Source organism: Medicago sativa, chromosome 8 (assembly GCF_051527215.1).
Source record: "Medicago sativa cultivar Bolivia chromosome 8, Bolivia_mono, whole genome shotgun sequence".
NCBI classification, from domain to species: Eukaryota; Viridiplantae; Streptophyta; class Magnoliopsida; order Fabales; family Fabaceae; genus Medicago; species Medicago sativa.
In genome coordinates, this window is record NC_140756.1 from 81,202,298 (window position 1) to 81,255,832 (window position 53,535).

General features: G+C 33.3%; 2 protein-coding genes, 1 long non-coding RNA gene and 2 pseudogenes across 11 annotated transcripts; 3 read left to right on the top strand and 2 right to left on the bottom strand.

The window, feature by feature from the left end:
• Window positions 1–13,905: 13,905 nt before the first annotated feature.
• LOC146902157 (potassium channel AKT1-like) lies at window positions 13,906–15,261 on the top strand. The gene is made up of 4 exons (XM_085737117.1): window positions 13,906–13,991; window positions 14,352–14,723; window positions 14,819–14,876; window positions 14,977–15,261. The coding sequence occupies exons 1-4, from the start codon at window positions 13,906–13,908 to the stop codon at window positions 15,259–15,261; spliced, it is 801 nt and encodes a 266-aa protein (XP_085593243.1).
• Window positions 15,262–16,467: 1,206 nt separating this feature from the next.
• Window positions 16,468–20,711, bottom strand: LOC146902158 (uncharacterized). 8 transcript variants are annotated; one of them, XR_015022160.1, is made up of 10 exons: window positions 20,486–20,686; window positions 19,560–19,658; window positions 19,275–19,455; window positions 18,740–18,796; window positions 18,382–18,447; window positions 17,974–18,078; window positions 17,783–17,875; window positions 17,284–17,352; window positions 17,117–17,202; window positions 16,468–16,701 (listed from the first exon to the last, which is right to left on the bottom strand). It is a non-coding gene; the product is annotated as an uncharacterized LOC146902158 (long non-coding RNA). The 8 variants fall into 8 exon arrangements; XR_015022154.1 differs by lacking the exon at window positions 17,117–17,202 and having other exon boundaries at window positions 19,286–19,455; XR_015022153.1 differs by lacking the exon at window positions 17,117–17,202.
• Window positions 20,712–30,147: 9,436 nt separating this feature from the next.
• Window positions 30,148–32,718, bottom strand: LOC146902159 (3-ketoacyl-CoA synthase 11-like). Its single transcript, XM_085734282.1, has 2 exons — window positions 32,503–32,718; window positions 30,148–32,006 (listed from the first exon to the last, which is right to left on the bottom strand). The coding sequence occupies exon 2, from the start codon at window positions 31,997–31,999 to the stop codon at window positions 30,467–30,469; it is 1,533 nt and encodes a 510-aa protein (XP_085590408.1). The 5' UTR covers window positions 32,000–32,006; window positions 32,503–32,718; the 3' UTR covers window positions 30,148–30,466.
• A 6,052-nt stretch (window positions 32,719–38,770) lies between these two features.
• On the top strand, window positions 38,771–41,806 carry LOC146902160 (uncharacterized; annotated as a pseudogene). Its single transcript, XR_015023242.1, has 4 exons — window positions 38,771–38,939; window positions 39,415–39,598; window positions 40,357–40,495; window positions 40,568–41,806. The product of XR_015023242.1 is annotated as an uncharacterized LOC146902160 (transcript).
• LOC146902161 (disease resistance protein RGA2-like) lies at window positions 41,711–46,753 on the top strand (annotated as a pseudogene).
• Window positions 46,754–53,535: the final 6,782 nt, after the last annotated feature.

Genomic DNA, 53,535 nt, shown 5'->3' on the forward strand with positions numbered 1-53,535 from the left:
TAAGAATTTGTTTGACATTCTTTCATTAAGAAAAAAAGTCCTCAAATGTCAATAGGGCACCAGTTGAAAAACAACTATATAATACAATCTATCAAAATCACCAATCATTAGGTCGTCCATGTTGCAAATTTAAAGGCGTAATTATTCCGCTCAATTGTATTATTGTCACATTATTTGTATACATTTTTTCATTTTATGTTATTAACTCAGACATTGCGAGTTATATGTTCCTGTATTTATCATTTTCAATTTTAAAAATGTTAAATTTGTGTTTGTATAATGATGTATTCTACTAAATTGGATGAACGAATATATTTTTTAGTAAAAAGAAATACATGCAAATTACTTCTAAAATATTATACTTCAGTTTATATTTATTATAGTGAAAAACACATAGATAGTTAATAATTATAATTTAATAAAATTTCTATTCTCTTTACTTTATTTAACGTTATAGTTATTATTTTAACTAGTAAAAATGTTAAAGTCATAATATTTTTAAATACGCGTGAAATGAGCAAACATACATGGTAGTGGTGGTATTTGACATTGTTGTATTGTATCACCACCTTTTGCCTTCATCACTAAGTGGTTTATGATTTTGATCCTTGTTGCTTTACACATCTGATTAGAAACTAAAACTTTTAATAAATGTTTGTTTATTAATAACTAGATAAATAAAAGCGATCATGTATTGGTAAATATGGAGGTATATTTATTTACATCAAACGACAAGTTATAACTTCCATGTATAATATTAACTTAACTTTTATGTATGGACACATCATAAATTATCCTATTATAATTGACAATTAAAATTATCTTCCTTCAAAAAAATTAAAATTATCTAACACTTTTAGTATTGATTTATGAATGTATATGTACGACGGTATAAGCGAGCTATCGAATCAATGCGTAATGACAGTGACAGATCAAAACAAATAAAGGAAACAACAGTTAAGAAAAAATCAGGAGACGTTAATGGGATATGATGCATTCCTTTCATTTAGTTGTAATCTAAATTGTTATTATAGAACTAATTAATATCAATAAGTAATCTTAATGTTGTAATATCACTTACCATATTAATCAATATTAACATGTTGAGATTAGAGACACAAATTCATATAACAAATTTAGTATAACCATATAACAAATTCATATAAGGAATTAATCTAACCACATTACATTGACCTCAAACAACAATGATACAACATCAATTTATTGAAATAAAAATATTGATATTGCTTCATTAAAAAATTGCATGTCTTATTGAAATAAAACATATGATATTGCTTCAATGGTACAATATTTAAAAAGCATATAGGCCTCTATACTAGAATTATTCTTTATCAATAGGTACAACAACATAATAGTGGAATTTAAAAACCATTTAGGCCTCTATACTCAAATCAATCTTTATCATTTAATTATTAGTATTTCTTCTTTTGACAAAGTTTCAACTCATTTCTTTCATCAATAGGTACAACAACATAATAGTAACAACAAAATAGTGTAAAATCATTCACAATAGGAATTAATAAGTTTGTCTAATGCTCCATAAATAAATTTGTCTTTAGGCACTCTCTTCCAACACTATTGCATTGCTGCTTGATTCAACCTTTACAAAAAAATGCCAACAAGACCTTCTTTGGTTAATATTCGGAATGTTTCTCCTAAATCCTTCATCATATATCCTTACAACAACAAAATTACATGTTTGTAGATATAGGTTACATTTTTACTTTTAACGTGGATATTAAATTTTTGTTGTGGTAGTATTGGGTTGTGATTTTGTTGTTGTTTGTGTGTTATAAGACTTAAACACACTCCTCTAACATATACAGAGTGTTTAAATATTTGTTTTACTATCTTTTTTTTTCTTCATTGTTATCATCTTCCAATCAAACTTATTAAGTTACTATTCAAATTTTGTTTATTTGCAGGAAGTTGAAGTACTTTCTAGGTGTTCTCTCCATTTATACCTGTTTTATTTCACTATATCTAAAGACATTTAAAACGCCACTACCACTATATGTTGCTATAATTGAGACTGTTGTCAATGGATTTTTTCTGTTTGATACTATATTGTCCTTTTTTGTCACCTATGTTGACAAAAAAACTCTTGCGGTTATGGATAATATAAGGAATTTTTTTCGAATGCTGCTAGATCAGCTATGTTCGGCATCTTTTTTATCGTTCCTTTTAAGTTTGTTGAGAGAAGGTTCTATCCTTATAGCCCAACCTACCGGAGATTCACGGCTGTTTACTTTATTCGCCTTTGCTGCGCATCAAGAATTCATTATTTGATTTCTAAGTAAGTTAAACTGTTTTACATTAAAAAGTTATGTATTTTTTTTTTGTTTCTCTGCTATGACTTTTGAAGATGAACATATTTTTTAATGTAGGCTTAAGGAGATCGAATATTTAAATTTTACCTATGTCAAAAATGATTTGGGTAAGTTTTTGAATATAATATGATATGTCTTAAACTTTGTATTTGGAATAATCATTGTTGAGACTGCAAAATTAAAATATATTAATGTTCATTTTGGTATAATTTATTAGCATTATAAATTTAAAATTTTATTTTTATATAAATTTTGGTTTTACTTTATCATAAACTGTTTGAAAGAGATTATGTATCCTAATGTAATAGAACCAGACAATGATTAGGTTTGGTTAGATATCATGGTATCTATTTTTATATTTGTAGTTTTAATTATTTTTGAATTGTGAGAAATAAAACAAAATATATAAAAGTTAATATAAATATTAATCATTAATTAACTAAAACTGATGTTGATGCATTGGACTTATAATGTGAGTTTTTTTTAGGTTTGCTTATTTATTTGCCATTGTAGTGGATGTTTCCTTTACTTTATAGTCACACTTCAACATTATCCACAAAGCACTTGGTTCCAACTTGCCGGTCCAAATTTTCTAAAATTGAGTTCAATTAAACAATACATGAATTATGTGTATTGGGCTATAACATCTTTTAACATTGTTGGGTTTGGAATATCCACCCTGTGACAATATGGGAGAAGATATTTTCCATAGGCTTTTAGTTCATTAATATTGGAGCAGTAGCATATGTGGTGGGAAATATCACTAATGTATTTGCCCCTGATGTTGGTCCAAGGGGAAGATACGTAAGTATATATAAGAATACATTATTCTTAAATTAATTTATTATTTTAAGGTGTGGAAGTTGTATAACATTTAACTTATTTTCAGAGAGCACGTAGACTTCGTGTGTTAAACTTTTGTCGACAACATAATTTACCTATGCATCTTCGAAATGAGTTGTCCACTCACTTGGAATTAGAATATGTATCCCAATTAAAACCAACAGAGGAGCATGATATTTTTATGTCCCTCCCAAGACCAATCCGTGGAATGATTCTTAACCATTTGTACAACAATTATGTGACGAATTGTTATCTTTTTGTGGGGGTTTCAAATGTTATTCGATTACAATTGGTAATTATTGTCTTACAGAAAATATTTACTTTTATATTTTATTTGCATTGAAAGCTTATATATTTATTTTATTCATACTCTAAATATTGTACTTTAAACATTATTAATCATCAAAATCATAACTCGTTAGTCATATATGAGAAACATAATTTTCATTAATCATAACCAATTGTCTTACAATCCAAAATAATTGATCTATAATGTTTAAATACGATAACAATCCAAAATAATAAATAGTTCCGTCATAAGTCATATTAAAAGACATATTAAATTATATATAGATGATCACAAAAATCAATACATCAGTAACCCTAAATGAAGTTACATTATAAAGCTACAATTTAACCCTCCATCCCACATTGAGATTACTCCATTACAAATCATGAGTCATTATGAAGATACATGTCATATGAAGTTTGAATAGACTTGTGTTAACAAAGATTATTGTGTTTTTGACTCTTTTCAGACAATTAAATTATGAAATCATCATTTAATATTTGGAACATTAAATATAGAACTTAAAAATTGATATAAAATGTAAGTGTATAAGCAACAAACTTATATGAATATGTTAGATGGTTATATCCGAGCATAAATGAAAAGTTCTATACATAAGTTACATGTAATTGTCCAACAACCTCGCTTGCACTTTAGATCAGTTATTGACTTATATATTTAATGTTCCAGGTATTAATGTGATGATCTATTGATTTAGTTGTTCGACAAAATATGTAGCATAATAACGTTTTCGATCTCTATGGTAGCATTGTCACATCCCCATACCAGGAGACTTTAATCTCTTTTAACTTTATAGAAATACGATATATGTTTTTTATTTGCAATAAAACTAAACTGTATACAATTATTAATAGTTGAAGAAGAGTTTTACATAATAGTTATAAGTATCCTATAACGCCATTGCATAGTTGAATTTAAATGAATCATTATTGTTCTTTGATACATTGCTTTTAATATAAAAACTGTGAAACGGTTATTGTGACATTGATTAGAAGTGAACAAATGAAAATATATAAATTGCATATTTTAACAAATAAGTTATGCAACATTGATATGATCGACAAAAATAAAACTCAACATATGATAGATTAGTTAAAATTCCCTAATCAGTGTCTATACCTATTTAAAGATTAAAACAATACCAAATTTCAATTTAGATTTTAACTCCCAATGATCTACGATTTATGCTCTTTTAGAAATAGTCACTGCAAAACCAAGAATCGCACATGAATCTCCAAAGTTTGCGATAAAAAGAGTTATCCCCGTATTATTCCAAATAGGTTGGACGACCAACACTTCTTACCGTTGAATCTCTGTCAATTTTAGTTTTAACAAAATCTTCTATAAAGTCCATTTCAATAGACTGAACAACTTGTCTCATAATATCTTTAGATACGCTTTTGCTATCATTAACAAGCCCCCTAACTAATTTTAACGTAAAACTACACTATTTCTTAACATACGCGTGACCATATAACATGAGGAAAAATGAAAACAAAACTCAAGTATGGAAATAATTTTATTCCATGTGAATATGTTGTTATATATGTTCACTCGTACAAAAATACCAATTAAATGAAATTAATCAAAAAAGAACAAGATACTACTTTATTTGCGAATACTATGTACAATTAGGGGGTCTGCAGAGAAGCAAAGATTAACGCCATAATGGACTTCTTGTAACATGCACAAAAACTTATAGTAGGAAAGTAAAAATGGTTACTAACTATTATAGTTAAGATATATTGATTCCCTATCAAACAAAACTATCAAATTTCATAAACACCCCCTAAAAAATAAAAGGTTATGAGAATATTTCACAAAAACATCCTATTACCAAACCTAAAAAAACACAAAATAAGAAGGCTTTACAAGTTCATATTCACGATCTTGTAGTGAATCTTTGGTATTAGGTATGTTCATTACAACCTTTGAATGAAAGTATGATACTAAATAAGAAGGCACCTAGAAGATGAATGAATACCGAGAGCTTTAGGGCAACCAATTTCACAGTTCATATAGAGCTTTAATTTATATATATATATATATATATATATATATATAGGGCATATCAAGTGAGAGGAGCAACTAAAATTAGAGGTGAGAGGAGCTAATATCATTCGTTAGATCAAAATATACGGTCATGATTAAACTCCACTAAAAAAGGATCGGCACACTAGAATAAACAAATATATGTTTCCTTTTCTCTTGAGATGTACAACTTCCTCTATGTTATTTTTCATGGTTTTCTTCCTCTCACAAGTCCCAAACATACAGTTTTTTTAATCTGCATTTAGACTTGAGTGTTATGCCTACCGTTTTATCATGATTACTCAAATTAATTCATATGGCTTACAATTGATAACAAAAGAAACCCATTTGGCTTTTCAATTCATTTCATGCCCCTTTGTTGATAACCACTTGCTAGCGCATGACCCCATTGTTGAATTTTAATTTGATTGTTTGTGGTTTTGGAGGAGATTGACGGAAAAGTATGTATGAAATTTAAGATGCATTTGTGCCTTCTCTAATCTCTTTTCCTTTGCCCTTTTTGTATATGCTTTTTCTCTCATCTCTCATATGGATAATTTGTTTATTCTATTTTGAAACTCTCTCACCCATAACCTTCATGTTTCTTCAAATTGACTGTGTGGATTCTGATATGAGATTGAGAAAAAGTTGTGAATCAAAAGTAGGGATTTTGAATTTTTCTTATGACCTTTAACTATAAATCAATTGCTGCACAAATGATATATAAATTTGAAACGCAATCACGTTTTTACCTAAATATAAGGATGGGTGATTCATATGAAAAGAGGATGAAATTTCAAAGAATCGGAAGAAGCAGAAAGAGGAAAGAACGGATGGGATACGAGAGAGAAGGTGAGAAATCGACAGAGATAAGCATAGAAAATCCAATATAACCTTAGCCATTTGATTAGATCCAAGGGTTGAGATTTAACCCTCTCACCCTCTCATAATAAAGAGTCCTCTCATTTGATATGTCTTACCTCTATATATATATATATATATATATATATATATATATATATATATATATATATATATATATAAAGCGAGATCCATTTCAATGGTAAGTATAGATTAATAGTTCATAAATTATGTTAATCCAAAAAAACAACATTTGCATGATTGTTACATAATGGATATTGCACAACTTAAAATCAAACATTTTACAAACACATTCATCAACTATCAGGTCGCAACATTTTAAATTCAATAGTTGTTATTTTGATTAATTATTAGATACTTAAGGAGCTCAGACAGAGCAAAAGTCCACAAACCTGTTACCCAAAGTCAAACACGCCAAATGATTGGACCAACGCAGCAGGTCAGAAGACAACTGGGTAAGGGTTCCCAGTGTTGTCATAGTACTGTAAAGTATAGCACAAAAATGACATAAGATATAAAGCTATTAATAGAGTTTTTGTATAACCAAAAGCAAGGTAGTTCTAAAAAATGACATGTCAACATGTGAATAAACAATTCTCACTTTTCATTGAATTACGTAAAAAACAAATTTTATAGGAAGGTAGTTTCATTGCATCAAATAAACTTAATGTGAGATAAAAGTACATGAATATTATAAACTTAATTTTAATAAATGTAAATTAATATATTGCTCATTTTTTTAAAGATTAAAAAAATGATTTTGACATACAATAATTTAGAGATTATTTTTTAGAGACTTTATAAAAAAACATAATCAATTTTGTGTTTATTGTAATAACGATCACTTCTTTGAAAAAAATAATTTAATTTGTTTCGATATAACTATATAAAATGGTTTGTTATGACTTGAGATATTTATGCTGCATAGATATTAAAAATAAATTAAAAACTTAAATAAAATGTGTAGATCATGACATCAAAGTAATATACGAAGTTTGTTGAAATAATTATGTCAAATAAGAAAATAGAAAAATGATAAAAATATTTAGAATAAACGTGGAATCGAGCATAAACAAAACTTATTATGGCATAAGATAGAAGAATAAACCTTTGGTTTTTTTATTTTCAAAATGTTCATTAGCCACAAAATTAAATGATTATAAGTTTCAACAGAGGTTAACATGAAAGTGAAGTAACCATTCGAGACTCATCTTTCCTATGAGTTATGGGATTCCATAGCGAGAATCGCGATCACTTCGATTTCAACAATATATGGTCGAGGGAACTAATCCAATATCACATAAGTCAATTTTCAATGGCTTCAATTCAATCCAACTCTGTTATGGAGGAGATTGAGGTCGGCTTAGAGACATTGTTCGTGGGCATGTATGATGGACATGGAGGGAGTGACTTTGTCTCCAAGTACAACGCAGACCATTTTTTCAAAAAATTATTATGTAAGTCGTCTTGTTTTTATAAGGCATTTTATAATTTTAGAAAAGGGGTGGAGTTGAAACAATAACCCTTGAAACGAATTGGATATTGATCGTATAACCAAGAACAATCAGAGACAGAAGATGTTTTCCTATGAATATTTTTTTTTTTGGTACAATGTTTTCCTATGAAATTAATAACCTAATTTGAAACAAATTGGATATTTGATTGTATACCCAATTTTAAATTAATCTTACCATCTTGTGGGTGTGGTGACAACAAAATCATTGTTTGTTTTTTTTGAAGGAAAAATCATTGTTTGTTGTGAACTAATTCAATTAATCAATTAATTTAATTTTCTATTTTAACAGTTATTATTCTCCATTTATTAGGATGGTTCGTATAGTTTTTTTTTTTGTTTTTTTTTTTGACAGATCGTATAGTTTTCTTTATTTTTATATTTTTCCTTTATTGAGAGATTCTCTATATAAACTTGCACAACTTGTGATAAGTCATTGATACCAGAGCAAGATTCTAATATCTTGGCTCCATGTTTTTTGGGTTGGCTGTCACCAAGGCTAACCCTAGTATTTTAAATCTGTTTGTCACTGTAGCCACTGTCGCCACAATTATAAGACAAACGCCGAGAAGAAGTCGATGGATCACTGGTCAGAGCTTTGTCGGATTATCTTCCTCCACCATTAGTTATAACAATCTTTTCTAAAATTTGGTGAGGACATTGTTCAACTATTGCAATTCAAGCATAAAAGAATATTAAGGGTCTGTCTGAATTGACTTATTTGAGTTTATCTACTAGTATTAGTTTTGTGAGATATTTGGGAGAACTTATAAAAACAACTTATGATATTTTTCATAAGCACTTTTAATGATTAGCGCTTGTACTATAAGCTGCAAATAAGTTTGTTTATCCAAACAGGCCTGAAGAATTGTTGTTCTAAAATCAAAATGAGTTCTTGATATATACATTACAAGCACCTATACAGCATCAACAGTCAAATGGTTTAATGTCAAAAGGCTTACTGTTTTAGTATCTCAGCCTTTGTTCGATCCTTGCTTGCCACAATTTTTCAAATTATTTTTATAAATAAAAGAATTATCATAAATAAAAGAATTATCGTCTTAATCTTTTTTGTCAAAAAATATAGTATTATTAACGAGTCTTCCTGCATTAAAAACCCTCCAATAAAATGGGATTGTTAAAACTTAAAAGAAAAAATGGGCACTTGTTAGATTAAAATCGATCTATGTTATTTCAAAATAAAGTTTCCAAGAAATTTTGGAGGGAGACGGTTTTAACTACATTTTATCTCATAAATCATCCACCTCCTTGCCTACAAAACTCCTATGGAAGCCCTATCCTCGTTCTATCCTGACTAATAGTAGCATATATAAACATATTAATGGTTGTATATAATTTATAACTTGAAATATAGTATTCGGTTTTCACATTTAGTTTTCTAGTTAACATATACAAATTGCATTTACATTTTTACCTGCGACATGTACAAACATGGCGCTCTCATATTTGTTTACTTTGTAATGTTTTATTGTCTTGTGTATAATTAGTTTAGCATATAATTCAAGTTTTATGTTGAAATTATTTTTCCAGGATGTGTTAAGGAAAATAACCAAGAGATCGTCTTTGGACATTCTGAAACGAGTTACATCTGACATGGAAGAAGATATTCTAAGTTTTGTACGTAAAAATTGAAATTCAAAATTATGGGCTAGACAAAATAGGTTCATCATGCTTAGTGGCTTTGATATGTAGAGAGAAACTTTATAACTTAAATATTGGATATTCTGGACTATTGTTGGGATCAGAATTAGGAAACACAAAGATTATGAAAGTCAAGCAACTGAGTACTGATCATAATTGTAAAAATAAACTAATCAGGCATCAAGTTAGACACTCACATCTAGATTCAAATATATTGAAACAAGACGCTAAAAAAAATTGGCGAATAAAAAGGTCATAGCAAGGTATTTCTTGGGATTTTTAACATTTATTTTAAATTTTAAACTCATCTTATATTAACATTTTCTTGGTTTACAATGACAAATAATAGCTTAGCAGAAGCATAGGAGATGCATTTTTTAAGCTTCCAGAGTTCGATTTATCAGAGGGATCCCAACAGCCCGGAGAGCAGACACCATTTTCTCCAGCCGTTTTGGCAGAACCAGAGATCATTTCAAGAGATATTGAAGAGTTTGATAGGTGCATTATCATTGCATCTCATGGATTCTGGGAACTCATGTCAAATGAACAAACAACTTTAATTGTTGAGAAAAATCTATGACATGTATGGTTTTTCTACTTTTTTTTTTTCTTCTTTATTTTTTATATATTTTTCCCTTAAAATATAGAACGTCTCACAAAATATGCATGTAGGGAATTGCAAAAAAAAAACTTTTAACGGAAGCTCTAAAAGAGGCTGCTAAGACAAAAGAAATTGAGTATGAAGAGCTTATGAAGATTGACAAGGGACCTGAGGGAAAACGGAGATACCATGAAGACATAACAGTCATTGTTGTTTTTCTAAACCAAAAATATTGGTGGCGCAGAGACGTACAAAATATGTCCTACAGGGTTTTACAAATACAACAATGGTATCTCCATTTGCATTTGATTAACCCCTATATGGTGATGTAGGCTATTTTCAACTAAAGAAAAGAATCTTGTCTACTTTTTCATTATCAGCAAAAACTTGCGGTACTTTTTTGTTGTCTATGGTGATGTAGGTTGATTACTCCTTCAACTAAAGTATATTGTCTACTTTTTCATTATCATCAAAAACTTATAGTACTTTCTTTTTGTCATGGTGTTCTATCTTGTCTACTTGTTTATTTTATAAAAAAAAACCAATGGTCGCAACCTTTGTGTATAATCATTTATTTTTCTTTGCTAATATCGTGTCTAATCTTTTTGATTATTTCTTTCCTAATTTTTTGTTCATAACATATTAAGAGTCTCTTTAGATTAACTTATTTTTGAGCTTATGCAAAGCAGTTTGTGCAAATAAATAAACATTAATGTATTATTTATAAACTTGTTAAGTTAGTTTATGAAAAAACAACTTATAAATTTACAATTTTCGTTAATAAGATCTTATGAATTAACATAGAAGTTTGTTTATTTGCATAAGCTCTTTTTAAAAGTTCAAAACAAGCTCAATCCAAACAGGCCGTAATGGTAATGTCAGGAGACCCATTCAAACCTGAATGGTAATGTCTCTTCCCACGTTCCTGCGAATCTCGCTCGGCGGTTACAATTTCCACAAATCCGTAACTGCCGAACCTCACGCGTGCCTTGCAACGGCTCCTGCACCTCCTCATTATAAAAGGGGACTCTCAACAATCCCTAATGTTAGACTCTTTTTCCTACCTTAACCCCCTATTTCAAAACTCGATACTAACTTGAGTGTCTACAAGTACACACCCCCGTTGTTCCAATCAACACACCGTGAAAGCACCGCATCGGCAGTCACCTTCTGATCAGGTACGATCATAATATATTTAGTTTTTTTAGGGGATGTGTGTGTAGTTAAATATGTTTTTTTTTTGTCTCTTCAACTATTCTACTTTCCGATTTTGTCCTCCTAAAATTTTGTTTGGACTTCCCACGTTACAATTAAAAAGGTTGATTGCAACATATCATTTAATTGTTTGGACTTCATATTTTATTTTTCATTTCATTTTGATTATAAAATAGATTAAATGGATAAAATATCATTTAAAATATATATTTTTTATAATATTATTTAAGTTACAATTAAAAAGGTTGAATTCCACTAAAATATAAAAAATATTTGTTATTTTTAACGTAATTTACTTCGCTAAAATAATTAGCCAACATTCATAATTTCCTCTTAGGTCCGCCCTTGCATGTAACTACAAAGAAAATTAAAAGGATGCGATGATCAAGCTATCCCTTCCCAACATGCTCATGGCTTAAGGTTTTTTATTTTATTCCATATTTTAATGATATAATAATATGTTGGTTGTAATTGCATTTGCTCTCTTTTTAATTTGTTGTATTTTATTATTTCTTATACTTTTCTTTTCATCTGGTAAATAATTGAATATTTAAATATGATTAAACAATCATTTTAGTTGTGAGATGTTGTCGACTTGTCATAATACACATGTATTCTTCTGGTCTTGAATATAAGGGAAAAAAAGAAGATATTTTTGGTATAAATTTTGTACTAAATTCATTAATTTTGTGCGCTTTTATTTTTTTATATTTGAGACTGAAGTAGTAATTATTAAATATATAATGTATTTTTTTAGGAGAATATGTCTCTTGTTAGTACGCATATTTCTATAATATAAATAGCACAGGTTTGTATAATTATTGATGATGATAATAATAATAATAATAATAATAATAATAATAATAATAATAATAATAATAATAATAATCTACAGATTATAGGTACTCAAGTACTACTTAAGTGAAGTCTAGTAAAATCAATCATATATTAATTTATCGGCATAATATCATAATTTAGAATGCTTTTCATGAATATAATAAGTTTAGGCCTAGGTTATTTTTTCTCTTGGACTAAGAAATGAGAATCATAATAAGAGGTGTAGTTTTCGAGTAGAAAATAAAATAAGAAGAACTGCAGTTTTTTTTTTTTGTATATAATAATCGGACTATACATGAGTCGTTTTTTTTTTTTTTTTTTTTTGTGGTGGTCTGGGTTTGAACACAAACCTTGCATATATTATGCATTGTCCCGACCGGTCACGAGGAGACACGAGTCGTTAATGTTAAGGGAGCATTAGTATGCATTTATTATATGAAATAGATATTTATGCATTTATAAGATTTGGACTGCACATAAACTACTAATCTAGTCTTGTCAAAAATAAATAAACTACTAAGCTAGTTGTAAATCATAGAGTTATCCACCATGTCCTGACACTTTTTTTACCGAAAGAAAGAATGTTGCTCCCTTAACATTAACGATTATAGGAGTATGTTGCTTTTTACCGAAAGAAAGAATGTGACATCATTCAAGATTACTCCACTCATTGTTTAAAAACATTACTACAAGCTACTTGTCAAATATCTATTGTGTAATATTACAAATTGTATATGATAAATTTATCTATAACATAGGGAGAATAGATATAACAGAGAAAAAGTTCATATCTGTTTACCTGCCACTACGTCCACAAAACAAAGAGATTATATGCATTTATAAGATTTGGACTTGGCTAACATAAACAAACTCAATATAAATTTTTTTACTTTTATTTATTGAATTAAACAAACCAGTATTTACGAGTTGAATAATCCACAAATAGGAAAAACTCATTTATATTTCAAATCTCAGCTAATTCCCACTTTAACATTCAAAATTTTGAAAAGGGTCTCTAAAATATCAAATTGTTACAACTCAATTGTCCTAAATATATATACTAATGGTCTACAGAATATTGCAACTCCCCTGATCATTTATTAACTGTAGGATATATTTGATTTCTTCCCACAAAAGTTCATTTGTACCAAGTTTGTTTTTGTTCATATACTAAGGACAAATGAGTGTGATTTGTGAGACATGCTTTGCTCCACAAGGTAGTAAAAAGACAGCAAGTTTTTCATTCAAAATGGCATGGTAGTATTCAACTACATAAAGTGTAGATGAAAACTAGCTAAAATTGTTGTGTCTCCCAATTGCACAATGTATGAAACTAGAGAGCATAAAAAGGATACACATCACATCATATTTATATTAAACACACACTTAACATCGAAAACTACCCTCTATAAAATGCATAAAAATAGAGACAGGAAATGCAACAAGATATAGGGAAGACTTGGACTTGAGTTTCATTTTTGTCATTTTAGTCGAATGCTAATGATATATAGTTGTTTGCTTCTTTCTAGAATAGTTATGAAAAGGTGATAGTTTTTTCTTTAAAAACAAACCTTTCCAATTCACTCTTTCATATTTCTGTTTGTTACCAAATCTCATATCTCAAACATAGAGCAAAATCCATTATCATCTAAAACCAACTATGCCAATGCACAGGGAAGAAATGGTTGTTCAAGCTCTTCTCAAAAGGCTCATCATATCTATCAATGAATATGATGAACGTTACAGGTTCTTATATATATTTGTTATATTGTTTTATAGCTTTCATTTTTTTTCTTCTAGTATAGCATGACTTGTGAGAAATCTTCATCTACCAACTATTTTGTTTTTCAAACCTTCTAAACTTGTTGTGTTGTTACCCTTGTTCAGAAACTAGAGTCTGGGACTAGAGAGTGAAGGGAATAGTGAGCTGGAGAGAAAGCAAGGGTCGATGGGGGAGGGTGCTTTTAGAAATGAGAGTGTAAAAAATGATTTTATTTTTTTTATTTTTATGGTAGACTATTACTGTTACTTTTGTTTCTCAAAATGAAGTATAAATAATCAATTTTTTTCTCTACTCTAATTAATACTTGTTTTTTTATTTTTCAGGAAATGGAAAACTTTTCTTGCAATTCTGGCCTTGTATACAGCATGTGTATCTCCAGTTGTGTTTGGATTTCTCAAGGAACCACAAGCAAGCATTTTCAATATCATAGATAACTTTGTTCAAGTGCTTTTTGGTTTTGATATATTTCTTAATTTCTTTGTGGCCTATGTAGATGTCTCCACTTTCTTGGTTGTGAACAATCCAAAAAAGATTATGCTACATTATTTAAGAACTTGGTTTACTCTTGATGTCATGTGCAATATTTCCCCAAAGATTATTGGAATGGTAATATATACTCCACATTTAACCTATGGCATACTCCGCCTACTTCAATATTTATGGCATGTTGGAAAAGTTCATGCCTTTTTGAGTAGGTGAGATTTAGAACTTTTTCTATTAAAAAGCTATATATTTTATGTTTTGATTATTTGTCTTATTACTTATGAATGTTGTGTTCTTTTGAGTGTAGATTTGAGGATGAGACAAGAGATAATTTTGTTGGGTTTCGTTGTGCTAAGGTTCTCTTGGTAAGGTTTTCAACATATATATTAATTATGATTTTAACATTTTAACAGAGAAGATAAATATATATGCATCATCAACTAATAGTTTGAACCATTTTTACAGATTGTTCTATCCTATGTGCATTTTGGTGGATGTATTCTTTATTTTACTGCTACAAACTATGATCCAAAAAGCAAATGGGTGGAAGAAGCAATGGATCAAAGCTTATGGACAAGATATGTGGCTTCCAGCTACCGGTTTAGGTCTACTATATTTAGGACAGTTCACCTTAGAGATTTACATGCTAATCTGGTGGAAAAGGCCTTTATCATTTTGTTTAAGTTAATGAAGATGGGACTTGCAGGATATGTGCTTGCTAGTGTGCTCGGGTGTATTCGCAGTTTATAACTATGACATAGGTTCGAATGTGAAGCTTCAAGCTATATGTTAGTGCTATTTTTTGATATGTTTCACACTCTAGGAAATTTTATGTATTATTAGATATGTTTCACAAATTCTCTTGTAGCAAGAACAAAATTTAGAATGAATGTTGAAGGAGAATATAACTATTTGCTTGACTTGTATTATTTTGAGTTATTTGGTAACTAATGATGCATGCTTCTATTATGCATTACATTGAATAGTAGAGGGAACCCTTATAATTCAGATTTTCCACCAAACATACACGCATATTTTCACTGTAACGAATATGTTCTTGATGTGGACATATGTTGTCTGATTGTGACAAGTCCAATGTAAATATTGCACCACAACACACTACAGCAGACAAAGGATGAATCCAGATTTGTTGCACTAAAAAACACTTTGAACCATTGGATGAAACAAAATTGAATTTAAGACAGAAACTTGGAAAGAGAAACGTTTGTTTTTCATCTATGCTTCATTTTTACTGCAGTAAGTGATGACATCTTGTCATTACGTAATTTTATATGTATTTTAGCACAAAAATGGAGTTCACAAGGAGACTTATGCAGCAAAAGAGCAGAAAAACTGAAGAAAATACAAAGAAAGAAAACGTGTCACGATTTATCAGAAACGTGACACGATTTAAGAGCTTCAGAAAGGTTTGGTTCGACATTATGAAAACGTGTCACGATTGGTAAAACGTGACACGATTTGGTGAAACCCTAATTCAATTTCTTGCTCCAGAAGGTAAAAACGTGTCACGATTCACTTAAAACGTGACACGATTTGGGCGATTTTTTGTGCCTATTTATGCTGAAGTCTATTCCAAAAACAAGGGTGACACTAGTACAGAAATCACTTTTTAAGTGGGGTCAAAATGACTTTTTAAGTCGGTTCTTGACCCCACTTATAGGTGGCCGACTTAAAAACTATTTTGCTTTTAAGTCGGATGAAGTCCCACTTAAAAACCTTTTCTTAAGTCGGGTCATCCCACTTAAAATATGTTTATTACGTTGGATCGCCCTACTTAAAAAGGCTAAAAAAGGATAAAAAAAAATTCAAAGTTTTTAAGCCTATGTTGTGATCCTACTTAATAACCTTGCTTAATATTTTTTAATTGCTATTGCCACTATGATTATAATTAATACAGAAATTAACAAATTAATCTAAAATTTCATACACAATCACTAATATAAAATATCATTAGATCAAATTTCATACCAAACTGTAAACAACTTCAAAGTTTCAAAATCATTAATTAATACCATAAAACTAGACGTAATAATTAATCGTCATTGTTTCAAAGCATGTTCATTGCTAGACATGTAAATTGCATCAAAGTCTTTCAAGTATCAAACTTGCACAACGTTCTTGAACATTCATAATTTCATCATCAGTAAACGGAGTTTTGTCTCCAAAAACCTGAAGAAGAAGAAAACCATTAATTATAATGTCATGAATTCAGCATTTTTTCAATGTATCTCTCAGTAAAAAAAACATTCAAAAGCTAGCTACAATCTTTACAATAATGCTCACTACTATCAAAGGTTCCAAGTATCATTTACAAACTTTGGTTACGGAAATATTGCCACTAAAACATTCCTATCATATTAGTTTTAGTATCTTTTTATCATTTTTTCACCTCTTCATATCTTCAGTTTCTCAATTTTTAAAATATCATTAAAACCCTTTTTAAAATGGCCATAATATCATCGCCTGCAATCCTAGATTCTCATAGTTGAAACTCAAGACACCACATGCTTAAGATGACAAAATGTACAAATTGTAGGACTACATAGGTGAACTTTAGCCTCCAAAAAAGATGCAACAGTAATACCTAAAAATGCTCATTATGCTTAGGCACAGTGTTGTTCTCTAGCACAACAACAGGTCTACCAGCAATATCAAGGGTGAAAACTTTGTCTAAAACAATTATATGGATGGACTATAAAACCCAAACAAGGGAATGACATATATTGGAAGAAGATGTCAAAATAGTAATACCTCATGTCTTTCTTTCATAGGAAATGGAACAGATGGTGAAATATCTTTTGAACCCTCTGGCAAAATAATCTGAAAGTTGCAAGCACCGACGAATGTATTAGTAAGTCATACCTACACAATATACCACAACGACAACAACCAAAGACAGGGTAGGAAAAAGTGCAAAAATTGAATCCTTGGTAAAAATATTTCAGATTTAGGAGTGAATAATTGTGTCAACAAGTGGTTACTAGTTAAACACGTGCGAAATAATTAGAGTTCACACTTATATTCTCATAAACTTAATCATTGACAACTGTAAAGTTAATATTTATATAGCTAAATTTATTTTCCAGTGCTATACTTCTAGTTCCACTGAAAAATATAAAGGTAAAATGTGATGTTGCATAACTCTGATAGATAAATTCTCAAAAGATTGCATTCCAAGTTTGCAACAAAAAAATGAAAAGAAAAAAGAACGTAAAATTATGTATTGACAAGATAAAATGATCTCACTGACCTTCAGAACAAGAGTGTCAATCACCAAATCATTAATGGGGGAACCAAAAGAGATATTAAGGAAGCACTTTCCATCGACTCCAAACAAGAAGTCCTAAAGTGGCAACCCATATCCAATGGTAAAATCCAATCCTTGAAAAATCTGCATGCAGATTTAAATTAAATAGAATAAAACCAAATAACAATCCTCACCTAGAAGAGTAGGACATAGTCAAAATCCTGTGAAACATCAAACAAAGGACCAGCTCCAAATGCATAGGATAATGAGTCATTCAGCTCGCCCAAGTAATAAAAAACCTAAGATTAAGGAGCGAAACAAAATCAGATACCAAGACACAAACCATGAGACCAAATCTAGCATCTAAGAATAATAGTATATGGATATGAAAAAACTTAAGGCCTCTGGTGATAAGTTTAGAAGCCGGGTACAATCAAAAAGGATGAAAACCAACAATACTTGTTTGTTATCTCAAATATCATGTAAAACACATCATAATAGCTTGGCTACATGAAGAAAGAGACTCCATATATGCAAAAATAGCATCGCACAATTTTCAATAGAACACATGACAGTTTAAATAATGAGCGGAATAACAATACCTTCGATACAAGTAGTGCAGCGACCTTTGGTGCGGATCAAACTCCTTGTCTTCATTCAAACTCTCACTATTAAACACACACATACAAAACACACATGTTTAATCTTCAACATTCATTTTGGCAGTTCACACTAAAAAACTAATACAACCAAGTAACAGTAGGTCAAAACATGATATCAACAAGCCAAAAAAAGCACAGAGGGCTACAATAACTCTGATTGACTCATTCATTCTGTCAATGGTGCATCGCGGAAAACTCTGATTGACTCATTTGTCTCCTATTAAAAGGATCAGAGGGAGTATCTGATATTGTAAACCAAAGCACTACAAAGACAGACAAATTAGTTTTCAATTTTTACCTTGTTCATAATAAGGATTTCCCTTCGGCTGCCCTTTCAAGTGCAGTTGTCGCTAAACTGAGTAGAGAATAAAGAAAGCTCAACGAAGGTTGTTGAAATTCAACGGAAGTAGGGTATAACATGTCAAGTATTGATTGTGAGTGAAAGAGATTATCATAAAAATGTTAATTGAAATAGCTTATATATAAGCACAGACACTTAACTGAAAAGTGGTTAATTGAGTTGATTTTTTAACAATATAATAGATGGCCCTACGCAAGGATGACTCATACAAATTGAGATAGAAATAAAGTGAATTACTAAAAATATTAAATGAATATATTAGTACTTTCACAAGTGAGAACAAAGTATTATACCTTTATAAGAATAAGATAAACCATTATAGCAAGCTTCCAGCAAGAAATGTGCTCATAAATTGTGCTAGCAACCAAGGCATTGGTTTCTATCTTAACTTGTTAGAAGCTAGAACAATTTGTAAGGTCTTTCTCAGATAATCAAAACTACCATAATAAACAAGAAAATTAAAGACACTAACCGATGCACCACCTTTTGGTCTTGCACATAAGATTAGTTTGTTCAACACCATGAAAAGATCCAATGTTCTTGAAATTAAGGAAATACATAGTGACTTCAATAGGACCCTCTTAACTTACATAGGAAACTATTCTTCAAAATAACATATGTTCAAGACGTATGCATACATCGGTGCTCTATATCTATCACATTCATAATAAAGATGTTGTTAATTATAACCTCTCAATATTGGAAAGATACAACTACTATAAAAAATAACATTTAAACAACTTATAAAGTAACTTACATCAATAACACAGAGCAATAGTAATTCCGATATTTGAGTCTGCATCAACAATGCATGTTGAATTGGAATTCCCGTGAAGAGTACTGAGTACCAATACCACTGTCCAGTTTTGGATGATGTTGTATAAAATGATACATATGAGTATTTGTTTAATTCAGCTTACGTTAAAAGGAAATAGTTATACATAAGGAAAGTAATTAGGTAAATGGTGTTTATTTCTTAGTCAAGTCATAAGGAAAGTAAATGATGCATATGACATTTTCATAAGTTGTTTTCAGCTTATTTTCATAAGCTCTTGAACATAGCTTATGAAAATAGTTTATACTAGTTTATATCAAAATAATTTAACTTTATTTTACCTATTGTCATAGAAATAGCTTATGCATAAGTGCATATCATGATAAACACTAAAAAGCCTATCATGATAGGCATTTATGCTATAAGCTGCAAATTAACTTGTTTATCCAAACAGGGCCTATATCCATAAGCTCTATAATATGGCTTACAAAAATAGCTTATAGGTTTAGGTTATATGAAAACAGATTGATTTGATTTTATGCTTTGTTATAGAAATAGCTTATACATAAGAACTTAACTGAAAAGTGGTTAATTGGGTTAAATTTTTAACAATATAAGCACTTAATTATGTTGTTTATACATATGGCATTAGCAGTAGCAAGAAAGCCATCCCATATTTCGGTGCATCATTAAGCCATGAATTATGTCATATTTCAGTTCAATTGAAGCATGAAGCAAAAAAGCCATGGCATGTTTGATGTTTCGATGCATTCAAAAAAGCCATTAACAATTCCCAATCCCCATTCCCCAAATTCTAAAATCCTAAAAAATTCCCAATTCTCAATTATAAAACCCTAAAACAGGTAATTGGAGAAGGAAAGTTTCAATTAGAAAATCAATTGTCTTACCTTGACTTAGAGTGAGTGAGAACTGACAGAGAGATACTGGGTTTGAAGAAGAGAGTAGAAGAGAGAAGATGTTGCTGCTGAGAGTGGAGAAGAGAGAGTCACTGGCTGCCGACTGTGTTTGTTTGTTGTTGCGATTTGTTTCTGAGAATAGAGAAGAGCAGACACGCGCGAAGAAGAGAGAAGGTAGAGCGATTTGTATATGTTCTCTTCAGTTTTTTGTTTTATCGATTTGTATATGCTCTCTTCAGTTTTTTATTTTATTTTATTTTAATTTAATATGTATTTAAAATACTTTTTAAGTGGGGTTAAAATACTTAATATATATTGAAGCTAAAAATCTCACATCCGGTCAGCTTTTTAAGTCACGTGGATATCAATCCACTTAAAATCCTTGTGTCAATAAGTATATTTTGTACTAGTGTGACGAATTCTAGAGAGCCAAGTGCGATTTTGCAACTGCAAGGAAGACCAGGAGGACGATTTCTTCATCTTCCAACCACTTTGTGTATGTTTTATTACCTCTAATGATTATGTTATTTGTAAACACTATTATGAGTAGCTAAATCCATTAGAGGTTAGGTCTGAGATGATTCGTTGTAACCCTAATTGAGATATTATGTTGTGAAACTCTATTTATTGTGAATGATATTCTAGTCTTTATTCAATTCAATTGTTCTTAATGCTTTTTATATCCTGATCAAATATAAATATGATTTTGTGAGAATGAATGACTACTGACCATAGCTTTCTACTTTGACCTATTGAATTGTTCTAATAAACATGGTTAGTCTAGGAATGGATAATCGTTTATTAGTGATATTAGGTTAACGTGCTTTAAACCTTCAAAGATTATTAGACCACCTAAGGGATTAGGGGCTGTAGTCTAAGAAGAGGGTCCTAACTCAAGGGATTGATTAGGACTATTTTGTTAACTATCGTGGGATTAGAAGATCATTCATACGAATAGGTGCAACATAACAATTAGGGGAACATAGATGATTCGAAAGACCTAAACTCATCTCTCTCTTATTCTTGAAAACCAATTTATTTTTAGCAGTTACTTTTATGCAATCAAACCAATCTACTGCCTAGTGGCAAATCAAAATAACCTTTATACATCCTAAAATACAACGTAGTTGAATTATTGAGATTAAAAACAGTCCTCGTGGGATCGATATTTTTACTACTTCGACAGTATTTGGTGCACTTGCCAGAGATCTATCAAGTTTTTGGCGCCGCTGCCGGGGACTGTTGAATTATTTCAACAAGGCAATTACGTTATAATTTTAGGGTTTTTGCAATTTACTTTTCTGTTTTTAAATATTATTTTTTTTTCTGTTTTCATATTCACTTGATTACTTTGCGTTGTGCAGTGCTACTAAGGTATTTTGCTGTTTATGCGAGGTAAACAGAGCTCAGACGACTTAGAGTACGATCCGGAAATTGAAAGGACTGCTAGAGCACTTCGGAAAGCTGTCCGGTCGCAAAGGTTAGCTCAGTCCGTTCCACCGGGTGTTCGAGAACAAATACCGGAGCCACTCTCAACTGAATCTGAAACGATCTCTTCTCCTAAATCTGCAACTATGGAAGGAGAAGGTGTTGTACCACCAAGACCTAAGCTAGGAGACTACGGGTTAGCCACTCATCGCGGTCAACTGACCCACACTTTTCAACCAGCTAACCCCGTAGCTTTCGACATCAAGACAACTGTCCTCAACGGTTTGAGGGACAAGCAATTCGATGGGACTGAAGCTATGAGTCCTCATGAACACTTGAGCCGCTTTGCTGAAACCTGCGAGTTTTGTGTGCAACCAGCCACCGTAACTGAAGCACAAAAGAAGCTAAGGCTGTTTCCTTTCGCCTTGACGGGAAGAGCAAAAGATTGGTTGCTAACAATACCAAACGGGACTGTCCAAACATGGGAAGAGTTAGAGCTGAAGTTCTTGGAGAAATATTTCCCTATGTCTAAATATTGGGAAAAGAAGATGGAGATCTCTAACTTCAAGCAAGGAGAAGGTGAATCATTGTATGATGCTTGGGAGCGATTCAATTTGCTTCTTAAGAGGTGCCCTAATCATGAGTTCACCGAGAAACAATACCTCCAAATCTTCACTGAGGGGGTAACACCAAACACTAGAATGTTCTTAGATGCTTCCGCGGGAGGTAGTCTCAAGAGCAAAACTGATCATGAAGTCCAAGCTTTGATAGAAAACATGGCTGGAAATGAGTATCGTGCTGAAGCTAAGAAGAAGGAAAGAGGAGTGTTTGGGGTGAGTGAACAAACTGCTATCCTTGCTAACCAAGCAGCTATGAACAAACAAATTGAAGCTCTAACTAAGGAGTTTCAAGGGTTCACTTTGGCTCATAAACAACAACAAGTAGCTGCAATCAAGTGCGACTTATGTGGTGAAGAACATCCCAACGGTGAATGCGTTCCGGAAGGATCAAGTGAAGAAGCTAACTTCATGGGAGGTTATCAAAGGCAGAATCAGTACTACAATTCAGGCATTAATAAGCATCCAAATCTAAGCTACTCAAATAACAATGCTTTGAACTCTCAGATGCTTACTCCTCCTCAACAACAACAAAGGAAGCCATCAGCTCTTGAAGAAACTATGATGAACTTCATGAAGATGACTCAAGGCAACTTTGAAGAGATGAAGAAGAGTCAAGAAGCTGAAAGAAAGAACAATGAAGCTTCTAGGAAGATGCTTGAAACTCAACTGGGGCAATTAGCTAAGCAATTGGCTGAACAAAGTAAAGGTGGATTCTCAGGTAACACTAAAGATAACCCTAAGAATGAGTCTTGTAATGCTATTGAATTGAGGAGCAAAAAGGTTTTGACACCTTTAGTTCCAAAAGCTCCAAAGAAGGTTGATGAAGTAGTTGAGGTGGAGGAGAACGATGTAGTTGAAAAAAATGATGAGGGTGTAGTTGAAAAAGAAAATAATCATGGAGTAGTTGAAAACGAAAGGAAGAAAAAAATAGAGGGAGAAAAAAGTGAGAAGTTAATTGATGAAGATTCAATCTTGAGGAAGTCGAAGAGTCAAATTTTGAAAGATGGAGACAAACCACAGGTTATTCCATCATATGTGAAGCTTCCATACCCTCACCTTTCGAAGAAGAAAGAAAAGGATGAAGGCCAATTCAAGAAGTTCATGCAACTTTTCTCACAACTTCAGGTGAATATTCCTTTCGGCGAAGCTCTTGATCAAATGCCGTTATATGCTAAGTTCATGAAAGACTTGTTGACTAAACGAAGGAAGCCTAAGGATGATGAAAATATTGCACTTTCTGAAAATTGTAGTGCTATTCTTCAAAAGAAGCTGCCACCTAAGCTGAAGGATCCTGGTGCTTTTACTATCCCTTGTTCAATTGGACCTGTAGACATTGGAAGAGCTTTATGTGACTTGGGAGCAAGTATAAATCTGATGCCACTCTCAATGATGAAGAAGCTTAAGTGTGGGGAACCAAAACCAACAAGAATGACCATTACTTTAGCTGATCGGTCAATCTCTTATCCTTTCGGTATACTTGAAGATGTGCTAGTCAAGGTTAATGACTTGGTGTTCCCAGCAGATTTTGTGGTCCTAGATATGGCTGAAGATGAAGACATGCCACTCATTCTAGGAAGACCTTTCCTTGCAACTGGTCGTGCTTTGATTGATGTTGAACGTGGAGAGCTAATGTTGAGGTTCCATAAGGAGCAGGTAGTCTTCAATATCTTTGAGGCAATGAAGCACCAAGATGAGAATCCCAAGTGTTACCGGATTGACGTTGTGGAAGAAACAGTCGAAGATAAATCCCTTGAATCTCAACCTATTCAATCTACGGAGGTGGAAAGTGTGAAATCTATAGACAGAAAAGAAGTGAATGAAGATGTTGGAGTAATAGAGGGTGCTAAGCAACTGGAAGTAAGCAAAGAACAGATGCAACAACAATCATCAGGAGACATCAGTGACAACAAGTATGGGGGATTGACAACTGGTAACAATGAAACAGAGACTACTACCACTGGTCCAGGTGGTAAATTTGCTTATAAGAGGATTCCCTGTGGGATGCGTAATGGGCCGGCTGCTTTTCAATGGTGTATGCTTTCAATTCTTTCTGATACTTTAGAAAGAATTAGGAGGTACTGTGACGAAGGGTTGGCAAGAAACAAACATGTTGATGAAGCTGTGGACCTAAGGAAGTCTGGTGCACAAGGAACTTATAAGGGTAAGGGACGAAAGCTGAAAAGATACCGTGAAGGAGGGCCCCCAAATAATGAAGAGGGAGAGACATCAACTGATCCTTAGGGGTCGTCATGAGTCAAGCTAGTGACGGTAAAGAAGCGCTTGGTGGGAGGCAACCCACATTTAGATTTCAGGTAGTATTTCTTATTTCCTTTTTATTGCTTTCAAATATTCAAAAATACAAAAAGATTTTTGCTGATACAGACAGAGGAAAGAAAATTTTTGTTTTCCAATACTGTGCAAATCGTGACACGTTTTGGCCCAAACGTGACACGATTTGCCCCCCCTCTGAAGCTCCTCTCAGAAATTTTTCTAAGTTAAAAAAGGTGCCATTCGACATTTTCAAAAACGTGGCACGATACTGAAATCGTGACACGATTTTTGGCACCTAAAATTTTTTCTAAGTCTCAAACTGGTACAATTCGACAATTGGAAATCGTGACACGTTGGCCAAAACGTGACACGGTTTCTGGGCAAGAAAAATTTTCAAAAAGAGCAATCGTGACACGTTTAGCCCAAACGTGACACGATTTTAGCAGTTTCAAAAATTTAACCGTTACAAAACAAAATCGTGACACGTTTTTGGCCAAACGTGGCACGATTTTCCCAGCCTATAAATATATCCAACACGATTTTCATTCCATTCACTTCCAAAAGTAGCCAAACTCTACCAAAATTTTCCCAGAACCCTAACCTACGATTTTCTAACCCTTTTCTACCAAAAATCTTCATCTTTTCATCTTCTAATCACCAAACCATTACCATACACCTTCATCATCACCAACAAACAACCAAACCCATTATCTCCATCTTAACCCTAACCCTAATATCCATTTTTCTCCAAACCCTAACCCTAACCATGGTTGAGACCCGCAACAAAGGCAAGTCCCAAGCCACATCCCAACCAGCCAAAAAGGCCAAAATAGCCCCCAAACGCAAACAACCTGTCAAACCTAGCCCTAACACCGCACCCCCACCGTCCATCAACCACCGGTTTTATAATACTGCTGTCCGTGACCGTTTCAAGGACATCCGAGGCTATAGGGTGATCCCGGAGAGAGGTTTTGATTTCACCAAACTCATCTCCAACCCCGAATTCCATCAAGTGATCACTGAGAGAGGGTGGGAGTCTCTTGTGAGTATGATATTTGAGCAGGCCAACAAAACGATTGGGATAGAATTTTATTCCAATGCTCGGTATATGGGGAGGAAGTATGTGTCCTATGTGAGGGGGAAGGAGATAGACTATAGCCCGGAGAGGATTAATCAGTTGCTGGAGATTGTGCCACCGGAGAGTTGTGATGTGAAGAGGATGATGGAGGAGTGCAAGAATTGGGATGATGAAAGGTGGGAGGAGTTGCTATTGCAGATTTGTGTTGAAGGTGCTAAGTGGCATGGAGGGTCACATATGCTGTTGAGGGCTGACTTCAAGCCCTATGCAAAGGCGTGGGCATCTTTTGTGGTGCAAACTATTGAGGGCACCTCTTGTACTTCAGAGATTCCGCTGCCCCGCTTGTTGACGCTGTCTGCTATTCTTGATGGTGCACCCATCAATTTTGGTGAGTTAATTGCCGACAATATCTATATGTTTGCTTCAGGTACCAAGAAAGTACTCCCTCATTTGAGCCTTATCAATTGGCTTTGTCAAGAGGAGGAGTGCGATTGGTTTGCTAATGATTTGAGTGCAGCAATGATGAAGCCCATCACCGACACTTACATGGATGGATTTGTCAAGGATTATCATGACCGCATGCAGACTATCATGGGTGCCGAGGCAGCAGCAGCAGGACAGCCACAGCCGCCGCCACCACAACAGCCACAGCCACCACCTCAGAGTCAGACTTTTGCTGGAGAGGGGAGCAGTCAGCAGGGTACCTATGCACCCATTCATCCGATGATGCTGGACTACATGTTCGGCCATGCCAACTGGATGAATGAGGTGTCAGATCAGGAGTATTGGAACCGTCCGAGGTTTGGTCAGGAGTTCACTGAGGCGGTCTGCCTCAACAGGAGGAAGATGACTGGGTCTTTCGAGCGCTTTGATGGGTCCGAGGAGGCTATGGACCACTACTTTGATGTCACCAGAGGTCGAGCTCAGGATAGAGAGCAGGAGATCCGAGCTGACTTTGCTGCTGGTGGAGCTCAGTCTAGGCAGCACTTTGGGGAGGATACCTATGCAGAGGAGGACCCCAACACTTGGATTCCGACGGACCAGATGCAGGATTGAGTGGGCTACTGATGGCCCACCTTTTATTATTTTTCTGTTTTTGTTTCAGCACTTTGGTTATGTAACTTTAATTTTATGTTCGAACAATTTTAATTGCTTTTAATTAAGTTTAACTCGGTTGTACTCCCCGTTTATGTAATTATTCCTACACTTGTTTATTATTGATGAATTTGTTTGTTTAGTTGACTTTTTACAGTTTGATAACAAATAGTTGTTCAAGTGGTATTCCAAAAGTTCAAAAGGAGGAGTGACTTGGTTTTCAAAGGCGAAGTGTACGGCGTTGCTAGGTAGTCACATACTCCCAGAAATCTCAGCCATAAGGTTCATTGCCATATTTTGTTTTTCAATTTACTTATATTTAGCTTAGTTTTCCATGCAACTACATTTCTAGAACTTGCATTGTTTCTCTATTATTGATTGGTCTTTGTTAATTACACACTGAGGCAAAAGTGCTTGGTCCTGTGAGCCTTTTGAAGCCTACCCTGATTATAATTGTTAAACTTTATCCTTTTCTTAGCCACTTTGAGCCGGTAGGATTAGAACTTTTTGTTCGGTGACAAACTACATTACAAACTTAGAGACTTTTAGGACTTGTCCCTTATTGTTTTTCTGAGTTAGGCATTGTAGAATGTTGCTTAAAATTAAGTTTGGGGTTGCTATTGGAATTTGCAACCAAGTAAGTTTGGGGTGGGGGTACTAGAGAATAAGAGAACAAAAAGAAAAAGAATTGTCATGCAAAATGCAAAAATACATTCAAAAATTGATATATAAAAAAAAATCAAAAAATATGAAATGAATGATGAAAAAATATTTAAAAGTTATAAATATTCTCTAGTACCTTTGCATTGATTGTTATTCCACAAGGTGAATGATCGTAGGATTGAATTTGTTCTTTAACTTCCGTAGGAATGCCTAACTCAAATTTTGTGTAGCCTACTTATCCAAATATGTCCCACCTTTCACCTAAGCCCTGTTATAACCCTAAAGACCTCAAAAGTGGGTAATGATATTGACTTTGATTGATATTTAGAAACTTTTCAAGCGTATGGTAATATGTAGACCTGCATGTCGACTGGTAGAACCCTATCTCATATTGATGCGTGGAGTTGTGAATTGGTGGATGCGAACAAGTCAAACTAGCTCATCTTTAGCTAGTAAGGAGTTGAACTTTTGGGTACTATCGCTTGATCAGGTAATTGTTATTTCACTGTCGATTGTCAGCTTTGCAAGCAAATTCCTTGAGGACAAGGAATGGTTTAAGTTTGGGGTTGTGATGACATCTTGTCATTACGTAATTTTATATGTATTTTAGCACAAAAATGGAGTTCACAAGGAGACTTATGCAGCAAAAGAGCAGAAAAACAGAAGAAAATACAAAGAAAGAAAACGTGTCACGATTTATCAAAAACGTGACACGATTTAAGAGCTTCAGAAAGGTTTGGTTCGACATTATGAAAACGTGTCACGATTGGTAAAACGTGACACGATTTGGTGAAACCCTAATTCAATTTCTTGCTCCAGAAGGTAAAAACGTGTCACGATTCACTTAAAACGTGACACGATTTGGGCGATTTTCTGTGCCTATTTATGCTGAAGTCTATTCCAAAAACAAGGGTGACGAATTCTAGAGAGCCAAGTGCGATTTTGCAACTGCAAGGAAGACCAGGAGGACGATTTCTTCATCTTCCAACCACTTTGTGTATGGTTTATTACCTCTAATGATTATGTTATTTGTAAACACTATTATGAGTAGCTAAATCCATTAGAGGTTAGGTCTGAGATGATTCGTTGTAACCCTAATTGAGATATTATGTTGTGAAACTCTATTTATTGTGAATGATATTCTAGTCTTTATTCAATTCAATTGTTCTTAATGCTTTTTATATCCTGATCAAATATAAATATGATTTTGTGAGAATGAATGACTACTGACCATAGCTTTCTACTTTGACCTATTGAATTGTTCTAATAAACATGGTTAGTCTAGGAATGGATAATCGTTTATTAGTGATATTAGGTTAACGTGCTTTAAACCTTCAAAGATTATTAGACCACCTAAGGGATTAGGGGTTGTAGTCTAAGAAGAGGGTCCTAACTCAAGGGATTGATTAGGACTATTTTGTTAACTATCGTGGGATTAGAAGATCATTCATACGAATAGGTGCAACATAACAATTAGGGGAACATAGATGATTCGAAAGACCTAAACTCATCTCTCTCTTATTCTTGAAAACCAATTTATTTTTAGCAGTTACTTTTATGCAATCAAACCAATCTACTGCCTAGTGGCAAATCAAAATAACCTTTATACATCCTAAAATACAACGTAGTTGAATTATTGAGATTAAAAACAGTCCTCGTGGGATCGATATTTTTACTACTTCGATAGTATTTGGTGCACTTGCCAGAGATCTATCAGTAAGTAATGGATTTGGTACTTCGATTGTTGATCCTGTTTTTTATTCTAATGATAGATTTCAAGAGGGATGCTTAGAAAGATAGATGATAATTAGATTTAGATGCTTGGTTATGAAGTTATGTAAAGCCAATGATTGGTGATATTCATCGGTCTTTAAAGAGTCAAAAGGATTCCTAATACTTCTTAACAAGATATAATTTGAAAAAAAATCAAAACCAAAATTAACTTCCTTTGTATTTTTTTCCTTAATACTTTCTATGCTGTTTGTTCTTGCCCTTTGCTTTTGAACATGATAAATGTACCTGCCAAAATTAAGGAATTTATAAAAAAAGGAGGATCTGGGTTTCTAAGCATGTTTCTATAATGTTAGCTTAGAACAGCAGGCTAATCAGAAACAAGAGTATTCCATTTAATTTGTGCTTCACAAGAAACGGGGTTCCCTCAAGTTGGGATGACATTATGCATATAACAAGCTAAGTATCATGCAATGTTACAACTGAGGAGGTAGACCAATGACATGTTTCTTTGCTTGAGAAAGAAGGATACAACCAAATGTAAGAGCATGCGATATCTCGATGTAAGAACTATGTATTTCAAATGACTGATAGAAGACAGTTATCCAGCTAAAAAGCACCTGATGCAGCTTAAAATTATGCACAGATGATGATTGATAATACAAATTACTAAGAACATAATGATTTCAGAATTTACCTTTAACCATGGACACACTAAAGAAACGGAATTGAAATGTTCAATTCCGATTTTGTTAGAAAAATCACAGTTAAAATTTGGAAAGTTCATTTCAGATTCTATGCATTTCAGCACCACAACCCACAGATCAGTCAATAAATACATTCCCGAGAAAATACACCTCACAACAAAACAATCACAAGTTCAAGCAACCACCAGCACATGACAAAGTTGAATTCAACAAAAACTTCCCCTAAACTAGACCCACCACTTGTACACCAGAAAGCAGAATAAAATTCCTAAAACCTGAACTCGAAAAACAGTCACGAATCACAAAATCCCAGAGAAAATTTCATCAATCCAACAACTACCACCTAATGCTGATACACAACTACTTACAATCTCGTCGTTTAGATGGTAGATACCTTTGGAACATCAACAGGAAACTGGTCAATCTCATCTATCCAAGGGCTTTTCTCCTTCACAGGGTTGATTGTCCTGAGAGCCTTCCACACTGCACTGTTACACTTGAATCCAGAACCAAATGCTATTTGCCATGTTCTATCTCCCTTCTTAATTCTCCCTTTGGCTTCTGTGTAAGCCAATTCATACCAAAGTGAACTGCTAGATGTGTTTCCAAAACGATAAAGTGTCATCCTTGATGGCTCCATATGCCATGGAGATAGCTGCAAGTTTTTCTCTAGTTCATCCAAAACAGCTCTACCTCCGGCATGGATGCAAAAATGTTCAAAAGCTAGCTTGAAATCAGGAATATAAGGTTTTATCTTCATCTTGAAAAGTTTCTTCCCAACCAATGTGGTGAAGAACAGTAGTTGTTCTGATGTTGGAAGTACGAGAGGCCCTAGTGTAGTGATATTAGTTTTTAAAGCATCACCTGCAACTGCCATAAGATCTTTTGACAAGGTAACACCAATCTTGCCATTGGCATCTTCTTCTTGGGTTACACAGCTAAAACACTTGTCATCAGAAGCCTTGTTAGTGCGAACCGTGGTGATCAATTGGTATTTTGATCTTCTTCTGTCTGAGGTTTTATTGGAAAGCAGAACCACAGCTCCTCCCATTCGAAACAAACAATTAGAAACAAGTTTCGACCGATCGTTTCCAAAATACCAATTCAATGTAATATTCTCCATGCTAATGACCAATGCATACGAATTAGGATTGGCCTGGAGAAGATCTTTAGCAAGATCAATCGAGATCAGCCCCGCACTGCAACCCATCCCACCTAGGTTGTAGCTCTTTATATTCCCTCGAAGCTTGTAATGATTGACAATCATTGAAGATAGTGACGGAGTTGGGTTGAACAGGCTACAATTTACAATCAGAATTCCTATATCTTTAGGCTTTACTGAGGTCTTACTAAATAGCTCATCAATGGCACCAAACATCACAGTCTCGGCTTCTTTTCTAGCTTCTTTCATTGAAGGATTAGGAGGAAAGTTAAGAACAGCCTCTGGAAGATAAGTAGATTCCCCGAGTCCCGATCTCTCAAGAATCTTTCGCTGAAATTCAAGATTTTCCTCCGTAAAAGTACTGATTATCCTAGACTGATCCATAAATTTCCTTTTTGTGCACTTACGCGATTCTTCAGGCTTGTAACATGAGAAATCAACAAGGTACACCGGTTTCGGACGAGTCAAAAAGTAAAGCGTGGACAGGAAAACAAGGAGAGTTGAACAAAAAACGACAGATACCAAATTGTATTGTAGATGCTCCCAAATATCATAAAAGTCTTGGATGGAAAAAGTGGATATCTGAGCAGCAATCAACACCACAAGTGGGGAAAGAAAAAGGTACATTCCATGAGTGATTAGATAGTGATAACCAAGTTTAACATACTTCAATTTAACAGATTTCTTGAAATCAGGCAAGTTCCTGGATGAATTTGGCATCAAGTGTGTATCTAATCTACCATTTGTCATTTTTGCCCTGTTCAAAAGTTAAATCAATCTACTTTGATTAAATATTTTCCTTTAATGGAAAAATCATGAGTGACAACAAAGGGGTATTTAATCACAAAAATATATCTTTAATGCATAATTCATTCCTGTTAGAATTATAGCAAATTCCCTCCAAAAGATCCATTTTCAGTAACAATTACTACTAATGTACATTAAAATTAATAATCAACAAAAATGCTTAATTTACATGCATTGAATATGAATAGTACTCAACATGAAAATCAAGTGGAATTGAAAATAGACTGAAAAGAACACATATACATAGAATGAACTAAAAATATAGCTTTTAGTTTCATTATTTAACAAATCTTTGTGCATAAATCCACAATGCATTCATTCAGGAAAAAGATTGTAGATAGATACAAGTGAAACAAAGAAGAAGCATGAAATGAGTAATGAAAAATTGAAAACATGGGAAGAGGTTAATGTTGATGTGAAACAAAACCCAGTTCACAAAATTGTACCTTGAAGACCAAACCCCACCAGAGATCCCAGTGCCAGTAATGTCTTCCAAGAGAGAGAGAGAGAGAGAGTGTGTGTGCGCGCAAGGAGGAATAATTGTTTAAGAAAAATATGAAGGACATATAATATTAAAAGGAAAATGCCAAAAAAAGTCAAATTAATAGAGGGGATTAACTAGCATGGATTACATGAGATCTTACTTAACTAAAGCCTATGATTAGAATATGAATTTGGACATGTAGGAGGTTAAATTTTTTAGAAGATTTTGTAGTCCATTTATGGTTTTAAAATAAGTCTTCTTAACGAGTATCCTGACACTTTTTAAGCATTCTAAACTAAGTAATAATTCTTTAAAAATCTCAAAATTTTCAATTTCCTATGCATTTTATTACACAAACTTTCATAAAAAAAATTATCATTTAAAATTCTTAACCAATGCCCCAGAACAGTAGTTAATATTTCCCTTAAAAAAATATAAATAAACAAAATAATTTAGTTATTCCTAAATTAAACACTTTTATTCGGTTTAAATCCAAGATCTTATAGTTATATGTTGTGTGAATATCATGTGGTGTTGGTCACTTTGTGTAAAAAACAACTTTTTTAAAATTATTTATTATATTAATTTTTTCATATAAAAAAGATCCACAGTTTTACAGTTTTAAAAGATATTGTTTATCTTTTGTGAATTTTAATAGAAATAGTGCTAATAAAATAAGATTATGAATTTATGATGTCAACAATTATAAAGCAATTTTAGAAAAACAAGTACACGTTGATATTATCATCAGTGAATTACTTTTTTTACTCATCATCGGTGGATTAAAGTAGGTAAATAAGAACTTTTTTTTAGGAAAAATAAATGAGGTCTTTAATAATAACAACAACAACAACAACAACAACAACAACACCGCCTTATCCCACTAAGTGGGGTCGGCTACATGGATCAAATGCCACCATAATGTTCTATCAAAGACCATATTTGGATCCAACTCATTGACCTCTAAATCTTTTCCAACGGTTTCTCTAATAGTTTTCTTAGGTCTTCCTCTACCTCTTTTAACCTGACTCTCCTCCATTTGATCTACTCTTCTTACCACGGCGTCTACGGGTCTTCTCTCTACATGTCCAAACCATCTAAGCCTATTTTCTACCAACTTTTCTACTATAGGTGCTACCCCCACTCTCTCTCTAATGATGTCATTCCTAATCCTATCATGTCTAGTCTTACAAAAATGTCTACTATATTTGGACCTTTAATAATAAGAGAGCGAAAAAGTCAAAATGGATGAGTTTTGGAGGCTCGGGGTGGATGAGAATTGCAAAAAGCATGGACATAAGATGTTCAATTTAACAATCTTTTTAATGACAAAATGTACTATTAGTTACTCCCTCCGTTCCTTTTCTTTTGATGTTTTAGCTCTTGGCACAAGTTTTTAGGAGTAATTAAAGTATATAAATATTTATGTGTTTTTGACTAAAATGTCCTTATTTATCATTAAATTCACATGTGATAAATCAAAGGTCTCAACTACTTTAATAGTTTATGGTGTTTTCCAACAAGGGTAAACTTGAGAAAACAATAATAAATTCACTAAAACATCAAAAGTTTTGGAATATAATTGAAACTCTAAAACATCAAAAGAAAAGGAATGGAGGGAGTAATTATTAGATTAAATATTTACTATTTGTCAGAGTTTAAATCAGGATTTCCAACTCTTCTCGTTTTAACTTAAATGAGTTGAACTATTATTAATCTTTACTAGCTTTTAAAATATAAATAGAAATGTCCCGTGAACATAGCTTAGTTGGCAGGGGTTAGGGTTCGAACCCTGGACACCTCACTTATTCACTTTGAAAAAGGTTAATTCTAGCTACTATACTACCTAACAAAAAAATAATAATATAAATAGAAATTGCATATCAATAAATGTCAATCAGTTGATAAATGTTAAATCAATCATAAAATTGTAGGTTCAACTTTTTCGATATTAACGACTTTTTGAGATGATAAAATTGTCTTATTTAAATATTTGTTGAAATATAATTTTTTATAATATCTTTACTTTGAAATTTTTGTACCATTTTGTCCTTAGTTTGAAACTTGATCCATGAATATTAAACTTTGGCTTAAATTTGAATTGGAACAAAATTACACCGAAATTTTAAAGTGAAGATACAAGGGTGGGGATTTATTTGGGTCTTTTACAATTTTTGTACGGATCAATTTAGTTTTATGATATAATAAAATCTAAAGTGATTTTTTTTATACCAAAAAAAATCTAAAGTAATTTTTTATACTTCTTATAGCAAAGACAAATTAGTCACTAATTTAGTATAATGGGGAGACTAATTTGTCCCAGGTATGACGACAATGTCATGAAAAATTGAGAAGGGTCAAAATAAGTCTTCACCGAATATATGATGACAAATTATATTCCAAAAAATACCAAAATATATAGCCATTTTTTATATCCAAAACAAAGACAAAGCACGTGCTTGGAATTAGTATAAATTTAGTTAAATGACACGTAATACAATTAGGCCGTTACTTTTTTCACTATAATCTCTTCTCGTGCATTCTACTGATTGATCAAAATATCTCCTTTTAGATTATATAATTCAAACACTTTTTTAGTATGTTCGGATTATATGATATGTTTCACGTTTACCTAGATCTTCAAACAACTTTTCAAATTTAAAATGGCATAAATTAAAATGAAAAAATGAAATAAATTTAAAGAGACATGACACATTTATCAATAATTGAACACATTTTTATTATTTAATCAATAATTTATAATACATTTACATTAACATAATGTTTATTATAATAAACTATTAGACATTTAACGTTAAATCCATAGTACAAGAAGATTGAGGGTGAATGAGGGTAATGTTTGACATCCCTCTCTCACATTCTCGTAAGAAGATGAGAATACAAGATGACGGAGTGAGAGAATGAGGCTCTGATAAACAACCTTAAATTCGAATGGATCGCAAATCCAGACTAATCTTCGATGCAAATTTATAGAGTGGACAATGGGAAGCATAAAGTGAGTAAAGGAAAATTGGAAACATGGAAAGTGGTTAATCTTGATGTGAAACAATATCAAGCTCACAAAGTTGTACCTTGAAGACGAAACCCATCAGAGATCCTACTGGTGTTGGGAATGTCGTCCAAGAGATAGATAGAGAGCGCAAGGAGGAATAATGGTTTATTAGTAACTTTATATGTTGAAAAAAAAAAGATGAAGGACAGATAATATACTTCCCAAAAATAAAAATAAAATGTCAAATTAACAGAGAGAATTCACTACAATCGATTAGATGAAATAATATTGATCTTGACATAAGTGTCTGTCAACCATTTTTTGAGTTTTAAAATGCTAGAGTAATTAACCTTCACAGATAAGATATTTGATATCGAAATAAAAATAAATGAGACTAAATATTTTTAGATTAGTCACCTCCATCCGGTTTGAGTATCATGTGGTGTTTGTCATTTTGCCTAAAGAACAAAACAAATTACAACTTATTTAAAATAGTTACCTTCTTCGGTCCTATTTACAAGAAACAATTAATTTTTTAAATTTATTGAAAAATTTAGATCCTTGTTAATCGGTGCCCCATAACAATAGTTAAGAACTAAAAATAGAAAGAAAAGTCAAATTTTATATTGAAAAGAACATTTTTTAACTTTTACAATGTAAAATACACAATTTTCAAAATAATATTTCTTTTTATTATTCCTTAACGAGTGTGGTTATCATTTCCTTAAAAAAAAAAAACAATTATAAAGCAATTTAAAAATAAACTAGTACACGATATTATTTTTTCACGATATTACACCCAAAAATTAAGTTTGTCAACTTTTATTAATCAAATGATTTGACTCGTGTGTTTAATGATTTGAACGATTCATCACAATTCTCTATCAACAAACAACTAAGGTGAGCTAAAATGCTGAAGATTCAAACAATGAACAATTCAAATCATCATCATCAACAATAACACGTGATCATGTTCATATTTACCAATTGGGTCAGAAACATTAGCATCAAAACCCAAATGACACAAACACAACAGCCTCGTACCATGTATCAAAAGAGACAACAACCTCGTACTCTGTCCCAAGAGAGAGAGAGAGAGAGAGAGAGAGAGTGGACGGTGTAGTGATAGGAGCTGGTGTGGTTGGAATAGCAGTTGCAAGAGCACTGGCACTGAAGGGTAGAGAGGTAATTGTGATTGAATCAGCATCTAGTTTTGGTACTGGAACTAGTTCAAGGAACTGTGAAGTTGTTCATGCTGGACTTTATTATCCTCACCATTCTTTTAAGGTTGGCGTTGTTCTTTGTTGTTATAGTTTTGATTTTTTATGTAAGCCCATTAAAGAAAGTTCTTGTTTTTATGTTTTGATTGTTGTTATATCTCGATATTGTGTTAGTTGGTGAAAAAATCAAATTGGGTATTTGAACCCCAAATGGTTGAGTTGATAATATATTGATCGGTTGATAAACAATGTAGAATGATTCTTGACACGGTCATATTTGGAAATGTCCTAGGGTTCAATATATATATATATATATATATATATATATATATATATATATATATATATATATATATATATATATACAATTATCAACCAATGAGAAATTAGTTGCGGAAATGTCCTAGGATTCAATATGTATGATTACCAGGAATTACCTGATAACAGTGAAATCTGCATATATTGAATCCTAAGACATTTTCGCAGGAGATGGTCTCGAGATTCATCATTGTTTCCACACACTGGGTAGGAGGCAGTGGCGCCTACAATTCTAGGCACCACTATTTGGTAAAGCTGGGTTGAGTGTTATCATTCAGAAGGTGATATATGCGACTAAAATCTCAACCACACAGTTTATTGTAGAGACATATCATATTATGTAAAATTGTAAATAAGAACAGTAACTCCTATATTTATTTTATATTTATTGCTTTCAGTCAATATAAAAGTGACTCTGTTTTGTAGTTCTGATACACGGTATCATCACATGTCCTTCTCTTTTTACTCTCACTCAACATATATCTTGGTCTATCCAAGATCCGTTGGATCACCTGCTATCGAGTCACGTTCGATATGAGTCTTGGGCGTTAGAGGTATGTCGTAAGAGTCCCATGTTAGACGAGATATACTTGAAAAGAAGTCAAAATATGTGGGGGTTATCCCTCACCTTACAATCTGGTTTTGTAGGGTAGGCCCAAACCAAACTTTAAGAGCTTGTTTCATTAATTAACCAAAAAAGGATTGATCCTTGTAAATTGGGGAATGAGAAATGTGTTTGGAGAAATGCAGTGGAAGTTAAGGTGAGGGATAATTGAGGTTATATGATAGCAAATATAGTTATATAACTTATACTCATGTCAGTAAATGTGTTCAGCGGATTGATGGTATCTCAAGCTTTCAAAATAAGTAATTTCTTATACCTTTTCATTTGCATTGCTTTTGAATTCCTTTAGTATCTGGTTATATGCCATGTTCTTCCTGCTTCATATGATCCATCCATGGCAACATTTTCTCATGTCTGAAATGGTTATGCTCCATTGTTTGTAATTTATCTTTTATAGTTGATGTTCAAACATGCCCTATGATTATCTGAGCCATTTTCACCCTAACACTATCACAGACACTGACACAAACACAGATACCACACACGACATGGACATGTCGATACCAGTAATAATTTGAGAAAGTGAAATATTTGAATAAGTCGGTACTACACAATAACATTTTACCGCATACTTCAATGACTCTGGTATATGCTTTCACCAACATGTCATGATTTAAAAGATCTTTGTTCTTTCTATTATCTGATTGAATCTAGAGTGAAATAATTTATTGTTTCTTAACATTAAGGAGGGTAGTGTGCTCTTTATTAACAGTTTATAAGAATCGGCGTTGTTAGTAGTTTCAGAATGATATTGCTCTATTATAATTTATACTCCTCTTGTCTCCTTGAAGTATTTTTCCTTATCATTTCTACGTTCTTATTTAAAGTTTAGACTTGTAAATATTTTGTGAGATCTTAAATTTACCGGTTGTAAAAGGCATCAGAAATCCTCACTTGTCAAACTAGTTTTTCGAGATGAGTTCGTCCTAGTTCAAATTCTAAGAAGGTATAAGAGTTGTACTTCAAAGTACGGTCGTTCATACCCCCTTTGATAATCTGGACTCGACTATGACTAATTCTTTGCCTCTATCCACCCATATGCTGAGCACCTACAATGTCACCTCGCCCGTGGCGGGCACGTGAGGGACATGATGTTATCCTTATGTCATGCTTTAGGAGGGGAATATGGTACCTTTCTCTCTCTGAGGGTCCAAGAGTCTATCTTAAATTTGATATGAGACGATCTGCATTGACTAGAGACATGGCTAGAATAGTCCTTGTTTGTAAGACTTCAGAAATCCTGACCCCTTCAGCTAACTAAGATTTTATGATTTCATCTTAAGATTTAAGCTGATTACTATAGATATTTCATCTAGCATGTAATTTGGACAATTTAGTTATTTGTAAAAAAAATTATGAAAATCTTTTGATCATATTTTACCTTCTTTCCATATAAAGAAAACATGTTGATTCGGATCACTGACATGGGTAACCATTGATCATAGGTTTGACTATTCGGTCATTGCGAATCGCTCTGAGGAGTTTTATCCAGAAATAAGAAAATACTATCCGAATCTAAAGGACAGGTCTTTGGAACCCGGATATCCGGGATCCGGCCGATACTTTCAGGACCCTATCAGTCACCTGTTGATTTTGTAATACAGGCCATTTCTCATACTCTATCAATACAGTTCTACCTTTTCTTTTGACAATGTTGTATAAGATGTTAATTTTCAATCCTACATTCCTTCCATCTAGTTTATCAAAGAAGATCCAAAGTTCAGCTTCTTCAGCCACCGTCAATTCCTAAAGTGAAGGTGAATTTGAAGGAGGAGGAGATTGTGAACAAGAATGGTGTTGTGATTGATTTTGCGGCGGAGTTGGCGAGAAGGACGGAGGGGTTGAGTGGTCGTGCTTGGATTTATTGCCGCAAATATATAAGGTTTAATCCATTTTTTGTTTTTGATTTTATTTTCTTCAACCTTAGGATAACACATTTATTTTATTTGAATCACAATACTGGAAAGTTTACATGTACTATTAATGTGATTTGTTTGTTGTTAATTTGGACTAACATTAATGTGTTTGCTTATTAATGGGTTATGGGTGAGGAATTTTCCTATGGTGTAGGCCCATGTTAGGATAAAAAGGGCAACCCGGTGCACTGAAGCTCTCGCATACGGAGGGTCCGGGAAGGGGTCCCACCATTTGGTGTATTGTACGCAGCCTTACCCTGTTTTTACACAAGAGGCTGTTTCCAGGACTTGAACCCGCGACCTTATAGTCACATGACAACAACTTTACCAGTTGCGCCATGTTAGGATCAACAGTTTAATTAAGTGCTCACTATATAAGCTATTTCTATAATCAACTTGATTATTATTTTTTGCTAGGGGACTAAATTGGGCCGTAAGAAAATTGTGAAGACCAAAATGGGTCTTCACTCGAAGATAAAATTTAGTCAATCTGTTTTTATATAACCTATAAGCTGTTTTCATAAGTTATTCTGAAGAGTTTATGGAAATAAGCTGAAAGCAACTTATGGACATGTCATTTAAGATGTTTCCATAAGCTCTCCCAAACAGTCTCACAGGTCAAATAAGTCAACCCAAACATGCCATAAATATAGCTGTTTGTTTGTTTGTTTGTTTGTTTGTTTTGGTTTTGGAGCTTATTTGTCTCTTGTTTGATATTCTCCAGCCATGGTGGAAAACAGTTTGTGTCTTGCAAACAAGTTTCTTCCCATTTGCAGTTTCTTTTCCATCATGCTGATGCACGGTTACAAGTCACTCATATGAATGAAAATATACTGCAGGAACAGAGAGTGACCACTGAAAATGTAAGTAACCCTGCTGCTGGTGATGTTGATCTGTTGTTATATTAATCTGAATGTTAATGGGTTCTGCTGCAGTCTGCAGGGGTTGTCCATGAGGAGCAGGAACAACTGCAGTTTGTTGCCACTAACTCAGATGTGTCTGGTTTGTATTCATAACCTGAGTTGTATTCAAGGAAATTGCCGTATTAGAGATGGAGAACTTTGAAGATGTGCAAATTCATAACCTGTTTGAATGTCACAAGTGCAGCATAACCTTTGATGAGAAGGATGCATATTTGCAGCACCTGTTTGTTGTCTATTCATCAGAAGATGACGAGGCGGTATCGACTTGGTTCATCTGTTTCAGATGGAGTTATAATTAAAGCTAGGAAGTTTGAGTGCCAGATTGGTCATAGTGTTTTTGGAAAAGTGTCGCTACAATAGTCATGTTGGGATTCATGTTTGGAATTATTTGAGGAAAACAGAAGATTTGCTGGGTCAGCCTAATGTCCTGGGAGCAAAAGAGTCTCCAGTCACGGATGAGATGCCTTCAAGGGTCTCTAAGATGGATGCCCTCATCGAAATTGCTCAAAATTCTATTACAGAGGATTCTGTCATTTAACCATGTTGTTCCTCTAAACTGAATACAATTCCTATTTAGGAAATTGCGGTTGGTGAGTTAGATGAAGAGACAAACGTTGAGTCTCCGATTGGTGAATAGAAAATGGAAGAGAGCTTGACTGGGACAAATGTAGTTAGCGATCTAAATCGGCAAGGTAGTCCCCATTTACCCATGGATGGAACAATAGAGGAAATTGACAACGATAACCGAGTTATTGATGCAAAGATGTTTAGTTTTCTCGATAACACCGGCTTGTTATCTGTAAATAAGAAAAATGTCGATGCACCTGATACTTCTAAAGGAAAAGGTGACGTGGCGCTGACCGTTGAGGGGTTTGATCATTCTTGTATTGACCTGCAAGGAGCTTCTCAAAGTCCGTTGCTTCCTTCGTCTGGGAATCACATGAAACCTGGATCCGAGAAGAGTGAAAATTCTGGTTGCACTAATACTAGGGGATCTTACACTTGATGAAGACAGTAGTAATAAGAGTGACTTGAAAATTGGTTTAGATGGCTGCAGTGCAACAATGTACCTGATGTTTCTAATGTTCATTTTCTGCACTCAGCTCCACTTCTAAAGAAAATTCTGGTATTGGTAAAAATGTTCATGTGACAGCAATGCCAACTTCTAAAGAAAATGTGGTCCGATCCAGGGTTTCTAATCCCTCTGTATCCCCAGAACAATCTTCGGATTCATTTTCTGCATTCAGCTCCGACAAGGTACAATGCATATCTTATACTTGCCATCATTGTCAAGGTTTCATATATGTTGCTCAATAGAGGGAATGTTCCTACAAGTATTGTGGTCTACTGTGCTTACCTCCATTTATGTCTCAAATATATTCAGGTTTTATTTTGTATTGATCTTTTGATGCAACTTTTCATTATTTACAAAGCCTATGTTGAACCAGGGATTAATGCTCTTCCTCTTGAGTGTTTTGTTCTCTCTCCCTCCACACACACACACACACACATATTTATTTATACCAAGATAAAGAATGCTCGCATGGTATCTTACTTGCTCATCAGCCTTGAACATAAATTTCCCCTATCAGCTACTCGGATCTTGCTTCAGATATCTGGGTATGAATTGAAGGGTGTGTATGGGTTGAGAGTTAGGTCCAATACAAATTTTAAGCAGTTGTTTCATTAATTATCCCAAAAAGGAATGATATTTATAAATTAGGGAGCAAAGTGTTAGGAGATTATGCATTGGAAGTTGAGGTGAATGCATCATTGAACATCGGGGGAAATTGGTGTAGTTGGGTCGATTGAAGTTATATGGTAGTAAGCATGGTTATATTCCATGCTTTAGATTTCAGTATAGAATTGTTGCAGTAATAGTAACAGATAGTTTTCTCTATTGATAACACTATCACATACGCTGACACAAACACAGATACCACACACGACACGAACATGTCGATACCAGTAATAATTTAAGAAAATGAAATATTTGAATGTGTCGGTACTACACAATAACATTTTACCGCATACCTCAATGACTCTGGTACATGCTTTCACCAACCTGTCATGATTTAAAAGATCTTTGTTCTTTCTGTTATCTGATTGAATTTAGAGTGAAATAATTTTATTGTTTCTCAGCATGAGTATGTGCTCTTTTTTAACAGTTTATAAGAACCGACATTGTTAATAGTTTCAGAATGATGTTGCTCTATTATACTCTAATGCTTCTCTTGTCTCCTTGAAGTATTTTTCCTTATTATTGCTTCATCCATTTCTTATTTAAAGTTTAGACTTGTGAATATTGTGTGAGATCTCACATTTACTAGAGATGCGAACAAAATAGTCGTTATAAAAGGCTTTAGCAATCCTCACTCGTCAAACTAGTTTTTGAGATGAGTTAGTCCTAGTTCAAATTCTAAGACGGTATAAGAGTCTATCTTAAATTTGATATGAGACGATCTGCATTGACTAGAGACATGGCTGAAATAGTTCTATTGATATTTCATCTAGTGCTAGTTTGTAACACTTCAGAAATCCTGACCCCTTCAGCTAACCATGATTTTTTGATATCATCTTTTGTTTATATTTTACCTTCTTTCCCTTTTAAGAAAACATGCTGATTTGGATCACTGACGTGAGCAACCATTGATCCTAGGTTTGACTATTCGGTAAATGCGAATCACGCTGAGAAGTTTTATCCAGAGATACGAAAATACGACATGAATCTTAAGGACGGGTCTTTGGAACCAGTATATTTGGGGAACCGGCCGAAACTTTCAGGACCTTATCAATCACTTGTTGATTTTGTAATACAGGTTATTTCTCAGTTCTCACTCTCTCAATGCAGTCCTACCTTTTCTTTTGACAGTGTTGTATGTATGCGATGTTAGATTTCAATGTTACATTTCTTCCATCTAATCTGTGCACAAATTTCTTTCTATTTCAACTTTACTCCTAAGGTAGCCTACATGATCAAAGCCCTGTTTAGATAAACAACATAATTAAGCGCTTACAGTTACATCATAAGCACTTATTATATATTAGGTATTTCTATAATGAAATATAAAATAATGTCAAACTGTTTTCATATAATTTATAAGTTGTTTTCATAATTTATCCTAGAGAGCTTGTGAAAATAAGTCGACATCAGCTTATGGACACATAAGTTGTTTCCAGTAAGCTCTTTCAAACAGACGCAGAAGTGTTTACACCATAAGTTGTTTCCAATTAGCTCTTTCCCAACATAAGTTGTTTCCAATAAACTCTTTCAAACAGACGCAGAAGTGTTTACGTCATAAGTTGTTTCCAATAAGCTATTTCCCAGCATAAGTTGTTTCCAATAATTTATTGCAGGGAGAGGACATTCATGGGATACCTGGTCTTATTAATCTTTTTGGATGAGATGATACATAGGCATGCAGCATGACACTTGTAGATAGTTGACATTATCAAAAAACACTTTGTTATTGTACATGAAAATGTCTTGCAATTATAAGCTAATAAATGTAGTATAAGATGATTGAAACCATAACAATGCAGCTAATATATTGTAAATAATATTTGTCTTCTCACTAAATCAGCTCTGCCTATCCTACTCAACCGCCGCGTTGGAAGCCTGGTTTGGTCTCCAGCTGCACGTGCGGCCAACCTTTGTACATATCTGTTTTTTGAAGACACCTACTATCTGTCAACTTTTTTGGCAACACCTTTGTTCAACCAAACATGTGCCCATTTCTCATGGATGTTCCCATTTGTCAAAAACTGATTCATATAGTTAATTTCAATTCCTTTCATTTTTCAAATTACTTATGTTGTCAACTTGTCAGTGTCATGTTCAATGTCTATGTCTTAGTGAGTGTTTGTTATGTTTTTTGTACATGCAGGTGGTGCCAAAAGAAAGCCAACTTCAGAATGTTGGGAAGGTCATCAATGTCCATATAGATCCATTTTCGGTGACTTTATTTGATTTGAACATGCAGATGTAATTAATAAAAAACTAGTGTGTATATGCACGGGAAAAATTGTGTATGAATTAAACTATATTGTTCATGGCTTTCATATCTCTCTTAATCGTGGTTTCTTGCAACTCATCCATCGTAGCTTGGAACGCAATGAAGTCATTCTCCCACATGAAGTAGTCACAGTGTGTCATTTTTTTCCTATTAGTAATACATTGTTTAATTTAATTAACTTAAAATACTGTTTTAATTAACTTAAATTCCGTGACTATAATATGCATGCAATATTTATTTTAGTCATTTTTTCACTCATATTAGAGGAACGAAAATTAAATCTTCATATTGTGGAGACCAATTCAAATATAATAATTAAATCTTCATCGGATGTCCCCTGTTGGTTAAAGAATGTAAGGCAGAATCAAGTGAAAATTGGCCCAAAATTGCTCACATTCCAAACATCTTGAAACAATTGTTATTTTTATTTTTTTTTCTTTCTTTTGGTTCCCATTCTTTGATTATCTTGAAATTGACCAGTAAATGGCTTTTAATATTTTCAATCACAAAAATAAATGGTTTCAAATTTCTGAATATTTTTTTAATCCTATCATAAATCTAATTTTTCAACTGGTTTATATCATATCACAATCTTTGTATTCCTGTTTCTGCACTATATATTTGCTTTCAACTAATTAACTAGGTAGATCCTATTTATTAATTGATTTGTGTGTAGTATTAGTCTTAGATTGTTATTAGCTTCTTTCCGTTCTTCTTATTTTTCTTTCCAATATTGTTATTTGCGCGCAATTTTTTATTACACCAGTTTGTTCTAATACTCTTGAAAACTATCCACTCAAGGATTTGTGTTTGACGGACTTTCATACTGATTTGAGTTGTTATCTTGTCGCAGCTATTTGTCAACATAGATATGAGACACTTTATTTTCTAAAAGAATTAAAAAATGAATAGGTTTGGTCTGTTCATTTGTGACTTTTGGATAGGTAAATATCATGGACTGATGATTGCTTCTGTTGTGTGAGTATCGTGATTTTTGTCCCTGCTCTCTCTGAACTGATCACATTGAGCGTTGTGCTGAAACTCAAGAATGAAGAAATTGAATTTCTGTAGTTCATGAATTTATAGAATTTCTGTGAGGATGAGGAGTTCCTCAATAATACAGACCACTATGAGGAACATTAATAATACAGACCACTATGATCGTCGTTATTACTGAGGATGAGGAACTACGATCATAGTTCATGAAAAGAATATTTGGGTATGTGTCTCTGAAAACTTTGATGTCAAAACTATTTTGAAGAAAATATTGGAGTCATTATTAGATGGAAAAGTTGACGAAAACTTATCATTGGATAACTTGCAAAGTAACCTCCGTCAAAATTTATCAGAAATAAAATACTTGTTAGTCCTAGATGACGTTTGGAATGAGAGTCATAAAAAATGGATTGAATTGAGAACTTACTTGATGTTTGTTAAAGAACATCATTACATATGTGAATGAGGCTCAAGGAGTGAACAAAACTCTTCTTGACTCAATTGGTAAGCAGATAGAAGAAAAATGCAGCCGGGTTCCACTAGCTATTAGAACATTAGGAGGCCTATTGCAAAGTAAGAGTAAAGAGAGAGAACTGAACAATGTCTTACAAGGTGACTTTTGGAGATTATGCCAAGACGATAGTAGCATGTTGCTCTATATATCCTAAGGATTGGGAAATAGAGAAGGATGAGTGGATTCAGCTGTGCATGGCACAGGGTTATCTCGAATGTTCACCTGAAATTAAGCTTATCGAAGATGTTGGTAACCACTTTGTGAAGATTTTCTTGACAAAGTCATTTTTCCAAGATGCAAAAATGGATGAAGATGGTGATGCATATTCAAAATGCACGATTTAATCATGATCTAGCAATGCAGGTAGCTAGCATAGATTGTTGTTCTTTGGATGGCAAGGCAAATGAACTAGGTAGAAAGACCCATGCATGTATCGTTTTAACGTAAAGCCATTGGATTGTTGGACTCACTGGATGCAGGTAGGTTGAGAACTTTGGATTGTTGGATATGATTGAATAGGGAGGAATCATCAGTTATTTCAAATTTCAAACACTTGCGCGTCTTGAAACTGTCAGATTCTTCTTTAGCCAAGATATCTTGTTCAATTGGAAAATTAAAGCATTTAAGATGACTTAAATTATATGATTGCAGGGTTTCAATAGATATTTTCAAATCCATAAGCAAGCTTGTTTGCCTACAAACAATGAAATTGCGAGTGTATGGAATCAGTCCTTGGGAGTTACGGTATGATGGTATTGATTATTCAAACTATGGCTTTCTTCACAAACAAATATTGTTGAAATCTCTCTCACTTACTGTGTTGATCTACATACATTAAGAAAAGGCTATTTTTACCTAAAAAAATCTTCCCATCTTTGAAAATACTCAGATTGGAAGGTTACTCTCAGTTGAAAGGATGGTGTAAGATAGGAGGTTATGTTGACTCTTCACAATCACTTCATCTTTCCTTCCCTCCCTTTCCTCTTCTTTCTCAATTATCAATCGCACGATGTCAGAACTTGACAGGAGTTTGGAGTTAAATGGTAGTCCTGTGGAGGCACTGAATGCTACACTAAACAATCAGAGTCTCTCATTGCCTGCGCTTTCCATGCTCAAATCCCTGTGTATTGGTCGCCATACACTTGCTGTCAATAACATCCCATAAAATTGGGTGCAAAATCTTACATCTCTCCATTACCTTCAAATTGAACATTTTTCAAGGTTACAATTTTAGAAAATTGCTAGTTGGTTTCATGACGACTTCAACAGTTTTCCTTCTCTAAATGAATTGCCTGACTGGAATTTTAACCTCTCATAGCTTCAACATGTGACCATAAGGTATTTCACACATTTATCATCGGTTCGTGATGGAATGTCTCGTCTTACCAAATTACAGACCATAGAAATCATTGGATGTCCCCTATTAGTTAAAGAATGTGAGGCGTAAACAAGTGCAACTGGGTGAAAAATTGCTCAAATCCAAAACATAATTTTAAGGGATCTCATTTAGAAAGGTACCATATATCCTCTCAAAATAACTGTTTACATGTTTTGATTTTCTGTATTTTCAGTATTAAATGGCTTTTAATACATAATTTCGCTCAGCTGGTATATAATGACGGTTTAGGCAAGATTGCTCTTGAAATTGGTACATAGTTTTTGCTCAGCTGAGTCCTTGGAGAAAGTTCATGAAGCTGAGAGTTCGGATGAATGTTGACGAACCAATCAGTAAGGTTTGGTCTTTTGAAAAGGAAAATGGACAGGTTACCTCAGTAATTTTTAAGTATGAGAAGCTTGGAGTTATGTGTCATGTTTGTGGTGTTATTGGACACATGGAAAATTTGTGTATGAAAAAGTTTGAACCAGATTATGTGGAGAAAGAAAGAGAATGGGGACATTTTCTTAAGGTTGAGAATAACAACATAGGAGGTGGAGTGGTGAAAAACAAATGGAAATGTAGCCGAGAGAGGTGGAAGGAGCCGTGATTCAGAAGGATCAAGTGTTGTGGATATTAATGGTACAGTGTGGTCAAAAAGTAGCTGGTGTCATAAGATTCATGAGCGAGTGAAGATTACAGGCGATCCAGTATCCAGAAACTTCATCTTCTTCAAGCGCAAGGCATGTAAGAACGGGGGGATGGATGATGCTGATGTCAAGTGGGTGCCGTTGGCAGTTACAGTTCCAATATTACTTGTGTGATCAAGTAATAAAAGGAGAGTTTGAACCAAACCTTTGAAATTCGAGCTACAACATGATGACATGCTTACCAAACCTTTGAAATTGAAATTTTTTAGGAATTGAGAAAAAATGTCAAATGTAGTTTCATTGGATTAAGGAAGTGTTTTGTGATATAATCCAATTACATAGTTACTGTGGTTATTGATAATTTACATTCAACTGATGTGGTACCTATACAACTGTATAAATACTCAGTGCATCAATAAAAATGAACAAGGTGTAGTGCTTCGAATGTAACGAGTTTGGTTAATTTTCTGATGAATGTTTCAACAATAAAAATCTGCAAAATGAACCAGAGAAAGAGGCATATATGACATAAGAAAATGACTCTAATTCTGATCTTATGATGTTGATGGTTACGACAGACAGAGTTAGGAAACTCTAAGACATAGTTGATGATTTGTCTATTTTCAAAATGAGGTGTGTGCGTGTTGTTGATTCTCTCATATTTAATTTGTTGACTTGAGTATTTGAAAGATACATGGTTGACTATTCCCACATAAAAGTTAGTTGTTGCATGGACTAATTGAGTGATGCATCTAGAGAATAAAATGACAGATAAATCAGTTTTTATTTTGTAGTTTTATATTTTCTTAATGTACTAACTTTTAAACTTATATTTTCATCTTAGGTGGTCTTTTATGTTTAATATTAGGGTTGAGTTTTCCCATTCAAAGCTGAAAAGAAGTTTCAACGTCGTAGATAAGACTTGTATGAATGTTGTACTTGTGAGACTTTGAATACCATGTTAAAGTTATAAATTGGCAATATCAATTCACTACGTCATAACTCATAATAATAGTTCATATGCATTGGAGTAAATTAAGGATGAAGGATCTTATAGAAGATGAAGAGAATGAAATAAAGGATCAGAGTTTGGACTCGTTGCTGAAATTAATGTAGTGTTCAAATTGTGGATGACGCTTAATTTTTTGGAAAAAGAACGTTGAAGATAAATTCGTGAAATTGCATTTCCAGATACAATGCCAATGTGTCCACCACTTGATAAAAATAAGACGAAAGGATATGATATAGTATATCGTAACCCTTATATTTTGATCATGTGCATGCAATACATAATGCTCTCGGTGTTCATTTAAAGGATCATCTATGTAACTCTCTCAACGGCAACGCTCAACTATTTTTTTTTTTTAGACCATTTTCAATATGAGTGTCTCAAACTTTTAAGACTTTGTATATATTAAGTACTTGATTATTGCTCTCCACCCAGCACTATTTGCTCGCACCCTGCAAGCGTACCAAAAATGTCCTTGCGCAAGTTAAGTCACGTAGCGTGACTTAACTAACGTACGTTGTATTTATGCGTGACTTAAGTCACGCACTACGCGAGTTAAGTCGCGCAAATAAGGTTGATTTTTTACTTTTTTTAATGCCCTCTTGAGGTCAAAACTTATTTGATACCCTCTTCGGTATATGCCAAATAGTTCCTGGGGAAAATAGTGATCAGCCCTGGGGAAAACGACATCAAGATGCCCTTTTCCCGACCGGACCGACCACTACTTCCCCCAGAAGCCACTGGTATATACCTAAAGCGGTATAACCACCCTAGAAACTAATAAGAAACAAAGAAGAAGAGCAAGAAGAAGAGAAAGAGTGGGATGAGAAAATGTGAGGAAAAGAGGAAGTATGTGAGGGTTTTTATAGGGGGTATTAGGTATATAGCAATTAATGAGTCAAAAAACGTGGTCAAATGTGAAGGAAAACGTGCAAAAACCATTGAAGACCATTGACTACCGTCCAAGAAACGTTTGTGCCTCAGTTTTTAGAACCGGCCAACTTACGCAAGTTAACTTGCGCAGAGATTATAACGTGCGTGACTTAAGTCACGCACAGATTATATGGTGCGTTAGTTAAGTCACGCAGTGTGACTTAATTAACGCAATATATTTTTTATAATAAAGTCAATAAAATTGCGATAGCGTGAATTCAATAAAATAAATTAGAAGAATAAAGTCAATAAAATAAATTTGAATAAAATTCGAACAAATATTGCGACAGCGTGAATTCAAATAAATATTGCGATAGCGTGAATTCAAATAAATATTTGCGTTGGCGCATTGAATAAATAAATTCGATAAGTACACAACATTAATTCTTAGACAATTTTATTTAGATATAATTTCATCTACGTTACATTACATTGTGGTATCATTACATTACATTACATTACGTAAAAGACATGTACATCAACTATCATTACATTACATTAGGAAATGTACCTTCCAACTACAACAATTATCTTACCACTGAATGGGGTCAATTCAAACTAGCTAAAAAGCAGGACTCCGGCATTCGTCCAGAAGTGTTATTGTTCCATTCCAAATGTTAAATTCTTGTTGGTCTTGGTTTAAAATGATAGTATCTAAGTGCCAACGGAATGAGTTCCAGACCTTGACACTTTGATACCATCATTTAAACGAAGCCAACAAGAAATTAACACTTAGAATGGAACAAAAACACTCCCGGACGAATGCCGATGTCCTGCCATTTAACTAGTTTGAATTACCCCATCCAGAGGAAGACAATTGTTGTAGTTGGAATGTGCATTCCAACTACAACAATTGTCTTACCTCTGAAATGGGGTAAATTCAAACTTGCCAAACGGCGAGGACTCAAGCATTTCGCTCGACATTCATGCTTTCCTTTGAAAAGAATAAATTTTTGTCAAGCTTGACTTAGATGATGGTATTCAAGTGCCAACGAAATGTGGTCCATTCCTTGACACTTAATACCATCATCTAAGCAAGCCTAACAAAAATTTAATCTTTTCAAAGGAAAAACATAAATGCCGAGCGAAATGCTTGAGTCTTGGCCGTTTGGCAAGTTTGAATTACCCCATTTCAAAGGTGAGACAATTGTTGTAGTTGGAATGCACCTTACCCTAACTAATGATGATCTTCTGGCGAAATTAAGTTGTTGATGATATCTTCAGTTGATCTCAGCAACGTCACCCGCATATCGATCCACTGGAACTTGGTGTGCTCCCAAAACATGGTCGTCACGTTTTCGTCCTTCTTTAACTCCACCCAAGTGAATGATACCCTCCCCTCGTCGAGCGTTGGACGTTTATACTGAATGTGTTCCACCCTCCTTGTGTCTCTGGGGTTGACTCCTTGGTTGAATTCATTCAGTTGATCCTTGAGATCTATTAACGTTACATCAAGGCACCGAACCTTCAACCTCTGAGGTTCTCCGCCGTTGAATGTTGCATGAACGTTGATCCACCCGGCCATTGTTTCAAATCTACACACATAGAAATTAAAAATAATCAATGAAAAACTCATTCAAACATTTAATCAAACACTTGGTGTGCATATTATACATAAACCCTAAAAATGATAACTACAACATAAACATGCAAACATCTAAATAATTAAGCAATATTACTCATTTGCATGTATATTACTCATTTGCATGTAACATTGTATCATATTTTGCAAAAAAAATAAAAATTTAAACAAACCCTAATTCTAAAAAAATCAACATAAACATGCAAACATTTAAAATTTTAAGCAACACAAGTCATTTACATCCTAACATTGTATGATTTCCTTCCAAAAACACCAAAATTTAAACAAACTCTAAATCTAAAAAATTTCTAATTTAAGAGAAAAAATCTAACATGCAAACATAAAAGGTCAATGGTGTTTGATCATGAGAACTTACTTGTTATTGGAGTGTTGTTTGATTTGAACTTGAAGGAATTTTGGAGTTTGGTGATTTGAGAGAGATTTTTGGGATTTTTTGAGATTTTAGATGAGAAATGAGGAAATGAGGTGCTCTGCCTTGTTTAAGAAAGCACGCAGCGTGAGTTAACTAACGTTGCGCATGTTAACTCACGCAGCGTTAGTTAACTTGCGCAACAATTAACACTTGCGCAAGTTAACTTGCGCAAGGGTATTTTTGGTAGGCTTGCAGGGTGCGAGCAAAACGTGCTGGGTGGAGAGCAAAATTCTAAGTACTTTTGTTACGAAGAATTAGAGTAGTTAAAATCAATTTTTATTGAAGTCCAATAGGTACCCATTTGGAGAAAGAAAATAGATAAAAGTTGATTTTAACTAGTTACACCCTTAAAACATCTAGTTATACCCAATTTTTTAACTAGTTAAACCCTAAACCCTACCACAATGAAAAAATTGAAAAATATTCAAGGATATTTATATCTAATCAAGGTGTAACGAGAAGTTTATGGGTGTAATTAGAAAAAATCATAAAAGTTGGTTCCACCATCTCAAATTCATGCGATTTTTCATCTTTTTACTTTTTTTTTAAATACATATATTAAATTATATATTAGCGAGACTTATTTAAGAACTCATTTTAATTCATTACAATTGGATTCATTGTGTTCCAATTAAATTTTTCAATAAAAATTGTAAATAAATGATGTGTACATGTATGATCCATTTAAAAACTCTTTAATTTACCACTATTGTTGCGGAGCTCCCTTTCTCTAGTATAAACCAAGTCGATTTGAATTTGGATTGATTTTATAGTTAATATAATACAATTTCATTTCATTTTCTCGAAAAATATCTACCGATTGTGATCAATTTTCATGCACGTAATACCGTTATTTTACGAGTTCATTACAACTAACTACCATATCGATTTTTTTTTTTTTTTGTTGAGGAAAACTACCATATCGATATATCTAGCCTTCAAAAGTTTTGTATCAAGTGGAAGGGATTCAACACCCATCCTGCCGATATACTTGTAATATAATTCATGACTGTTACACATAAACAACGATAGCATTAAATGTAAATGTATTAAAAACATAGAAAAAAATATATCATTATAAAATGATTGTCATATTTTTAGATTATATTAATTTGAACGTTGTTGGTACATATTTGGTGATGTGAATCAAAGGAAAAGACATACAAATGGAATAAGGAAGGTTTTATAGTCCCCTTGATGATTGGATTGTGCTTTGAAATAATGTTTTTGCCAAAAATAGGTGTTTTCGAAGCTATATGGAGTAGAAGGTGAGAAAAGTGGCGAAGTTATGCCTTGGTTCTGAAATATATGTGTGTGTGAGTTTTGGATTATATAATTCAAATCCGGGAAAAACACGTTTCATATTATATAATTCGGACTAAGTTTTTTTGTTGCAAAAAACGGACTACCAGCCTAGAGGAGGGGGCTCAAAATAGAGAAATAAACGTTTCAGATTTCTTAGTCCCGAGCAA

Excerpts from the sequence above, each read along its gene's own strand:
- LOC146902157 (XM_085737117.1), top strand. The coding sequence starts at position 13,906 with ATGCCAATGCACAGGGAAGAAATGGTTGTTCAAGCTCTTCTCAAAAGG. Across the intron at positions 14,724-14,818 it reads GTTCATGCCTTTTTGAGTAG|ATTTGAGGATGAGACAAGAG; the intron begins GTGAGATTTAGA and ends TTTTGAGTGTAG. Across the intron at positions 14,877-14,976 it reads GTTGTGCTAAGGTTCTCTTG|ATTGTTCTATCCTATGTGCA; the intron begins GTAAGGTTTTCA and ends CCATTTTTACAG.
- LOC146902159 (XM_085734282.1), bottom strand. The coding sequence starts at position 31,999 with ATGACAAATGGTAGATTAGATACACACTTGATGCCAAATTCATCCAGG.